Raw genomic sequence first — 70,577 nt, forward strand, 5'->3', positions numbered from 1 at the left:
GGTCCACAAACGTTAAACCAGCAGCAGTCAGAGTCCACAAATGTTAAACCAGCAGCGGTCAGAGTCCACAGACGTTAAACCAGCAGCGGTCAGGGTCCACAAATGTTAAACCAGCAGCGGTCAGAGTCCACAGACGTTAAACCAGCAGCGGTCAGGGTCCACAAACGTTAAACCAGCAGCGGTCAGAGTCCACAAACGTTAAACCAGCAGCGGTCAGAGTCCACAGACGTTAAACCAGCAGTGGTCAAAGTCCACAGACGTTAAACCAGCAGCGGTCAGAGTCCACAGACGTTAAACCAGCAGCGGTCAGGGTCCACAAACGTTAAACCAGCAGCGGTCAGAGTCCACAAATGTTAAACCAGCAGCGGTCAGAGTCCACAGACGTTAAACCAGCAGCGGTCAGGGTCCACAAATGTTAAACCAGCAGCGGTCAGAGTCCACAGACGTTAAACCAGCAGCGGTCAGGGTCCACAAACGTTAAACCAGCAGCGGTCAGAGTCCACAGACGTTAAACCAGCAGTGGTCAGAGTCCACAGACGTTAAACCAGCAGCGGTCAGGGTCCACAAATGTTAAACCAGCAGCGGTCAGAGTCCACAGACGTTAAACCAGCAGCGGTCAGGGTCCACAAACGTTAAACCAGCAGCGGTCAGAGTCCACAAACGTTAAACCAGCAGCGGTCAGAGTCCACAGACGTTAAACCAGCAGTGGTCAGAGTCCACAGACGTTAAACCAGCAGCGGTCAGAGTCCACAGACGTTAAACCAGCAGCGGTCAGAGTCCACAGACGTTAAACCAGCAGCGGTCAGAGTCCACAGACGTTAAACCAGCAGCGGTCAGGGTCCACAAATGTTAAACCAGCAGCGGTCAGAGTCCACAGACGTTAAACCAGCAGCGGTCAGGGTCCACAAACGTTAAACCAGCAGCGGTCAGAGTCCACAAACGTTAAACCAGCAGCGGTCAGAGTCCACAGACGTTAAACCAGCAGCGGTCAGAGTCCACAGACGTTAAACCAGCAGCGGTCAGGGTCCACAAATGTTAAACCAGCAGCGGTCAGAGTCCACAGACGTTAAACCAGCAGCGGTCAGGGTCCACAAACGTTAAACCAGCAGCGGTCAGAGTCCACAGACGTTAAACCAGCAGTGGTCAGAGTCCACAGACGTTAAACCAGCAGCGGTCAGAGTCCACAAACGTTAAACCAGCAGCGGTCAGAGTCCACAGACATTAAACCAGCAGCGGTCAGAGTCCACAGACGTTAAACCAGCAGCGGTCAGAGTCCACAAACGTTAAACCAGCAGCGGTCAGAGTCCACAGACGTTAAACCAGCAGCGGTCAGGGTCCACAAATGTTAAACCAGCAGCGGTCAGAGTCCGTAGACGTTAAACCAGCAGCGGTCAGAGTCCACAGACGTTAAACCAGCAGCGGTCAGGGTCCACAAATGTTAAACCAGCAGCGGTCAGAGTCCACAGACGTTAAACCAGCAGCGGTCAGGGTCCACAAACGTTAAACCAGCAGCGGTCAGAGTCCACAAACGTTAAACCAGCAGCGGTCAGAGTCCACAGACGTTAAACCAGCAGTGGTCAGAGTCCACAGACGTTAAACCAGCAGCGGTCAGAGTCCACAGACGTTAAACCAGCAGCGGTCAGGGTCCACAAACGTTAAACCAGCAGCGGTCAGAGTCCACAAATGTTAAACCAGCAGCGGTCAGAGTCCACAGACGTTAAACCAGCAGCGGTCAGGGTCCACAAATGTTAAACCAGCAGCGGTCAGAGTCCACAGACGTTAAACCAGCAGCGGTCAGGGTCCACAAACGTTAAACCAGCAGCGGTCAGAGTCCACAGACGTTAAACCAGCAGTGGTCAGAGTCCACAGACGTTAAACCAGCAGCGGTCAGGGTCCACAAATGTTAAACCAGCAGCGGTCAGAGTCCACAGACGTTAAACCAGCAGCGGTCAGGGTCCACAAACGTTAAACCAGCAGCGGTCAGAGTCCACAAACGTTAAACCAGCAGCGGTCAGAGTCCACAGACGTTAAACCAGCAGTGGTCAGAGTCCACAGACGTTAAACCAGCAGCGGTCAGAGTCCACAGACGTTAAACCAGCAGCGGTCAGGGTCCACAAACGTTAAACCAGCAGCGGTCAGAGTCCACAAATGTTAAACCAGCAGCGGTCAGAGTCCACAGACGTTAAACCAGCAGCGGTCAGGGTCCACAAATGTTAAACCAGCAGCGGTCAGAGTCCACAGACGTTAAACCAGCAGCGGTCAGGGTCCACAAACGTTAAACCAGCAGCGGTCAGAGTCCACAGACGTTAAACCAGCAGTGGTCAGAGTCCACAGACGTTAAACCAGCAGCGGTCAGAGTCCACAAACGTTAAACCAGCAGCGGTCAGAGTCCACAGACGTTAAACCAGCAGCGGTCAGAGTCCACAGACGTTAAACCAGCAGCGGTCAGAGTCCACAAACGTTAAACCAGCAGCGGTCAGAGTCCACAGACGTTAAACCAGCAGCGGTCAGAGTCCACAGACGTTAAACCAGCAGCGGTCAGAGTCCACAAATGTTAAACCAGCAGCGGTCAGAGTCCACAGACGTTAAACCAGCAGCGGTCAGGGTCCACAAACGTTAAACCAGCAGCGGTCAGAGTCCACAGACGTTAAACCAGCAGTGGTCAGAGTCCACAGACGTTAAACCAGCAGCGGTCAGAGTCCACAAACGTTAAACCAGCAGCGGTCAGAGTCCACAGACGTTAAACCAGCAGCGGTCAGAGTCCACAGACGTTAAACCAGCAGCGGTCAGAGTCCACAAACGTTAAACCAGCAGCGGTCAGAGTCCACAGACGTTAAACCAGCAGCGGTCAGAGTCCACAGACGTTAAACCAGCAGCGGTCAGAGTCCACAAATGTTAAACCAGCAGCGGTCAGAGTCCACAGACGTTAAACCAGCAGCGGTCAGGGTCCACAAATGTTAAACCAGCAGCGGTCAGAGTCCACAGACGTTAAACCAGCAGCGGTCAGGGTCCACAAACGTTAAACCAGCAGCGGTCAGGGTCCACAAACGTTAAACCAGCAGCGGTCAGAGTCCACAAACGTTAAACCAGCAGCGGTCAGAGTCCACAGACGTTAAACCAGCAGTGGTCAGAGTCCACAGACGTTAAACCAGCAGCGGTCAGAGTCCACAGACGTTAAACCAGCAGCGGTCAGAGTCCACATACGTTATCTTTTTTTTTTTTAACTTGTCCTGTCCAGCATCATAGCAGCAAAATGATAATCTGGTTGCTGTATCGTGCTGAACAAATTTGCTCTGCCAAGGGGAGGCCTATGGGTAAGGCTCCTCTTAAAAATGTGATTCATTTATTTATTTATTCACTTTGAATCACGGAATCTATGTAATCTTGCTGGACCTGACCGGAGGGGCCAGAAAAAGATGGAAAATAGCAAAAAGAGCAAATGGGAAAGAAGAAAGGAGACAAAAAGATCACAGACAGAAGGAAACGACCCTTCAATCCACCATCACCAGACAACAAACTGTTACACCTGTACATGAACACACCAGAACATTTCCTACAACTTTTACAAAAGCAAAAACACACACACAGAAAAAACTAGTCATTAAGAGTTTTTAAATAATAACCAAATCAAAAAGACATAACAGCGACCAGATACTAACTCACAGGAAAAATAAAAAAAAAATAATTATCACTTAGTATTAAAACCCACTGGACAACTCAGTGACTGTGTCAGCATGCAGAGCATGAGAAACAAGGAATGATCAGTGATGAAGAGTGATGAGTGAGATCATGCAAATGCGACCTCGCCTCCACGGAGACCAGAGGCAGACCAGGGCCAGAGGCCCGGGCCCTCAGCAGCAGACCCGGAGCACCAACCCAAGCCACCCCACCACGAAGACGACTCCAGCCCCACCCGAAGGGCGGCAGAGGAGAGCCCCAGCAAGAGCCCCCCACGGTCCCGGGGCACAGGTCCCAGTGGGCCAAGATCAGCAGCCACCGGCCCCACCAGGGACCGGCCACCCAGGGCAGCCCAAGTGAAGGGCCCAGGGCCCCAGGAGCCCAGAGGTGGCTGCCCCACCCCCCAAAGGCAGAGGGCCCGCAACATGCCTAGGAGGACCCGGCCCCCCCAGACAGCCACCCGGCGTAGGCCAGCACACACCCCGATGTTCCTGCCGCACACCCCGGGAACCAGGGTGCTATCGGCCCCCTCGCCCCACTCCCCACCTACTCCAATCTGCACCCCTTATAACCCCACACTCACACCCTCCCCCGCACCACACCCACAATCACTTACCACCACACAGTCATGCCACACACAACCCACCCACCATGCCCCGTGGGGGACACCCCAGGCGGACCAGAGGACAGCGAGCCCCAAGCATCCCCCCTTGACCAAACACCCACCGAGCCAGCAGCCCACCAGCGCAGCCACCCCGGGGCAACACCCCAACCACACACAGAAACACATGCACACACCTATTTCCTTGCACACTCCGGCTCATCCTAACTCATATATGCCCTCTCAGCCCCACCCACACAATATAAACACTCACACAGCATCCTACCCTCCCACTCTCACTCCCCAGACACACCCCCACTCATCCTAACACATGCATACACACGCACACAAACATACCCCCACATCCACACAAACATCATCCAAAGTACAGACACACACACACAACATACAAGCATCCCTGTCTCACACCCCAGCACCTCCCCCTATAATCCCCCGAATCCCACTCAGCCCTCCTTCAAACCCCTACACCCCCCCTGCCCCCGGGCCATACCCTGGGTTCCAGGGCGTCAACCAGACATTCCATAATGTGAGAGAGTGGCAGCATGTAGATGTTGAACAGCAGTGGCTTCAGGATGGAGCCTTGGGGGACTCCACAGGTTATTTAGGTTCACTCAGATTTATAGTTACCTAAAGACACAAAGTAGTTCCTGTCTTTTAAACAGGACACAAACCAGTTAATAGCAGAAGTCCGACCCAGTTTTCCAGCCGGTCTAGTGAGATGTTCTGGTGGACTGAGATCCAGCAGCACCAGGACTGAAACGTTCCTGCTATCTGTGCTCAGGCCGTGACGCTGGTCACACCCACTGTGTACTGCTCAGGGCAAAGCAGATAGAGGCGGTTTCAGCCAGGTGCAGTCAAGCAAAGTGAGCTCAGCTGTGTCAGCTCCAGGTACTTTACCACACATGGTGCGCTGAAGCGTCAGCGAGGCATCAGCCCACGTTGGGTTAGGACCACTGAGGGTAAAGACCTGCGAGTCTACCTGCGCGAGTCCACCGAGCAAGGGCACGAGCTTAAAACTCCTCACAACTATATTAACGCACAATGTGCTTCAAACCATCCCTGTCAGATATGGTACAGACCAAGACGTGTCACCCATAGACACCGCAATCCGCAAAACCTGTCCTTTCCAATGGCATGCACGTCAGTCACACCCTCTGTTACCTTCGGTCTCTGGAACTGTCAGTCTGCAGTGAACAAAACAGAATTTATCAGATCATTGATAAATCTCTCTGACATTCAGGTCCTAGCCCTGACTGAAACCTGGATCCGTCCAGAAAACACAGCTACACCAGCTGCCCTTTCTCTCAATGCAGAATTTACCCAAACACCTCGCTCAGCTGGATGAGGAGGTGGAACGGGCTTTCTTATTTCTAAAAAGTGGAACTTTACCTCTCCGTCCTATGGCTAACTGCTCATCACTTGAGTACCACGCAGTAAAGGTCTCTACACCCATCACTGCATACATTCTGGTCATTTACCGCCTCCGGGTGGCAGTATAGCTGAGTTTGTCTCTGAAATGGACATGATTCTCTCTGACATTCCTGATGATGGCACACCACTAATTGTCATGGGAGACATGAACATTCACATTAGCAAACCACAGCAACTGACTTTCTGGCTCTCATCTACTCTTTCAATCTCAAACTGGTTCAGACTCCTCCAACACACAAAGCTGGTAATACTCTTGATTTGGTGCTGACCAGAAACTGCTCCACAGCCGACCTGTCTGTCACCCCACTGCACCTCTCTGACCACTTCCTGGTTAAATTCTCTGTCTTCCGTCCTCATGTCAATCAAGCGGCTCCAAAAATGATGTCCTACCGCAGAAACTTAAGATCCCTCAGACCTACACAGCTGTCTGATGAGGTTTACTCTACCCTCCCTTCCCACTCAGACTTCTCCTTACTGTCTGTTAATGAGGCTACAGAAACACTCTGCTCCTCTCTCGCCTCCTCTCTGGACAAACTCTGTCCTCTGGTGTCAAAACCAGCCAGACAAAATCCTCCCAGTCCATGGCTTACAGAGGCTCTAAGGGATCACAGAGCCGGACTCAGGGCTGCAGAAAGAAAGTGGCACAAATCAAAAGAGCACACTGACTTGTCTGAGTAGCAGCAAAAACCTGAAACTTTCACATTCAGCCTAAAGGCGGCCAAGATAACCTTTTATCAGAACAGGATCCGCAATGCTCCCAACACACGACATGTTCATGGTGTTTAACTCTCTTCTATCTCCACCACCTGCTCAGCCTCCCACTGTGCTGACTGCAGAAATGTTTGCTTCCTACTTCACTGAAAAGGTCGCTACCATCAGTAACCAATTCACTGAGCCTGACCAACTCAGCCTTACCAAACCAGCTACTGGTGCCTCACTCTGCTCCTTCCACTCTCTAAATGAGGACCAAGTCTCTAAACTTCTAGTCAACTCAAAACCCACAACCTGTCCTCTTGATCCTGTTCCCTCTGACATCCTGCAGAGCATTTTACCTACAATCAAACCTGCAGTAACTCATATTATCACCTCCTCTCTTAAATCCGGTGTCTTTCCCTCTGCCTTCAAGCAAGCTCAGGTTCCCCGCTGCTGAAGAAACCCACACTCAACCCAGCCCAGGTTGGAAACTACCGGCCGGTCTCACTGCTTCCATTCATGTCTAAACTACTAGAGCATGCCGTCTTCAGTCAGGTCTCACAGTTCCTCCAAGACAACAACCTGTTTGATCCATATCAGTCTGGCTATAGGCAAGGCCGCTCTACTGAAACTGCTCTCCTGTCAGTTACTGATTCCCTACGGCTTGCCAGATCCGCTGGTCAGTCCTCAGTCCTTATACTGCTGGACCTGTCTGCTGCCTTTGACACGGTAAACCATCATATACTGTTCTCCAAACTCTTAGAGCTTGGCATCTCAGGATCTGTCCTCTCGTGGTTTACGTCCTACCTCACAGGAAGAGCCTTCAAAGTATCTTGGCGAGGGGGAGTGTCCAGATCACATGGGCTGACAACAGGGGTGCCTCAGGGCTCGGTGCTTGGCCCTCTTCTCTTTTCAGTATACACCTCCTCACTCGGTGCATCATTAGCTCTCATGGTTTCTCCTACCACTGCTATGCAGATGACACTCAGCTTTTCTTTTCTTTCCCACCTGACGACACAACGTCTCAATGTGAATATCAGCATGTTGGTGATATCTCCGCATGAATGAAGGATCGCCACCTTCAGCTAAATCTGTCCAAGACTGAGCTTATTGTCTTTCCAGCCAATCCTTCCTTACCGCCACAGATAAGCGTGCAGCTTGACTCAATCACACTAGTGCCTACGTCTTCTACCAGGAATCTTGGTGTCATGGTAGACAACCAGCTGACCTTTAAGGACCATGTTGCCTCGGTTTCCCGGTCTTGCCGATTTGCTCTACAACATCAGGAGGATCAGACCCTACCTGACCGAACACACGACCCAGCTCCTGGTCCAGGCTCTGGTCATTTCATGCATTGACTACTGCAACTCCTTACTGGCTGGCCTGCCTGCATGCTCAGTTAAACCTCTGCAGATGATCCAGAACGCAGCAGCACGTCTGGTCTTCAACCAGCCCAAAAGAGCTCATGTCACTCTGCTGCTAATTGCTCTTCACTGGCTTCCAGTTGCAGCGCATCAGATTCAGAGCTCTGCTTCTGGCTTACAAAACAATAACCCAAACGGCTCCCGTCTACCTTCACTCCTTAATCCAGAGCTACACTCCCTCTCCACAGTTACGCTCTGCCAGTGAAAGACGCCTAGTGCTCCCACCACAACGTGGCGCCACATCAGTAGCTAGACTCTTCTCCTCTGTTGTTCCCCGGTGGTGGAACGATCTACCAAACTCCGTCCGATCCGCAGAGTCCTTATCCACTTTTAAAAGCAAGCTAAAGACTCAGTTGTTTAAGGAGCATTTCCACACTTAGCTTAACTAAATGAGTTAGAAAGATTTGTCCAGCTCTTTGGCTCAACCAAGTACTGAAGAAGCTGCTGCACTTATGCCCAAGATGATATTATGTGATGAAATCGTGATCTTGTATTTAAATAAAATGACTTAAAAAAAAAAAAAATTATATGCACTGCCTCTCGCTCTACATGACAGCACCTGGTCCAACTGGACTCAAAAGTGGTCTGACTATCACTTAATTATGACGTCCTGCTTGTTTGAATTCATGCTTGTGTTGTTCTTGCTCTCAAATGTAAGTCGCTTTGGATAAAAGCGTCTGCTAAATGACTGTAGGATAGAATAGAATAGAATCTAAGGCCATGCATCCTGAAACATTCTTAAGAACCCGGTTGGCAGGGCGTCAAGACAGCAAGTGGAGGTTTTCAGATGGACAAGGATCTCATCCAGGTCTTTAGGACTGATATTTTACCTGAACTGTCCATTAGATCAGTAACAGATCAAATTCCCTTTTCCATTCAAGTTCTTAGAAACAATTCTTATTACCTTGGATGTATCTGGTGTCCAAAGAGGAGTATTAATGCTGTATAATTGTTATTTTATTCAAAATCACAATAATGTTATCAAGCAAGATAAACTGCTTAATTTTCCTGAGTTTAAACTGTTTAATACAAGACTTCAAGTCAGCCAAAAGATTAAATACTTTGGTGTTTTTTTAAAGATAATATGAGTGATGATGATGATGATGAATACAGACAATGTTGTAAATTATATGCACAAGCAAACACTGTTGCACGTAAATTTAGTCTTTGCTCTCCTCCAGTTAAAGAGTTCTTGTTTAAAGCGTGTTATGCGCCCCTCTGTGGTCGTCTTATATAAAATCTTCATGCAGAAGTTACAAGTTACAGTGAAATGAGAATAAAGCTCAGGATTCCCAGAGGAGGGATGCCAGCCAGACGTTTGTCACTGCAGGACTGAGCACACTTCAAGCACTGTTAAGAAAGCTGATGTTTAAGTTTATGCAACATCTGGATGTTTCCACAAAAAGCATCTCAGCTCCATCTGAGAGCTGCTCCCGTTTCTCCTCCAGACTCAGGATGTCTGTTTTCAGCTGATCCTGAGGATCTTTCTTTGATTTTACATGTATATTTTATTTCTCTCTGTTCTGTTTTATGTTTCTATGGACTTGAGTCTGTTTAATAATACATTTGATTTGATATAACATTGGTGTGAGTGTGGAACGGCAGAGATGGTTAAACATACTCTCACCAAGAGCAAGAAGTACACCTGCAGCAGGAGTAGCATCATGTTAAACTAGACAAAGGCCATCTGGCATGACGCCGAACGGTAGATGGCGGTAACAAAACCAGGTGCATCTGCTCTGCGAACCCGAGGAAGACCGTGGGCGGAACGGAAAAAACAAGCCAGTGTTTCTGTCCGGAGCGAAGATCCAGCGGAAGTTAGCAGGGAGCGTTAGCAGAGGGAGTTTGTTGTGTTTTGAGCTGAATATCTGAGTGTGTTTCAGCAACAATGTCTTCAGTTCAGCATCTGAGAGAGTTTATCAGGGAGCGACTAACTGCTGCTGCTGAAGAAATATTCACAGAGTTTGAAAAAACCATCGTCCAGTACGAAGAAGAGATCGATCGTCAGCGCAGACTGCTGGATGTCACCTGGAAACCTCACACACACCTGCACGCTGCACGTATGTAACACTACTAATACACTCAGACACATGAAAAAATGGCGTCTCCATTATTTTTAGGTTATTGTGCTGTTACATTACTGGTTGTTCATCATGTCAAATCCGAGACGTTTTAAACGAACCGTCTCTTCCACGTCTCGTGTCTCATCCATCATCACAGAGAACTACAGGTGTGGAAGAGATCTGGTTTTATCAACAGCTCAGGTCACCTCTAAAGTCTGGCAGGTCCGCCACGTGCCACCACAAGAACAGACAATCAATGGCTAATGAATATTTGGAGTAAATGACCTTCACAATCTCAGATGTCCAAGGGTCAGTAAATGCAGCATGTAATGTACTTCTATGTAGATCTGCATCATCTGCCGCGTTAGATCATCATCCAGCATCGTCTGACATCACTGACAGCAGTTTGAAAGAAAGGCCAACATGTCATTAAAATACACTGCTGTCGTTAAAATACACTGCTGTCATTAAAATACACTGCTGTCGTTAAAATACGCTGCTGTCGTTAAAATACACTGCTGTCGTTAAAATACACTGCTGTCGTTAAAATACACTGCTGTCGTTAAAATACACTGCTGTCATTAAAATACGCTGCTGTCGTTAAAATACACTGCTGTCATTAAAATACACTGCTGTCGTTAAAATACGCTGCTGTCATTAAAATACGCTGCTGTCGTTAAAATACACTGCTGTCATTAAAATACGCTGCTGTCATTAAAATACACTGCTGTCATTAAAATACACTGCTGTCATTAAAATACACTGCTGTCATTAAAATACACTGCTGTCATTAAAATACACTGCTGTCATTAAAATACACTGCTGTCGTTAAAATACGCTGCTGTCGTTAAAATACACTGCTGTCGTTAAAATACACTGCTGTCATTAAAATACGCTGCTGTCATTAAAATACGCTGCTGTCGTTAAAATACGCTGCTGTCATTAAAATACACTGCTGTCATTAAAATACGCTGCTGTCATTAAAATACGCTGCTGTCGTTAAAATACGCTGCTGTCATTAAAATACACTGCTGTCATTAAAATACGCTGCTGTCGTTAAAATACGCTGCTGTCATTAAAATACACTGCTGTCATTAAAATACACTGCTGTCGTTAAAATACACTGCTGTCGTTAAAATACACTGCTGTCGTTAAAATACACTGCTGTCGTTAAAATACACTGCTGTCGTTAAAATACACTGCTGTCGTTAAAATACACTGCTGTCGTTAAAATACACTGCTGTCGTTAAAATACACTGCTGTCGTTAAAATACACTGCTGTCATTAAAATACGCTGCTGTCGTTAAAATACGCTGCTGTCATTAAAATACACTGCTGTCATTAAAATACGCTGCTGTCGTTAAAATACACTGCTGTCATTAAAATACACTGCTGTCATTAAAATACACTGCTGTCGTTAAAATACACTGCTGTCATTAAAATACACTGCTGTCGTTAAAATACGCTGCTGTCATTAAAATACACTGCTGTCATTAAAATACACTGCTGTCATCAGCATGTTCCATCCTTCACCACCAGATGGATGGATGGATGGATGGATGGATAGAAAGAAAGATAGATAGATAGATAGATAGACAGACGATTGACTGACTGATCCATCCCCAATGGGGAATGAAGTTGTCATAGCAGTCCTGTATAGTACACAAAAAAACACAATAAGATGAAATATTGAAAGTAGAAAATAGAATTTTTACATTAGGAAGGTTTGAGATGATAATATAATGATAGTAAAAGTAACAGTGTAATAACAACAGTATGAGTATTCTAATAATAATAATAACATAATAACAATAGTAGTCATGATACTACTACTAATTATAATAATACTATATGTACACATAAATATTTCCTATATAGACATATATTTAACATGTTGCTAGCACATCCCAGACAGCATGAACCGCTAGTTCCCTCCTCCTCCGATACTCCATGAACACAAGGAGTACCACAGGGAGGAGGAGGAGGAGGAGATGGAAGGAGAGAGAGAGAGAAGAGGAGGAGGGAGGAGATGGAGGAGGCGATGGAAGCGATGGAAGCAGAGAGATAGGAGAGGAGGAGGGGGGAGGAGATGGAAGGAGAGAGAGAGGAGAGGAGGAGGAGGGAGGAGATGGAAGGAGAGAGAGAGGAGAGGAGGAGGAGATGGAAGGAGAGAGAGAAGAGAGGAGGAGGGAGGAGATGGAAGGAGAGAGAGAGGAGAGGAGGAGGAGGGAGGAGATGGAAGGAGAGAGAGAGGAGAGGAGGAGGAGATGGAAGGAGAGAGAGGAGAGGAGGGGGAGGAGGGAGGAGATGGAGGAGGAGATGGAAGGAGAGAGAGGAGAGGAGGGGGAGGAGGGAGGAGATGGAGGAGGCGATGGAAGGAGAGAGAGAGGAGAGGAGGAGGAGGGAGGAGATGGAAGGAGAGAGAGAGGAGAGGAGGAGGAGATGGAAGGAGAGAGAGAAGAGAGGAGGAGGGAGGAGATGGAAGGAGAGAGAGAGGAGAGGAGGAGGAGATGGAAGGAGAGAGAGAAGAGAGGAGGAGGGAGGAGATGGAAGGAGAGAGAGGAGAGGAGGAGGAGGAGGGAGGAGATGGAGGAGGCGATGGAAGGAGAGAGAGAGGAGGATAAATGATAAATGTTGTAGTAAGCCTGTAGTACTATGATAAATGTTGTAGTAACCCTGTAGTACTATGATAAATGTTGTAGTAACCCTGTAGTACTGTCATAAATGTTGTAGTAAGCCTGTAGTACTATGATAAATGTTGTAGTAACCCTGTAGGACTATGATAAATGTTGTAGTAACCCTGTAGTACTATGATACATGTTGTAGTAACCCTGTAGTACAGTGATAAATGCTGTAGTAACCCTGTAGTACTGTGATAAATGTTGTAGTAACCCTGTAGTACTATGATAAATGTTGTAGTAACCCTGTAGTACTATGATAAATGTTGTAGTAACCCTGTAGTACTATGATAAATGTTGTAGTAACCCTGTAGTACTATGATAAATGTTGTAGTAACCCTGTAGTACTATGATAAATGTTGTAGTAACCCTGTAGTACTATGATAAATGTTGTAGTAACCCTGTAGTACTATGATAAATGTTGTAGTAACCCTGTAGTACTATGATACATGTTGTAGTAACCCTGTAGTACAGTGATAAATGCTGTAGTAACCCTGTAGTACTGTGATAAATGTTGTAGTAACCCTGTAGTACTATGATAAATGTTGTAGTAACCCTGTAGTACTATGATAAATGTTGTAGTAACCCTGTAGTACTATGATAAATGTTGTAGTAACCCTGTAGTACTATGATAAATGTTGTAGTAACCCTGTAGTACTATGATAAATTTTGTAGTAACCCTGTAGTACTGTCATAAATGTTGTAGTAAGCCTGTAGTACTATGATAAATGTTGTAGTAACCCTGTAGTACTATGATAAATGTTGTAGTAACCCTGTAGTACTATGATACATGTTGTAGTAACCCTGTAGTGCTGTGATAAATGTTGTAGTAACCCTGTAGTACAGTGATAAATGCTGTAGTAACCCTGTAGTACTGTGATAAATGTTGTAGTAACCCTGTAGTACTATGATAAATGATGTAGTAACCCTGTAGTACTGTCATAAATGCTGTAGTAACCCTGTATTACTGTGATAAATCTTTTAGTAACCCTGTAGTACTATGATAAATGTTGTCGTAACCCTGTAGTACTGTGATAAATGTTGTAGTAACCCTGTATTACTGTGATAAATGTTGTAGTAACCCTGTCTTACTGTGATAAATGTTGTAGTAACCCTGTAGTACTGTGATAAATGCTGTAGTAACCCTGTAGTACTATGATAAATGATGTAGTAACCCTTTAGTACTATGATAAATGATGTAGTAACCCTGTAGTACTGTGATAAATGTTGTCGTAACCCTGTAGTACTGTGATAAATGTTGTAGTAACCCTGTAGTACTGTGATAAATGCTGTAGTAACCCTGTAGTACTATGATAAATGATGTAGTAACCCTGTAGTACTATGATAAATGCTGTAGTAACCCTGTAGTACTATGATAAATGCTGTAGTATCCCTGTAGTACTATGATAAATGTTGTCGTAACCCTGTAGTACTGTGATAAATGTTGTAGTAACCCCTTTATTACTGTGATAAATGTTGTAGTAACCCTGTAGTACTGTGATAAATGCTGTAGTAACCCTGTAGTACTATGATAAATGATGTAGTAACCCTGTAGTACTATGATAAATGATGTAGTAACCCTGTAGTACTGTGATAAATGTTGTCGTAACCCTGTAGTACTGTGATAAATGTTGTAGTAACCCTGTCTTACTGTGATAAATGTTGTAGTAACCCTGTAGTACTGTGATAAATGCTGTAGTAACCCTGTAGTACTATGATAAATGATGTAGTAACCCTGTAGTACTATGATAAATGCTGTAGTATCCCTGTAGTACTATGATAAATGATGTAGTAACCCTGTAGTACTGTCATAAATGCTGTAGTAACCCTGTATTACTGTGATAAATCTTTTAGTAACCCTGTAGTACTATGATAAATGATGTAGTAACCCTGTAGTACTATGATAAATGTTGTCGTAACCCTGTAGTACTGTCATAAATGTTGTAGTAACCCTGTAGTACTGTGATAAATGTTGTCGTAACCCTGTCTTACTGTGATAAATGTTGTAGTAACCCTGTCTTACTGTGATAAATGTTGTAGTAACCCTGTAGTACTGTGATAAATGCTGTAGTAACCCTGTAGTACTATGATAAATGATGTAGTAACCCTGTAGTACTATGATAAATGCTGTAGTAACCCTGTAGTACTATGATAAATGCTGTAGTATCCCTGTAGTACTATGATAAATGATGTAGTAACCCTGTAGTACTGTCATAAATGCTGTAGTAACCCTGTATTACTGTGATAAATCTTTTAGTAACCCTGTAGTACTATGATAAATGATGTAGTAACCCTGTAGTACTATGATAAATGTTGTCGTAACCCTGTAGTACTGTCATAAATGTTGTAGTAACCCTGTAGTACTGTGATAAATGTTGTAGTAACCCTGTAGTACTATGATAAATGATGTAGTAACCCTGTAGTACTATGATAAATGTTGTCGTAACCCTGAGTATCAGCTCATACCGGCTGGATAACGGCTGTATAGAAGTACAAGTGGCTGAAATCGAACCAGATGTATTTACCGACTCGGGTAAATCCAGAGTTTCCGCCTTGTCCCGCTCTGACCTGCAGACCTGCAGAATTCCAGAAATCCAGGCATCGTTCATCGTTCATCGTTCCTCGTTCAGTCCAGCTGGAAATGGATGACCTGCCAGGACCTACATGGCGGCTCTGTCGACCTACGGCGACCCGTGTCCAGCCGTAGAAGCGAAATGACCGCTGAAGTACACGTCTGTGAGATGAAGAAAGTCCTCTTTGGGGTTGAACGCGTATTTCAGGGTCTGACTCTGGACTGACGGTGTCCTTCACCATTATCATGTGTAGTTGTACTTTAGTTGTACTCTAGGCGTGATTCGGTTGTCTTATGTGATTTCATCACATTTTTATTTGAACCAGGAAGCTTCTTGCTGACCACCACATCGCGTTGCTAACCTCTTTTCTCTCTTCCCTCCAGACTTCCCACAGCAGCATGGCTATAAAGTGGAGGAGGTTCTTGTGGACCAGGAGCTCTTAAAACAGGAGAACTCCAGCTCGGATCTGGAGGAACCAGATCTTCCACAGATTAAAGAGGAACAGGAGGAACCCTGCAACAGTGAGGATGAGGAGCAGCTGGCTCTGAAGCAGGAGACGGACACTTTCATCATAACGCCCATTTATATCCAGAGTGATAACAGCGAATCAGAACCAGCCAGTGACCGGCTGGTCTCTCAGAACTCGTCTGAAGCCGAGAGCGGAGAGCAGGAAGGAAGCAGGCATGACGGGTCCAGATCGAGCAGAGAAGCCGATGTGGACCGGTCCCCCGTGTGGGACAGCCAGGGTCCTCCTGCGTCCTTCAGCTGCGATGTTTGTGGGAAAACCTTTAAGTTTAGGTCCCTGATGGAACGACATCAAATCATCCACACGGGCGAGAAGCCCTTTTCCTGCAAAATCTGTGGGAAAAATTTCACCCAGCGCAGCTCTTTAAACGTGCACGTGAGAATTCACACGGACGAGAAGCCGTATTCCTGCAAAATGTGCGGGAAAGGTTTCACACGGAAAAGCCATTTAAATTCCCACATCAGGACTCACTTGGGCCAGAAGTGGTACTGAAGCATGCTGGGAAGCAAATCCTGGAGGAGTTTTCTGACGTAACGACAGTGTGGCAGATCGCCGTCATCCCTCACGTCTCCACACGAGCTCGTACTAAATCCTGTGCTGAGCTCTGGATCCTGCAGAAAGCTTCTCCAGCACGAACACAAGCAAATACAATAATCCGCCTTCCTTCCACACTCGTCTGGATCTCTGGACCTGCAGTAAAGCCGAGACGTTCCTGCTTTCTCCTGTTTTATGTCACAGACTTTTTTCTTTAATATCAGACGTGTTTTTCCTTCATAAGTATGGAAAGCTGCCGTGTGTGTGAGCAGCTTCGTTCTAAATCTTTACTAAGACGTGTTAAAAGCAGGAAACCGAGTCTGGAAGCCGTCCGGGTTCTTGTGTTTCACTGATTTAAATACATGTGATTACTGTGGTGTGACTCAATAAATGCCTGAAGAAAACGAAATTTCCCATCTGTTAAAAACTTTTACTCCTCACTTTTATTCACCTCCGAGTCCAGACCTCCGAGTCCGTTTCAGGACGGTGGAGGCAACAAGAGGGGAGGAAAAACCTGGTACACCTCACAAAGAAGCCCACAATAACCCTGCTGTGTTCGTCAGTCGTGTGTAGAACTGCAACCTCCTCCTCCACCTCCTCCTCTGCCTCCACCTCTACCTCCTCGGACCTGATAATAGTAGCTATAGTTAATTTGTGTTTTATTCAGGCTGTTTTGGTTTAAAACGAATGAAGTAGTCGACAGATGTGCAGCAGCTGCTCCGACACTGACGCTGTGTTACTTAAACTTTCTTCTGCATAATAAATGAAACATCTTGCTTTGGTGGGAATGTTCTGCTGATTTCAGGTTCTGCATAAATCTTCGTTCCTCTCCAGGATTACACCTGACTTATTTAACATGTTGCAGTAATCTGGAAAATTCTGGAAGCACTATTTCAGTCACTTGGAGAGAAAGTAGTCATCTCCAGCAGTCATCTCTGTGTAGTAGGCAGGTTGTAGGTCTACACCAGGGATAACCGGTCCTGGTCCTGCAGGTTTTTAGATGTTCCCTGTTTGAACACACGAGGAGCAGAGTTAGACATCTCTGGTCTACGATAAAAGGATTGTCCTGTAAGATAATAAATATCATTCCTTTATTTATTCTTTCCTGACTTCCTGCAGGGTAGAATGTGGTTGCAGAGCTTTGTCTTCTATTTCCACAAAAAGTCCACAGACCTCATTCTCACAATCTCGCTCCTGATCTTGTTCTGACACGAGGGAGTAAGCATGATGAGGAAAAACTGGTCTGTGCTTAGACTGAACTACTGAAAATATTCTTCTCTCCTGGACCCGTCCTGAAAAGTCTCCAGCTGATCCTGAATCTGCAGCCGGGTTCTGGTGGATCCTATGTCTCCAGTTTTAGCCTAACTTCGTTGGCTCCCTGTGAAATCCCGGGAAGAATTTTAAATTCTCCTGTTTAAATATGCGGCAAAGATTCTGTTAGAAGCCGGAACAGAAAAGATGAGTCGGCGTTTCTGCCCGGACGCGTAGATCCGGAAGAAGTTAGCAGGAAGCGGCTGCAGGGAGAAGTTAGGTGTGTGAGCGGAGTGTGTGAGTGTGTTTCAGCAACAATGTCTTCAGTTCAGCATCTGAGAGAGTTTATCAGCGCGCGACTAACTGCTGCTGCTGAAGAAATATTCACAGAGTTTGAAAAAACCATCGTCCAGTACGAAGAAGAGATCGATCGTCAGCGCAGACTGCTGGATGTCACCTGGAAACCTCACATCCACCTAAACCCGATAGGTATGTTACACTGCGATGGTGTGATGGACCCAGATCTGGTTCTGGTGCCTCCTCCGTGCACCACACACCGAGGAGAAGTTGAACATGACACAGATCGGGTGATGAACCACCTCCATGTAGAAGATGTTGAGACAGCAGGTAAACCTGACAGAAAAAAGTGATGTCCTCACCTGGAAAACCCGGATTATATTTCATTCTAAAGTGTATTGTTGTGTGTAGAGTAAAAAACATTTCTCCTGTAACATAAAATTATTTCTTTACTGTCCACAAAACACACATGATGAAACTGAGACGTTTCACCATATGTAAAAAGTAGTTCCAGGGTGATGTTCGGCACAGTGTAAAAAGTAGTTCCATGGCGATGTTCGGCACGGTGTAAAAAGTAGTTCCAGGGTGATGTTCGGCACAGTGTAAAAAGTAGTTCCATGGCGATGTTCGGCACGGTGTAAAAAGTAGTTCCAGGGTGATGTTCGGCACGGTGTAAAAAGTAGTTCCAGGGTGATGTTCAGCATGGTGTAAAAAGTAGTTCCAGGGTGATGTTCGGCACGGTGTAAAAAGTAGTTCCAGGGTGATGTTCGGCACAGTGTAAAAAGTAGTTCCATGGCGATGTTCGGCACGGTGTAAAAAGTAGTTCCAGGGTGATGTTCGGCACGGTGTAAAAAGTAGTTCCAGGGTGATGTTCGGCATGGTGTAAAAAGTAGTTCCAGGGTGATGTTCGGCACGGTGTAAAAAGTAGTTCCAGGGTGATGTTCGGCACGGTGTAAAAAGTAGTTCCATGGCGATGTTCGGCACGGTGTAAAAAGTAGTTCCAGGGTGATGTTCGGCATGGTGTAAAAAGTAGTTCCAGGGTGATGTTCGGCACGGTGTAAAAAGTAGTTCCAGGGTGATGTTCGGCACGGTGTAAAAAGTAGTTCCAGGGTGATGTTCGGCATGGTGTAAAAAGTAGTTCCAGGGTGATGTTCGGCACGGTGTAAAAAGTAGTTCCAGGGTGATGTTCGGCACGGTGTAAAAAGTAGTTCCATGGCGATGTTCGGCACGGTGTAAAAAGTAGTTCCAGGGTGATGTTCGGCACGGTGTAAAAAGTAGTTCCAGGGTGATGTTCGGCACGGTGTAAAAAGTAGTTCCAGGTTGCCGTTCGGCACGGTGTAAAAAGTAGTTCCAGGTTGACGTTCGGCACGGTGTAAAAAGTAGTTCCATGGCGATGTTCGGCACGATGTAAAAAGTAGTTCCAGGTTGACGTTCAACACGGTGTAAAAAGTAGTTCCAGGGTGACGTTCGGCACGGTGTAAAAAGTAGTTCCAGGGTGATGTTCGGCACGGTGTAAAAAGTAGTTCCATGGCGATGTTCGGCACGGTGTAAAAAGTAGTTCCAGGTTGACGTTCAACACGGTGTAAAAAGTAGTTCCAGGGTGACGTTCGGCACGGTGTAAAAAGTAGTTCCAGGGTGACGTTCAGCACAGTGTAAAAAGTAGTTCCAGGGTGATGTTCGGCACGGTGTAATAGTTCCAGGGTGATGTTCGGCACGGTGTGAAAAGTAGTTCCAGGGCGATGTTCGGCATGGTGTAAAAAGTAGTTCCATGGCGATGTTCGGCACGGTGTAATAGTTCCAGGGTGATGTTCGGCACGGTGTAAAAAGTAGTTCCAGGGTGATGTTCGGCACGGTGTAATAGTTCCAGGGTGATGTTCGGCACGGTGTAAAAAGTAGTTCCAGGTCGATGTTCGGCACGGTGTAAAAAGTAGTTCCAGGGCGATGTTCGGCACGGTGAAAAAGTAGTTCCAGGGCGATGTTCGGCACGGTGTAAAAAGTAGTTCCAGGGCGATGTTCGGCACGGTGTAAAAAGTAGTTCCAGGGCGATGTTCGGCACGGTGTAAATAGTAGTTCCAGGGCGATGTTCGGCACGGTGTAAAAAGTAGTTCCAGGGCGATGTTCGGCACGGTGTAAAAAGTAGTTCCAGGGTGACGTTCGGCACGGTGTAAAAAGTAGTTCCAGGGTGATGTTCGGCACGGTGTAAAAAGTAGTTCCAGGGTGATGTTCGGCACGGTGTAAAAAGTAGTTCCAGGGTGACGTTCGGCACGGTGTAAAAAGTAGTTCCAGGGTGATGTTCGGCACGGTGTAAAAAGTAGTTCCAGGGTGGTGTTCAGCACGGTGTAAAAAGTAGTTCCAGGGTGGTGTTCAGCACGGTGTAAAAAGTAGTTCCAGGGTGGTGTTCAGCATGGTGTAGCATCTCTTCTTCTAACATGTCTGGAAACATCTGGGACATGAGGAGACCAGTTGCTGGAGTTTTAGGAGAGGAATGTTGTCCCATTCTGGTCTGATGCAGGATTCTAGCTGCTCTACAGTCCTGGACCTTGGTTGCTGGATTTCTGCTTCCATGATGCTCCAGATGTTGTGTACTGGTGAAAGGTCTGGACTGCAGGCAGGCCAGTTCAGCAGCCGGACTCTTCTCCTGTGAAGCCATGCTGCTGTGATGGATGCAGGATGTGGTTCAGCATCATCTTGCTGAAATCTGCAAGGTCTTCCCTGAAAGAGACGTTGTCTGGATGGGAGCAGATGTTGCTCTAAAACCTCCATGTACTTTTCAGCATTGATGGAGCTTCACAGATGTGGAAGCTGCCCACGCCATAGGCACTAATGCAGCCCCATCCCATCAGAGATGCAGCTTTTCACCTGTCCACTGATAACAAGCTGGATGCTCCCTCTCCTCTTTAGTCTGCAGGACACACCGTCCATGCTTTCCACAAACTAGTTCACATCTTCATCCAGGTTTCCACTTTGCCTCAGACCATTTTAAATAAGCTTTGGTCCAGAGAAGACGGAAGAAGCTGGTTCTGGATCCTGTTCACATCTGGCTTCTTCTCTGCATGATGGAGCATTTGTGGGTTTCAGGGTGAACTGTGTTCACAGTAGTATCACTACTAAAAATTTAATATTGAATTAGATATTAGTAAGCATGGGTATTGATACTTTAATGCCCTATAAGGCAAGGACCAGTCGCCTCTACCCATTTTCAACAGGCACTGCAACAGGCAGCCCCTCCCCCTACAACAGGTACCAGGTGGGCACAATTTTTTTAGGGATGCACAATAACTATCACCTGATAATTATCGGGTTGATAACAGGAAATTATTACGTCATTCCGATAAGTCCGATATTATAATGATTTACCTGATAACATATTTTTGTCAGCACCACAGGGCTCCCCTTATACTCTGAGACCTGATTGGTCTGCAGTGGATGCTGCGTTCATGTGACGTTGGCATAAAAAGAGAAAATCTTTCTGATGGGGAAAAATGTAGGAACAACCCTCATGTTGGAAGACAACTCGTTAAAACTCGGTTGTAGTTTTGGTAGTTTTTTTTTATTTGTTATCTAACCAGAAAACTTGAGTTACTGACTTGAACCGACATCCAGTGTATTTTTCAACATGTTACAATAGAAGCGTGAACTTGAAAAGGCTGGAAGCACGACTGGCAAACATGGGAATTTCCATCACCCCGTGAATGCAGCACAGCGTGCTTAAGATTGACAACAGAGAACATGGCGTTAGTGGTGTGGCAATCTTTCAGTTTGCTGGTTATTTGCAATAACTGTTCTAAACAAGTTCCACGAGGAGCTACCTGAAACATCATTTCGACCGAGTTTGGGAAGCGTTTGAGGACGCCCGGGCTGCTAAAGACTCAACTTAAAGCCAACTGCAAAGAAGCCACCGGGACTGACAGACATCCGTGAGGTGTTTGAGATATTCAAGAAGTTTGCCAGACATGACCCACGGAATAAGGATGATGGCGCTTGATGACCAGAACTTTACCCTCGCTGAGGACGGAGGCTTTTCTCGTCTGATTCATCACTTAGAGCCTCGGTTTACGATGCAGAGCTGCCGGTACGTTGCTGATGTGTGTTTTCCATCCAAGTATAAAGCCAAATGTATTCACACATTATATCAAATAGTTCTGTTTGATATCCTTAGAAAATGTTTGAGAGGCATGCTAAAAGTTTCTCACTGGAAAAATCGCCTCTTCATATAAACAGTAAAGTCTTAGGTTTAGTTAGTGTTGATGTCATGATCTTAATTGTGTTTATTGGTTATTAGTTATCGGTATCAATATGGTTATCATGCATCCCTAATTTTTTCAGTGTTACTTAACGAGTTTTTAAGCCGAGTTTTTAGACCCCTCTATCAGTCCCAGCATCAGTCCCAGCTCCCAGCATCAGTCCCAGCTCCCAGCATCAGTCCCAGCTCCCAGCATCTTGCTCTGAATCAGACCTGCTGTAAACAGCATCATGTCTCTGCACCAGGAGTCTTGTAATAATTTCTTTACATCAGTGTAACCTGCCAGGTATTCTTGGCAGCATTAGTTGCCGAACACTGATCTAGAGCAGGGGTTCCCAAACTATTTTCCTTGAGGACCCCCTTCATGCAAATACTAAAAAGCCATGGACCCCCTAAGCCTAACTCCGCCCTGAAACCATGCTGGTTTTATACTTTCAGAAGTGAGATGCTCACCATGAAAACTGTATTCTGGCTGAGTCCTGTCCTTCCATAAAGCTAGTTAAATTAACAACATATAGCCTTACTTTTTTTCTTAAAATAGGGACTGTGTGGACATTAATCACAATGGATTTGAATGGTCTAAGCCTCGGGGACCCTCTGTGCTTTTTGGGGGACCCCCTTGGGGGGTCCTGGACCCCAGGTTGGGAACCACTGATCTAGAAGACTTCACTTAAATGATGATAAAATCATGACAGAGCCTGCTGATGATGGCACTTTTCACTCGTTTATACTTAAAAATAAAAAAATGTATTGCATGTGTAACAGATGCACTTCCACAACCTAAAACATCTCTTTTCCTTTCTGTCGGGTCGTCTGATAAAAAAAGAAAAGAGAGATTTTATAACCAGAGTAGACGGAATGAACCAGATCGGATTATTTCCAAAACCTAATCCTGACAATATTTTCTTGTGTCCCTTATTCCTTCCAGACCTTCTAAATCAACAGGACAGTAGGGATTCCATGGTTCGTAGTGACCAGCAGCCCTGTAGCAAGGAGAGGAGCTCTAGTCTGGACGGCGAGAACCCAGAACCTCCAAAGATTAAAGAGGAACCGGAGGAAGTCTGCAGCGGTCGGGAAGGAGAGCAGCTGGTCCTGAAGCAGGAGACGGAAACCTTTACGGAATGTGAACCAGCCAGTGACCAGCTTCTCCCTCAGAGCTGTCGTCCAGCTGAGAGCCCAGAACGGGAGGGAAGCAACCACGAAGACCTGCCGTCATCCGGGGAGGAACAGGTGCATCGCACGGACGCTGCAGAGGACTCTCCCATGGCAGAGAGTCGGTGTAACTCGGAGCAAAAGTCTGTCTCATGTGATGTTTGTGGAAAATTCTTTAAGTTTAGTTCCAAACTGAAGACGCATTACAGAATCCACACAGGTGAGAAGCCGTTTTCCTGCAGCACCTGTGGGAGAAGATTCAGTCAGATCTCCTCCCTAAACGTTCATGTGAGGATCCACACAGGTGAGAACCTGTACTCTTGTGAATGTGGTCAGAGTTTCAGGTATAAGGTGGATTTGCTGGCACACATGAAAAGTCACAAAGACGAGAAGGCGTACTGTTGTAAAACCTGCGGGAAGGGTTTCAGGCGTAGCGACACTCTGCTGTGCCACATGAGAACGCACACGGGGGAGAAGTCCTACTTCTGTGACAGGTGTGGGAGAAGCTTCAGGCGTGGCGATACTTTACTGGACCACATACGAACCCACACAGGTGAGAAGCCATACCTTTGCAAAATGTGCAGTAAAAGTTTTCGGCATAGATCTACGTTGAAACTGCACATGAGGATTCACACGGGTGAGAAGCCGTACTTCTGTGAAACGTGTGGCAAGTCTTTCAGACATAGAGGAACTCTGAAAACTCATATTCACACGGGCGAGAAGCCGTCGTTGAGCGAGACGTAGCCGCGGATCCTGGGAGGAGCTTGTTGAAGCGTTTCATGCTGGTCAGTTGATTCACAGCGAACTGACCTGAACTCCGTCTCCATGAGGAATGATTTAGAGAAGGAGCGAATCTAATGCCACCCAGTAGATTACAACGATCAGTCATTCATTACTGATAAGGACCACTAGGCATTACATCATCTTTACATCAACATTAGTGATGAGAATATTCTGTATTACCATCAGTATCTCCGTAAAAATGACATTTTTGTCCTGCAGCTATATAGAAATAATAATCATACAACAATAACAGTAATGATAATATTTTTATTATCATTTATAAGAGTACAGTAATTAATTACTATGGTAGTAATAATAATGGCTATAGTACTCAGTCTATATAATACTATTTCATTCCATCCCAAGCAGCACATGATGCTATAATAAAGCTGTAAATTAGTAGAAGGAACATTAACAATTCTATCCATAACATCAAGATCCATAATAATATTCAGCATAAATATTAGTATGTGTTAGAAGCAATCATCACATTGTGGTGGCTGGTATTCCATTTCCTGTACCATATCTTTATATACTGATTTAAAGATGTGGCTTTGTGGGCATTGCCTGTGTTCTTCCCCCAGCCTGGTCCACAGGTCCACCCACAGACAGAAAAGTTTTTACTGGTGGTTCTCACCAGGTGCCCTTGTGTTTGGTGTTGCTTCCTAAATGATGGCCTCCATCTCTGCCTCAACCCGAGTAAGGTCGCACTCAGACTGAGCAGCAGTCGGACTAAGCCGTGGAAAATGGAGGTTTTACTCAGATTGTGAGGAACACTCATCCCAGTAGACCTCCAGTAGGGACAGTAGACCTCCAGTAGGGGCAGTAGTCCTCCAGTAGGGGCATTGGACCTCCAGTAGGGGCAGTAGGCCTCCATTAGGAACAGTAGACCTCCAGTAGGGACAGTGGACCTCCAATAGGGGCAGTAGACCTCCAGTATGGACAGTAGTCCTCCAATAGGGACAGTAGGCCTCCAGTAGGGACAGTGGATCTCCAGTAGGGCCAGTAGAACTCCAGTAGGGGCAGTGGACCTACAGTAGGGGCATTGGACCTACAGTAGAGGCAGTAGACCTCCAGTTGGGACAGTAGTCCTCCAGTAGGGACAGTAGACCTCCAGTAGGGACAGTGGACCTCCAGTAGGGACAGTGGACCTCCATTAGGGACAGTGGACCTCTAGTAGGGACAGTGGACCTCCAGTAGGGGCAGTAGTCCTCCAGTAGGGACAGTGGACCTCCAGTAGGGGCAGTAGGCCTCCATTAGGAACAGTAGACCTCCAGTAGGGACAGTGGACCTCCAATAGGGGCAGTAGACCTCCAGTATGGACAGTAGTCCTCCAATAGGGACAGTAGGCCTCCAGTAGGGACAGTGGATCTCCATTAGGGCCAGTAGAACTCCAGTAGGGGCAGTGGACCTCCAGTAGGGACAGTGGACCTCTAGTAGGGGCAGTTGACCTCCAGTAGGGGCAGTAGTCCTCCAATAGGGACAGTAGACCTCCAGTAGGGGCAGTAGACCTCTAGTAGGGGCATTGGACCTCCAGTAGGGGTAGTAGTCCTCCAATAGGGGCAGAAGACCTCCAGTAGGGGCAGTAGTCCTCCAATAGGGACAGTAGGCCTCCAGTAGGGACAGTGGACCTCCAGTAGGGGCAGTAGACCTCCAGTAGTCCTCCAGTAGGGACAGTAGACCTCCAGTAAGGACAGTGGACCTCCAGTAGGGGCAGTAGACCTCCATTAGGGACAGTAGACCTCCAGTAGGGACAGTGGACCTCCAATAGGGGCAGTAGACCTCCAGTAGGTGCAGTAGACCTCCAGTAGGGGCATTGGACCTCCAGTAGGGGCAGTGGACCTCCATTAGGGCCAGTAGACCTCTAGTAGGGGCATTGGACCTCCAGTATGGGCAGTAGTTCTCCAATAGGGACAGTAGGCCTCCAGTAGGGACAGTGGACCTCTAGTAGGGGCATTGGACCTCCAGTAGGGGCCGTAGTCCTCCAATAGGGACAGTAGACCTCCAGTAGGGACAGTAGACCTCTAGTAGGTGCATTGGACCTCCATTAGAGGCAGTAGGCCTGCAGTAGGGGCAGTAGACCTTCAGTAGGGACAGTGGACCTCCAGTAGGGGCAGTAGTCCTCCAATAGGAGCAGTAGACCTCCAGTAGGGACAGTAGTCCTCCAATAGGGACAGTAGGCCTCCTGTAGGGACAGTGGACCTCTAGTAGGGGCAGTAGACCTCCAGTATGGACAGTAGTCCTCCAATAGGGACAGTAGGCCTCCAGTAGGGACAGTGGATCTCCAGTAGGGGCAGTAGACCTCCATTAGGGACAGTAGACCTCCAGTAGGGACAGTGGACCTCCAGTAAGGACAGTGGACCTCCAGTAGGGGCAGTAGACCTCCAGTAGGCCTCCAGTAGGGACAGTAGACCGCCAGTAAGGACAGTTGACCTCCAGTAGGTCTGGTCTCCTCAATGAGATCCAGGTAGAAAGTATCCATGGTCCAGGTTCAGTGATGAGAGAGATGATTCGTGGAACTGGATCTGGTTCTTAGAAAATGTTCTGCAGAATAATCTGGAACATATATATAACCTAATATCATATCTGATAGTTAAATCATGTTCTCTGTCATTCGTGTGAATTACTGAGGAGAAATGAACAAAAACAGCAGATGCAGCATAATCTGGAAGACTGGAGCAAAGGAGTACGTCCTCTTTTGGATGGACCATGTTGCAGTAGTAAGGAGCCAGAGTAGGAACAGAAGTCTTGTACCTCGTATCTCTGGTTCGGGTAGAAATCTATGAGTCAGTTTTACCAAACATTTGTCACACATTTTACCAGAAGAACCAATCAGATTCCTCAAATCTGTAACCAGTCATGTTGCATAGTGGTGAGGCGGTTCAAGCCTCAGGGGAGGGGTTTGAACAGCCTCTCACCTGCGATGGACCGGACACCTGTCCAGGTGTACCTGTCTCTGACCTGCGATGGACCGGACACCTGTCCAGGTTTTCCTGTCTCTCACCTGCGATGGACCGGACACCTGTCCAGGTGTACCTGTCTCTCACCTGCGATGGACCGGACACCTGTCCAGGTGTACCTGTCTCTCACCTGCGATGGACCGGACACCTGTCCAGGTGTACCTGTCTCTCACCTGCGATGGACCGGACACCTGTCCAGGTGTACCTGTCTCTCACCTGCGATGGACCGGACACCTGTCCAGGTTTTCCTGTCTCTCACCTGCGATGGACTGGACACCTGTCCAGCTTCTCTGTGACCCTGAATGGGAAGAAGTGGTGTAAAGGGGGATTAAGATGAGTGTAACCAATCACTGTGCGAGGAGGCTGAGATTCTTCGTGTTTTTAACTACGACGTCTGGTCATGGCCTGGCGACCGTCACAACTTCCTGAAGCTGAGTCGGTTGGATAAATAAAACATTTAAGAACCTTAGATCAAAGCAGACGTCTTTTCCTTCTCCAGGAAGACACCTTGGAGTTCCCGTAAACCCACCTAATCTAAATCTGATTGGTTCTTGAGCAGGTCTGGATAGTGTGGACAAATGTTGTCCAGCTGACTTGTATTTTCTCGTTGAAGTTTTAAATCGTACCCACCTATCCTTTCTCCGACCTTCCTAGAGGGTTCTGTAATAAAAACGTGATTCATTAATCAGTGAACAGCGTGGCCAACGGAAGTCTAACAGAGCCTCACCATCGGGTCCAGAGATCAGTCTGAGCCGCCGTGGCAGGTTTACTGGGAAACTTTAGTCTCTTTAATTTAAATCTCATTATTTTGATGGGAATATCAAACACATATGGGCGGAGCTGTTAATCTGGTGGTCGGAGGGGATCTTCTCTCACATGTAAGAGGTTGGCGTTGAAGCAACGTGAGGGCAAATTCTGTTAGTTTGTCACCTGAGTTGGTTCAGGGATAGAGGTTCAGCAGGTTATGATGTAAAAAAATAAAGACTTACTGATAGAAAACGTCCACAACATCCCCCCGAATACCGTTAGAGTTTGGGTGTAAATGTAAACTTTCTCCAGATTTTCTTGTTCTTGTATTCTGTGTCATTTCATGTCTTTATGATTTCTGACTGAGTTTTAGTTTATTTAAAGAGCTCCTGGTATTTCCATTGGTTTTGTAATGACATCAGCTTGTTTCAGAGTCTAGAGGTGAAACTGACAACAATGGTGTGACATTGTAAAAGGTGCTGTATAAATGCGTTTGCTATGAAAAATGGTTTCAGTGCAGATCTTCCACAAATATTCAGAAACTGATGCATTAAATGATTTAACGTCATTGATGTTAGTAATCAATCATCTGTGCCTGTTCCTCTGATCTCATGTTTTATTCTATCAATAAACTGAGTTTCTACACATCGTAGTTTGGTTTTATATCGGTTTCATTTTAAATGTCTTTTGAAAACTTATCTCTTTACTTCGGCTTTTAACCCTAGAGAGCGGGATCATTAGGCTAGGTCTTTTAATTTAATTATATTTTTATCTGTCTGTTTTACTGTTTTAAACTGCTTGTTTTATTGTGATTTGATGTTTTATTTGTTGTCATTTTATCTGTACAGCACTTTGGGTACCCTGGGGTATGAGAAGGTGCTATAGAAATAAAGGTTGATTGATTGATTGATTTCAGGTTACGTAGCAGGAGGAGGAGGAAGGTTTATTCATATATCACTTTTCACAGATAAAAACCACAAAATTCTTTACAATAAAATTTGACTAAAACTGCATAAAAAGTGACAAACGGCAAAACAGACACACCGGAACTGAAATAAAATTATTTTAATAAGTTTTAACAAGTGCTTTTAATACAGTCGCCTCATCTATAACAGATAAAGAGATGATGGTTGACTTCTGGAGGAACAGGAGTAAACAACCCTGTTTACATCCTGGGAGAAGAGGTGGAGGAATACCAGCACCACGGAGTTCAGCTGGACAACAGACTGGACTGAAAATCCCTCAGAAGCTTCTAGAAGAAAGACCAGAACAGACTCCTGAGATCCTTCAGTCTCCGAACCAAGATGTGTCAGATCTTCTATCAGCCTGTGGTGGAGAGGTCTCTCGGCTCTGCAGCGTCCTCCTACAGAACCAAAGACTTCTGGTTCTATCGGGATCCAGAGGTTCTGGTTCTGTTCTGGGGCACGTCCTCTACACAACCCAGTGAGGAGGGTTCAGTCGGATACAGGAGGTCATACCTGCTACAAAGCCATTTCCTTCTGGCACTGATGGCATATTTTTCCTTTCATTTCATAATCCCTCACTACCAGGAAACACTCCTCTGTGTGGAAGCACCCACAGCAGCTAGAAGGAACCTGTGGACTTCCTCTAAAGTCTAACGACATCCAGCCCTGGCAGGAACCCTGAAAGGCTCTCCGGTAGGTTTAATGTTCACTTTCTGCCACTAGAGGGTGCTGTTTATTCAGGTCAGAATCAGCTGAGATCAGCTCTGAGGGTAAAATACAAGATTTCTCTTTTATAACAAAAATGAGGCAAACTTGAATCTTCTGGCTGGTAAAATATTCTCCCTGGTTTCCACAACGACCAAAATCTACACTGAAACACCTTCAGAGGAACAGAGTCAGAGATTTGGGAAAGTCCATCATGGGTCTCATTTGGACGGACGGATGGAGGACTGATGGATGGACGATGGATGGATGGATGTATGGATGATGGGTGGATGGATGATGGATAGATGGATGTTGGATGGATGGATGATGGATGGATGATGATGGGTGGATGGTGGATGGATGGATGGATGGATGTTGGATGGATGATGGATGGATGGATGGATGATGGATAGATGGATGTTGGATGGATGGATGGGTGGATGGATAGATGGATGATGGGTGGATGGGTGGATTGATGGATGGATGATGGGTGGATGGATGTATGGATGATGGGTGGATGGATGGATGGATAGATGGATGTTGGATGGATGGATGATGGATGGATGTTGGATGGATGGATGATGGGTGGATGGTGGATTGATGGATGGATGATGGGTGGATGGATGTATGGATGATGGGTGGATGGATGGATGGATGATGGATGGATGTTGGATGGATGGATGATGGGTGGATGGTGGATGGATGTATGGATGATGGGTGGATGGATGGATGATGGATAGATGTATGTTGGATGGATGGATGATGGATGGATAGGTGTGTATTACAGGCATCCACCTGACCATTTAAAGCCACCATGTGGGCGGGGCCAGGCGTTCCCTGGCGTGCGGCTGCTTTAGAGTTGAATCTGGGTTATAAATGAAACGGTCGTGGGACGTGCGTGTGCACGCTTTGATAAATCTGAAAGTAGAAGTGCAGCATTTCCTGTTTTCCCTGCAGACGCTGCCTGTAGTTTGATAAATGAGGCTCCAGGTGATGACACCTTTAAGTTCATTTGTGGGGCTGCACGGTGGTGTGGTGGTTAGCACCGCAGCCTCACAGCAAGAAGGACGCCGGTTCGACTCTCGGCTGGAGGGAGGTTCGCTTGAGGGTGGCCTTTCTGTGGTTCTCACCGTGTATGCGTGGGTTCTCTCCGGGTTCTCTGGCTTCCTCCCACCATCCAAAGACATGATGTTAGGTTAAGTGACGGCTCTAAATTCTCCCTAGGAGTGAGTGTGAATGGTTGTTTGTCCCCGATGTGTCGGCCCTGCGACGGACTGGTGACCTGTCCTGGTGACCTCTCACCTGTTAACGCTGGGATAGACTCCAGCTTACCCGCGACCCTTAATGGACTAAGCGGTCCGGAAAATGAATGAAAACCTTTAAGTTGGGTAATGTAATTGTAAATCTCGGAGGTTTTTCAGTGTTAAATCCAGTTCCACCGTTTCTCTCACATCTCTGTTTTTATGTCTGTCCTCCAGGTGGACATGTCCTCTATAGTCTGGTTCTCTGTGCACGGTGGGGTTCAACATGTAAATGTGTAAATCTTCTACCTACTTTGTTTTGCAAATAAATGTCACTTTTATGTCCAAGATGTTACAGACATTGAATTGAATAATGAAAATAATCTATTATAGTGTGTTAAGATAATATACATATTACTAATATAATAAAATAATCTGAATTATTACATGTTCATTTCTATGACGACTCGGGAGGGAAAAAGAGGGAAGAAGTGGAATATTTCAGGGTGTGAGACAGAGATCCTGATGGAGCACGTTGGAAAAGGTAAAATGTGTAACTGGTGGACACGGCGTGGACGTTACTGGTGTCAGAAAGACAGAATAGTGGCAGCAGGTGGAGACGCTGTCATCACAGAGTCAGAAGGAAGAAACGCCAGAGGCGTCGCGAATATAGAGGCCAGTATTTAGTAATCTTCTTTGGTTTGGGGAGGAGTGTTATCAGCCCTCGTGTCATCGTGGGTGGGAGGATGCCTTTACAATACGTTGATTATGAACCGGCGGTAGGAAGCGAGCCGAGTCTTTGGAGAATGTTTTGTAGAACTCTGACAGCAGACCATCAGTTCCAGGTGTTTGTTAGTTTTAAGCCTTCAGTTGAGTCTAGAACTTCTTTTAAAGAGATTGGTCTATCACAGAATTCAGGGCTAATTTGCTTAATATCTTTTATAGAGTCTAAAAAGGCAGCAGCTCTGTTTCCACAGTATTTAGAACTATAGTTTCTTAACCCCTTACGATGCAGACGTACCGGCCCCAGTACACGACTACTAATCAACAACATTGCAGCCATGTGTGCAAGCCCCTCCGTCACGAATGCCCACGATATACACATCAAATGAAAGCTCAGTCTCGTCTTTCCGATGCTATAAACCCTTTTGACACGCAGCAACCACAGCGCTAACACTAAAGCCTTTTTACAGAAAAGCAGAAAGTTTAAATGTTGACTTTTCTTACCTTTGAGGGCTCTCTGTAGGTCAAACATCAATATTCCCATCAAGGTTGGTCTCATTCTGTTCGTACAGGTTAGGCGAAGACAAAAAAAATATTTTTTCTGTGTGTTCTGAAGTGTATAACTTTTTATCAGTAATACTTACAGTGATTCTGGTTGCTGTGGGTGAAACTAGAGAGTGTTACCTTTACAAAGAGCCCAAGCCTGTACTTACAATCCAGAGGGTTCAGTAACAGCAGTAATTGTAATTTGGAGGTCATATCCTCCTGACTACCAGAAAAAAAAAAATTGTTTAATGAATATTTTTTTTAATTTCCCCGACTGTTTGAAGGGTAATGAGAAAACTCTGACACTCGTTCTTCCACATTGAAAAACACAGAACAAAATTCAGGAAATAGCTACAAATGTCCACTACAGAAGACAATTCTCAAACTTATGTTGTGGTAAAATGTTGTTATATTCATTTAGAAAATGGTTTAATGTGTTCTCAAGAGATATCATAAAGAAATATTACAATACTACTTCAGGACTACATTTGCACAAAAAGAAGTTATGCACTTACTTTTCCTCTTCTTATGAAATGTGATTGTGGTAATGACGCCATTTTCCTTGAAGAAAAACAGGATGTTCCCAAAGCCCCACCCCTATAAATGTGGTACCATTCAAAAGCCCTGGATGTCTTTTTAGAGAACAAAATGAGTGGGTTTAATAGCGTGCAGGGGGATGGAGATATTCAGCTTTACAAATGTCCTCCACAGAGGACAAATTTATACTACTGGTAGTCAGGAGGATATTACAGACGTTTTTACCAAATAACCCCGCTTGATAAGGGGTTATGGAAGTTAGAGCAAAAGTTAGCTATACAGGCTGCATCGCTGCTGACGCCATTATCTGTTTGGAGTCGGTGAATTGTGTTATTCTCAGATTGAGATTTTTCTAGCCTGAAGAAGTATGCAGAGTTTTGCTCGCCTTCCTCTAACCATTGCCTTCTGGATCTGATATAAGCCCCTTTAGCTTTTAATTGATGGAGTTTGTCTAACTTGGTCTGGAGCTCGAGCAGCTCTTCCTTCTCTCTTGGCGTCGGTGCGTTAGGAGGGATGGAGGACACAGCAGGAATCCTGGCTACCACATTTCCTTCCGCTGATCGATTTTGTTCAGCTACATCGCTGCAGTATTTCCTTAGAAATTTACTTATTTCAAATTTAAAAAGTTCCCATTTTCTGCCGTAATCTTCCTCAGGTTTAGCCCTGTTCCAGAAAGTTTGTCGTAGTTCTTTGGTTTTGAGTCTGACGATATCATGACGAGCTTTTAAGTTTCCCGTACGAAGTATGTAAACAGCTAGAGGACGGTATCACAAGATGTTCAGTTTAATTACTTAGGTGTGGGAATGATTCCAGTCATTTTAAATAGTTTGAAATGAGCCAGAAATCAGTTCTATAATTGTCTAGACTTTGCTTTGTTGCTCCAAGTGAAGCTTATTAAGAAGGTACTTTTCTCTCCAAATATGAATCAGGTCGAATGTTTGCATTAATAATTTTAATTGTGCAGTGGCATCAGTTTGCGTCGTTGCTGCCATCTATCGTGTTGTCTAGAGTAAAATCGCCTGGATAACCAGTAAGCTTGAGGGAATCTGGGCGGTTTTCTACCTCACTGAGTAAACTGTTGTTATCATGTGTCGTGTTGTAGCCGTAAACGTTAACAATTATGAAATTGATATTATGAACATCAAAACTTGAAAACTATAGTGACCGTTCCTGTGGCGTTCTGTATGAAGTACAGTAGCTGAAAGGTGTTTTGAAAGTGCAAACCCCAGCTGGACGCTGTGAAAAATACTCCTCACGTCCCCACTGAGACCTCAAGAAATGAACGTCATTGGTCATCGTGTGGGTTCCCTGAAAAAACACAGGTCAGTTTTGCATTGCTTGGTGAATAAAAACAAAGCCTTATGTTTTAAATGATCTGTTAAAGACCTGGCGTTGAGCGAGATAACAAAGACATAACAAAGAAAAATAGACTGAGTCAGCTGAACAGCTTCGACTATAAGAACTGCACAATGATATAAGAGCAGCAAAGAGATGAAAAGCAGTCGCAGGTGGCTCATATTAAACCAAGTTAACTCTTAACAAGTTGTATATTAATTCCTATAACAGTGGACATAATAGTGAGAAGCAAATAATATAATTTACCTCAGTCAAGAGGAATTTCCTTTTTTCAATGAAGGCGCGACCGCCCACTAAATAAGCTGCTTTACCAGCTTCATCCACCAGAGGCCAAAGCTTCATCCTGGTTCCTCTGTCAGCTTTGCAGAGACCCTGTGAAACGGACGCTGTTGTCTTCAGGTAGGAAGAGTTTTTGGCTGCGGCCCAGATTGCTGGTCTGCACACGCGGGAGGAAAACTGTATGATGATGCTTCTGGTGCCATTGGGTCTTTTCATGGTGTCAACAAGATCCGGGAGTTTTCCTTTATCCGAAGGTAACAGCGTTTGGCAGATTCGAATCACTTCCTTACGTATATCCTGCTCTTCTGCGCGCTCTGGTAAGCCGTGCAGCTTCAGGTTCATCGTCGGGACTATCTTTCCATGTCAGTGACGCGTGACTCTAACAAACTTATGTTTCTTTTCCACATCCAGAGTTCGAGCTGAGAGACTTTCCTTCACCTCACTCATGTGGTTGCAGAGAGTTTCCACACGTCCTTTCAGAGATGCGTCGTGTTATCTTCATCAGGGATTTTAGCTCGTCTGACTTCGGTTTCTGTGCTGGCTGCCTCATTTTTACCTTTCTTAGACGGGGTTTCTCTGGGCTTGCGGGCAGGGAGGGGAAATCTTGGTGTCTCCATGTGAGCAGTGTAGTCGTGGCAACTGTCAATGAGGGCGTTAACGTTGCTAGCACCGAGTCCCGCTTCAACCGACTTCCCAGCGATTTTCCTTTTTGAGCTTGAGCTGTACATATTCCTTTAAGGAACGTTCTTTGAGTTAGTTTAGACTGGGAGAAAGTGTAACCACACTTGGAAGAGTGTATTTAAAGGCGTTCACAAGTCAGCTGTGAATATAAGAGTTCAGTTTAAGAGCTGCTCTCAGAAACGTGACTGTTTACAGCGCCATGTTGGACCTTCGAAGATCCCGCATGCTGCTCGATACGCACTGATGACATAGCGAGGGCTCGGTTGGCCTATCACGGGACTCTCGGCACGCTGAATCAATGCTCAGAAACAATGCTCGCAACACTTCCGTGTCACATGCTCGAACCGTGAACATCCCTCCTCACGGCACAGCTGAGCGGCGGTGTTTGAGGTGTTCGCCTGTTCGCTTTCCAGGGCTGTGTGCATGGCAACAAAGCTGTATGTATTCATTTGTTTCACGCTCCACGGTTGGATATCTTTTCTAACTAATCTCTGCTGCCTCTGTTAGAGGCGCAGGTCTTGGGCTGTCGACGCCATCACTCCTTGGAGGATCGCTGCTGTTTTGGCTCGACGTTCTTTATGTTTCATCCGTTCTGCTGTGGTTTGGCTCCGTGGGCCTGACAAACTGCTACCTGGACCTCATCGACACGGCTTGACTGCTGGAGCATGGACTGACTGGCCAAGCAGGCTTGTGTTGTTTTAATTAAATTTCTTATTTGTATTAATTTGGTTGTTTTTTTCCATTGCATGATTATTTTGGCTTTTTATTTTTTGTGCATGTTCCTTAATTTTTTTGCTTATTTTGTTCCTGGATGTGTTGCACTGTGGCCGTTGTGATTTAAACCGTGTTCCCCTTCTTTTGTCAGGTGCTGTGGGCTCAGGCCGACCGTCCAATCCTTGGTGGTGGTCCGTGACTTCCCTTGTTTGCTGTGTACGTGAGTGTGAGTGATAACTCGGGGCCTGCCCCTGAAGGTGACTTCCCTTCCTTGTCGCATTGCTAACATTGGTTTGGATTTGTTTGTGCTTTATTTTTATTATTTTGTTATTTGGTTTGTTTAAATTAAATCATACATTTTTATATGATGACATGACTCTGGCCCGTGGGATCTTTAAGAACCTAACATTAGCTCCTCGATGGTGTAGCTGGTTGCCCTTACCGCTGTACGCTGTCTTCTTACACCAGGATTTTCTTTCCTTATTTGCAAGAATATTCTTATGTAAATCATAAATAATTTATGAGTGGAGCAGTGAGGGTTGACAGCTGCAGACGAGAAAACTTATCTCTCAGCCTTGAAGCAGCACAACAGGACAGACAGCAAACCCCCCCCCACACACACACACACACACAGATACAGACGCAGGGAATGACGTTTAACACAGATGGTTTGTTTAATATTTGAATAGAACAGCACACACACACATATACAGGCTCTAAGCCTGTTTTTCTAGGGCAGAGAGTGACATATAAAATAAGATGGCACAGTGTTCAGACTCTGCTTGGATCTCGTAGCGCTTGTTTCTGCTTCTAGTTAGTCTGCAGATAAATCTGCGGGGAATTGCTCATGTAACTTTTGCTTCTAAATTAAATGATTGAAAATGGAATTGATCTCAAGTGGTTTTTCTCCATTAACGGACCCGAGGGAATCAGGGGATTCCAACACAACAAGGGATCGAGTGTCGTCACGGTGTGTGTAAAAATGCTTCAATAATAAAGTTTAATCTCATTTATTCATCAGGTGTTTTCAGCCTCTGGCCACTGATGGTTCATGCACCCGGACCGTCTGCATCCTCAGCAGCTTGCTCAGTGTGGTTGAGACCGGGGATACCCAGAAAAGAAGCCAAACACAGTCACCAGCATGAAGTGCGGTGTGGATGTGATGGACCAGAGGGTGAGTGTACACTGTGCGCTCAGGAACACGGCGATGGCCAGTCGCTGTGTTTGACATCATGATTGACATGGCAGCACTGAATGTGCTTTATCAGGGTGCAGGAGAGACGGCTGGACTTCCTGGTGGAGTTTGCAAGTGAACTTGCTCAGTCGCATGTGGGAGCCAAGAAGGCAAATAAGGACAAACTTCTTCTGCAGCAACCTCCCACACCTGCAAGGGAAAAGGGTAACGTGTCAGGTGAGCTGTGGTTGCAGGAACAATCACGCTACATGTACACATGTAGAAGATGCAGAAAGGAGACGGCCTGGCAATGCTGTGTGTGTTCAGACAATGCTGTGTGTGTTCAGACAATGCTGTGTGTGTTCAGACAATGCTGTGTGTGTTCAGACAATGCTGTGTGTGTTCAGACAATGCTGTGTGTGTTCAGACAATGCTGTGTGTGTTCAGACAATGCAGACAAAGTGCTGAAACGCCGGTCAAACACACAAACAAGGACCTGCCACCATCCAAGCATCGGGTGTTTTTATCCACATGCTGCGCAGGTTTGTGTGTATGTGTATGTTCTTGTAGTCATTTCTAAGAAAATGAACATGTCTTTCTAATAAAACAGGCCAATAATTTCTCTTTCATTATGAGCTCAACTGTAGCCGGAAATTTGTGAGAACTATGTTTTGAAATCAGTACAAAAAAAAGAAGAAGCTTGCCATGTGAGAAGTGTGAGCATGGATAACATGGATGCACATTTCACCGGCTAGAAATCACTCTTGATGATCACAATACAGTTTCACACGGAGTGAGTATCTACAAATGTTATGATGCAGTAGTGCTGACAGTCCCTCAAGAAAACAACTAAATATGATGTACTAGTGAAGTAAACCTCTACCTCGCTCTCATTACTTTATACACACTGATTCATACAGGAAAAGGCGAAGCAACATTAGTTCCCTTTCAGGTTCCTGTGACTAATTGCCTCCTTTACAGAGGCTTCTCTAACGTGCATGCCCTTTGGGAATGGGCGTTAGAGAAGCCGAAGGGCCGGGCTGTAGGACGTTTAACCTGCTGCTCTCTGGCTGAAGCTACACTTTTTGCCCCTGCTGGGTCATCAGGCTGCTAAACAACTACAGCAATAAATAAACAATAAAGGGAATGATGGGTGGGAGAGAGGCTGTTTTTAGTGTTTTTGGCATGATGTAAATGTATTTATTTATTGATCAGCTGATTGCATTGTGGGGGAGGGGATTCTGAACCAACCTCATAACATTCTGTGCAATGACAGTAAAGTATATTCGTGTCTTTATTACTGTGCAGATGTGCAGATGTGCGTGTTTTCAGCCATCGGTTATCTTAAATAAAAAGTGATGTGGTGCATACGTTAGTTCATTAAACGTAAACATCTTGCATGTGTGCTGTTATTTTACTAACATGTTCCTGGTCCGGTCCACCTCAGATCAGATTCTGGTCTATGCAGACCCTGTACCAAAAGGACTTCTCTGCTCTCAGGTTTTCTGCTCAGTCTTTGAAAGATCTTTGTGGGTTGTCTGTAGACTGGGCCTGGTTTAGACTTGCAACCAGGTCCCAGTGGTTTTCTTTCTTAGATTAGTGGTTAATGGTGCTGCTTCCTGTCCTAGTTTGGTTTTTAGTGTAACCAGTCAGGTTGGGTTTCATCCGTCCATCCATCCGTCCGTCCATTTTCTATCTCTTATCCGGAGTCGGGTCGCGGGGGCAGCTGTCTAAGCAGGGAAACCCTGACTTCCCTCTCCCCGGCCACATTCACCAGCTCATCCGGAGGGATCCCGAGGCGTTCCCAGGCCAGCCAAGAGATGTAGTCCATCCAGCGTGTCCTGGGTCTTCCCCGGGGCCTCTTTCCGGTGGGATGTTCCCAGAACACCTCACCAGGGAGGCGTCCAGGAGGCATCCTAACCAGATGCCCCAGCCACCTCATCTGGCTCCTCTCGATGTGGAGGAGCAGCGACTCTACTCTGAGCCCCTCCCGGATCACCGAGCTTCTCAACCTATCTCTAAGGGAGAGCCCGGCCACCCTGCAGAGAAAACTCATTTCGGCCGCTTGTATTCGCGATCTTGTTCTTTCGGTCACTACCCACAGCTCGTGACCATAGGTGAGGGTAGGAACGTAGATCGACCGGTAAATCGAGAGCTTTGTCTTTTGGCTCAGCTCCTTCTTCACCACGACAGACCGATGCAGAGTCCGCATCACTGCAGACGCCACACCGATCCGCCTGTCGATCTCCCGCTCCATCCTTCCCTCACTCCTGAACAAGACCCTGAGATATGTAAACTCCTCCACTTGGGGCAGGACCTCATTGCCGACCCGGAGAGAGCACTCCACCCTTTTCCGGCTGAGGACCATGGTCTCGGACTTGGAGGTGCTGATTCTCATCCCAGCCGCTTCACAATCGGCTGCGACCCGCCTCGACTACTGACCTACATATGAATATACATGATATACAGCAGAGGAGCAGCATCAAAAACATGAAAGTGATGAGGAGCCTTCCAGGAGTAGAGTAGAGGCGCTGCTCCTCTACATCCAGAGGAGTCAGAGGAGATGGATCTGGTCAGGATGCCTCCTGGACGCCTCCTTGGGGAGGTGTTTCTAACACGTTTCACCAGGAGGTTCAGGAGAAGACCCAGGACAGACAGAGGCTGCTCAGGATGCTGCGGTCCGGTCCCGGGTGGATGGAATGGATGCTTAAATGTTTGGATTTTTCCTGCTCTTTACAAAACCTGGACAAACAGGGATAAAAACCCATGTTGGAGGTATTTTTATTGAATTTGGAGGTTTCTTTTAAAAGTGCAGGCAAATAAAACTTTGATCACTTCATGAGAACGTTGCCTTCCAGTTTGTTCGGCCGCTTGCTGGTGTTTGTTTATGGGAAACCTGCCTTGTCACCTCCACAGTGAGATCAGTCTGATACACAACAAGTGTCCCACATCGCTGCTGTTTTCTCGGTTAACCTAGTTGACTTAACGGATGCTTCCTCTGGAAGCACAGGGACGTAGGCATGAAGTAGGAGAAGCGTCTGTTAGGCAGAAGTCTTTCTGCTAGAAAGACCAGATCTACCACTCTCAACAATCTGACACTGAATGAGGAAGAAGATGAACTTATGAACCTGCCAGAGCGCACACACACACACACACACACACACCTACACACACACACACACACACAGACACACACACACACACAGACACACCCACACACACACACACAGACACACACACACACACAGACACACCCACACACACACACACACACACAGACACACACACACACACACACACACAGACACACACACCCACACACACACACACACACACAGACACACACACACACAGACACACACACACACACACACACACACACACACACACACACACACAGGGAAAGACACAATGGGGGAATTGAAAGAAGAAACCGAACTGACAACATCAACCTGACTACCAGGAATTACAGTTATAAAATCTGCTGGACTCCACCCTGACTTCATCTATTTAAAATAAACTTCCTCTTGTGTGACAGACATCTCTGCTCCATCCGACCACACGAAGACGCCGCTAACCGCCCAACATGGCATCAGGTGACATCTTTTATTCTATTTTACTGTTTTACTTCTGAGCTGGAAATCTGAAATGAATGAAGGCCGTGAGCTCGGAGATCTGCCGTTAGAAGAGACTCTAACACTGGCAAAGGACCAGACACTCACAACTTCCTGGATCCTGTCGGATCAGTCCGTGTTTTATTTCGCGCAGATGAAATGCAGCTGTTTAGGGGAAAATAGTCGTATCCATCAGCTTGGAGATGCAAATATAAACTATAATATAAATTTTCCTTTTAATGAAATTCCCCTTTTCTTATGAGCTGCTAACACACGAACTCATCAGTTTGTTTTATTTTTTTTTTTTTAATTTTACCAAGTTCCATTGGGATTACAAGTTCTCTTTTTCAAAGGAGCCCAAGACAGCACAGTCCACATTCAGCTATATTTCTAATTCAAATAATGATAATAATAATAATACGTTGGATTTAAACTGCCCTTCATATCACAAGATCTCAAAGGGCTACAGGTTTAAGAAAGAAAAAAAAGAAACGCTTTATTTAAAGTAAAAATATTTTAAAAATAACTAAAAAATAATAAAAAATAATTACACCAGAAGGAGCAATATCCTTCATTTCTACAGGGTGGGGAGCGCGTGCCCGTGGTGTGTTTAGCAAACTGTTACCTGGTGATCTGGTGGTGGCAAACCGCGGGTTAGATATTAGAGACAGAGCTGGACTGGTGTGTGCTGAAGTTAAAACACCTGCTTTCACTGGTGAACGTTGTCAACTTGGTGCTTTGGATGTGGGGGAAAGCGGGGGGTTGGGGTCCAGGGTGAGAGGGAGCTGCGTGCACTAAATACACAACTCTAAAAAGCACAGTTCCACCAAGGCGACGACCCCGTGTGCTGCACACTGACCAGTATGGTCCCAGTGTTGGCGTTGAATAGTTCACCGTGCCATTGAAGTCACATATGTGATGCTGATAAGTTCAATCCTAAAACTGACTGTTGGAAAAGTAAAGTTTGTCAATAAAATATGGAAATGCTTTAAATATGACAGGTGTTTTTTTTCCAACAAAAAAAATAATATTAATATTAGTGCTGTCAAAGGGTTAAAGCTTTACATCAACTCATTACAAATTATTGAACTCAATATTTACATGAATGCAGTCACATCACTGGTAGTGAGAAATGTCTGCTTCTGATGGCTGGAGTCTGATATAAAGCGGAATTTCTTTTTTTCTGAGGTAAAAAGATGTTATACTTATTTTGCTTAAAGCAGAAAAAAGTCACTGTAGAAACATTTTACATAACAAACTTTTTTTTGCACAAGGCTGGAAGGACGGTGGACACACGGTGAGAAGTGTGACCAGAGGCATTTAGAGTTCTGCTTTAGTTCTGCCTGCCGATGCAGCACAGAAGCGAGAATCGCTGGATGTAGGTCCTCAAGGGTGTCGAGGACCTTTGGGAACGGGGGCCCGGGGGACGAAGGCCCCCGAGAAATGGAACACCAAATGTGCCTGATTGCACACCTTTTCGGGGCCGTGTCTCGAGGAGGGAAGGGACTTTTGGGACGGGGCCAGTGGCTTTGGGACGGGCCGAGGGCCGGCCCTGAGAGGCGGGGGCCCTCGGGCCGGGATGCCAACCCCAAAAAATAGGCTCAAGTTCAGGACGGCGGACCGTTGGCAGCATCTCAGACAGTCAACGGCCTCTGTACGTTAGGGGTGGATTCAGAGGCCCTGCCGGGGCCCAGGGGAAAGGTGCCAGATCGCATACCTTTGCGAGACCATATTCGAGACATACATAAGACATCATTACTTTTTGGGGGCCAACTATTCAGGGGCAAGGTGGCTCAATGGGATAAATGACTACCTGTTGTTTTGGAGTTGTGTGTTCAAATCCCAGGCAGAGCACTTTTTTTTTCTTCCCCGCTCCTCTAAATTTCCTCTAAGAAGGAGAGAGCAGCAGGATGACACAGACGGCCAGAAAACCAGAGGACCACCACCCGATTGGTTTAGATTGAAATCTGGAACAATTACAGATTCTGATATAAGTGCGGCCATATAATAGATGAGAATGTGGAAGCAGTTCAGCCTCCGGGCCAGCAGGGGGCCGTGTTTTTAGCTGAAAATGTGGAATTGCTGGGTTTTTCAATGGGGACTTTATCTTGGCGCCCCCAGAGTCCTGGGACTCCGGGGGCCCGAGTTATGAACACAATGGGTATAGATTGAAATCTGGAACGAGTCCAGATTCTGATCTATCCGGAAGTCTGCCATCTGGTGGCCATTTTGATATTGGGCCTTGCACTTTTGTCGTCCGATTTGGACGGGAGTGGTGTGGAATTTGTAATTTATGGGGGGGGGCTGTTATCCAGAATTTGGAACCAAATTCCAAGTTCTGGAAAAGTACTTTCCCGGAGGCGAGAGTGGTTTTTGTTTTTGTCAGAGCGGTTCAGATGAGCCCAAGTTCCAGTTTTCGACATCACCCTAAAAGGGGTTAGACCAGACATTAACGGGTCGGGTTTGGTAATCCTCCTAACGTGTTCAGGCGGGTTGCGGTTGTTATAAATAGACCTGTGAAGGACTCTTCTTTTCTTTTAAATGTGGATAATTAAGTCTTGAAACTTTTAAATATATTTAAACTAAACCTCAAACTTGAACTCCTTCCATAGTTTCTATTATCTAAACTCCATCAGATTTCTACATCAGGTCCGCAGCAATTTTCAGCCAAAAACTTTTGTTTCTTCTACACAGCAGATAATATTTCTAAAAATTAAACAGTTTCAAACTACTTAAAACTGCCATTTGAAGTTGAAATTGTTCTACTATTGTCTTCAGCTGTACATTTCTAGGCTTGAGCAGCAGTTTAATATAGTTTTTACTAAAGCGTCAGCTTCTTCTGCACATTCCACTTCTTCTATATTCAGCATAAAGCGTTCACCGTGCCGTTCTGGAAGTTTTGTTTTGTTTCCGCCATCCGAGCTAGTGGAAGCTTGCAAATCCTAAATAAATAGGAGGCCAAAAATGGAGCCTTGGGGAACTACGCATGTCATCTTTGTTTAACGGCACAGTGAGACAAAAATACACAACATGAGAAATTCCTCCAAAACCTGTTTGTTCCATAACATGCATTTGCTGATACTAAGTTTTCCTGCACAGTAATAAGTATTATGTGGGAATTTTGTTTAGAAACCAGTGTCCTACTATAATGCTGCATGTTGAATATTTTCCTCCACAGAGACTTCGGACGTCTACGACACCCTGTGGACCAACAACCTGGACATCGCCCAGCAGACCCTGAAACTGCCGTTTCTGCAGCACCTAGGGCTGGGCGACCTGCAGGCGGACGACTACGTCACCTTCATGATCCAGGACATCAATTATCTGCAGAAGGTTACACACATGCTGAAGAAGATGTCGGACAAAGTGAAGAGCCCTGAGGACATCAGCGAGTTCATGAAAGATCGATATGAAAGCTACAAGAAGTTTGCTGAATACGTGCTGAAGGAGTTCAACCTGAATGTGAGAGACAGCTGCATGTGTTTTAATCAGCTGTTTATCATCAACATTTCATTTACTCTTAGAAACTGACGAGGAAAATAATATTTTAATCTTAAAAATTGGATGTAATTTGCATCAGTAAAATGTGACGTGTCCACCTGTTACCTCCGCAGGGTGTCTCAAACATCAAACCGATCCCTGCCATGCAGAAGTACCTCTCCGATTACAAAGACATCATGGAGAAGGAAGAGCCATCTTCTTCGCCGTGAGTCTGCTTCCCTGTACGAGGCTGTGGCTGTGGCTCGCCAATGAGTTCAACATAGGCTACGGTAACGCCTACTTCGTCTGGAAGAAGAACAACATGCACGGGAACCCTGAAGACCACTACAAGAAGCTGCTTGATAATAATCTGAAGACCCCTAAGCAGATTGAACGGGCCAACCAAATCTTCCGCCAGCAAATGCAGAACGAGCAAAATTTCTTCGCAGCTTCGCTTAATGAATAGAAATAAAACAAGAGTTTATGTAAACTTGTTAGATGCACTCAGGTTCTGTCATCTGCTTCACTCATTCATAGCAACGCAGGTCAGTCTGGTTGCACCACAGCAATGAATTAAAATGAATTTTTTTTTGTCACCCAGCAAAACATCTGTCCGCACCGATCCGGTCCAGTTGTGACCGATCCGGTCCGGCTTTGACCGATCCGGTCCGGCTTTGACCGATCCGGTCCGGCTGTGACCGATCCGGTCCGGCTTTGACCGATCCGGTCCAGCTGTGACCGATCTGGTCCAGCTGTGACCGATCTGGTCCGGCTTTGACACTGACATGAGCCGGTGTTTCTGAATCAGCTTGCTTTGGTTTCTTTAACATGTTCAGAAATAAAATGAACGTCTGGGTTTTATTGGTGTTCTGTTACATCTGTAGGTCATCATGTGATGAAGTTCAAACGTGACGTTCAGGTAGTCATGATGTGGTGGTTCAGGTAAGAACAGAGAACTATGTGATTCAGGAATGAAATCTAATCATTTCATCATAGAAACAAGTCTTCAATAACAAGCTTAGAACTTATTTTTTAGACAAGTGGAAAATATGAGGATTGTAATGGTAGAAAATTCCAGTTTATAGATTCTCTATAGTCACTATAAAATAAACAATGCTGGTAAATAAGTAAAGAATTAAAGAAGTAAGAGACGGTGGGAGGCAGGATGGCAGAGCACTGTTCAGAGCTCCTTAAAAACTGTCCCAAATATTCAGGCTGGAATGGCTCATTCAAATATTATTAAACAAGCGAAACTGGTTTTTGACTCTAAAGATGAAAAATCACCAGCTGGAGTTGAAAGAAGAGGGAGCGACCTAGTTGCAGAACATGATTACGCTATGCAGCTGTGCCCACTAAAAGAGATAGTGGGGATCCCTCAAGCCTGTCAGCTCCAGTGAAAACCCCTCTGGAGAAGAAATCTAAATCGACAGAAAACCAGGAGAAGGGTGAATTATTTCTAAAGGATGTCATGGAAGCAATTGCAAAACTTGGAGGAAAGTGAACTGTCATCAGAATAAGACTGATGAAAAGTTAGAGATGGTGGATGCTAAGCTAGCTGAGCTAAAACAACAAGCTAATCAAAGTAGCCCTATGCTTACTAGCTTGGGTAAGGCAGGAATTTACGAAGCAATGGAGAAACCAAACTAACGAATAAAGAGAACATTGAGCTCAAGATGAGGCTTCGTGCACAGGAGAGATACAGAATGAGGTGGAGCCTCCGCATTAAAGGCGTAGAAGAAAGAAAGGATGAAGACAGAGTTATCCAGATCTTGGGGCAGATGGTGCCTGATATGAGCAGAAAATTGGAAGCTGTCGATGATGTTGTGCACAGGTTGGGAAGAAAGATGGACAAAGATAGACACGGTGTGGTTCTGTTTTCTCACAGACTAGTCAAAGAAGAGATTTGGAAAAAGAGTAAAAATTCCTGCTTTTGCAAGGAGAGGGCATAAGATTTGCAGAGAAGTTACCAAGAGAAGACGGGAGGAAAGGCAGCAACTGTGGCCCCAAACAGAGCAAGCAGGGAGAGCTGGAAAGATGGCGTACGTCCACGGACCCTCTGGACACATCGAGGGTCGCAGGGTTGGATCTGATGGTTGAAGCTACTCTGATCAGGTGAAAATGTGAGAAGGGACTAAAGTGCATTAATCTACCTCAAGGGTCTAAAAAAATAAAAAAAATAAAACAACTACTACTGAGTACTACTACTGGTGTTCTAGTGTTTAATTTAATCTTTTTTCTTTGGTTTTTTTCTTTTTTTAAAGGATAATTGTTATGTGAAAAAGTTGTTTTTGGTTCTTTAAATGCAGCTTGAGAGACATTACCAAAAGAAAAGCAGTTGTCTTATTCTGCAAAGGACAAAAGTCTCATTGTTTATTCTTTGAAGAGACTCATTCTTCAGATGCAGATGCAGCTTTTTGGATCAACCAGTGGGGCGATAACAGGTATGTGGTGATATGCTTTAACAAGTTTCCTGGAGAGCCTGTGACTCGCCGCACTCACACAGATGGACATAATGGCTAATGTGTGTAGTTTCAATGACGACAGGCTTAACAAAACTCTTCTTGAAGATTTGACCAAAGTTATTTCTACATTCTGATTGGTGGTGACTGGAACATGACACCAAATGACGGATGGATAGATGCCCCCAAGATCTGGTAAACAACAGTATAATGACTTTGTTGATACTTTTATGTGTGATAACAATTTAACAGATATAAACACTAAACCCAGGTCTTATATATTATTCATGGATAAAACCTAATGGAGAATGAAATTCAAGGTTGGATTATTGGTAGGTGAGGGATGGCGTCTCACAATGTACCTCACGCCTGATTTCCAAAGCACTTTTATCTGATCATTGTAGATTTAACTTTAGGAGCGAGGTTAGCGAAACGCAGACATAAAGGTTGCTGGAAGTTTGATGCATCTTTATTAGAAAAGGAAGAATAGTGCAATATTGTCAGAAAAATCATTAAGGATGTTGAAAATGATCATTCAATTTAAGTTAAGATTATTATAGCCACTACAGGCTTTTGTAAAATAAAATAAAATAAATAAACTCAATAGAGATAGAAAAGAAGAAGAAAAATCTATTTCAAGATATAAGTCAATATTGCTATTCCTCCGGTACAAATACTCAGGTGCTCATGGTTTTACAGTCTAAATGGATGAGATGTATCTTCATGGAGCAACAGGAGTCTTTGTTAGATCCAGAGCCAAGTGGATCGAAGGCGAAAAGAACTCATATTTCAGCAATCTGGAATAAAGTCGACAACAAAAAACTCTCTAAATGGTTTAATAATGAAAGATGTGGAATGTCGAGACAATAAGGTCATAGAAAAAGAGTTGTTTCCTTCTCTGATCTTTATTCCACAGCTTATTCAGAAACAGACAGACAGGCAGGTGATGCTGTAGGTGACGTAGTTTCGGTGAGACAGCAGATTCAAACCAAGCAGCTCAAACATTTCATTTCATTGTGTTTCTACCAATCTAATCAAAATATTTTGAAAGTAGGAAATAGTGTCTCTTTAGGTCCAGTCTGGAGCACAGCGGGGAGGATGTGGATTTTATAGACTGATGCTACGACAGAATCGGCACGGGGAAGTTAAATCAAACATCTACCTCCTCCACCTCATCCAAGGCCAAGAGACAGCGAAACGAGGATTCACCTGGAGCTATTTCACCACCAGGGAACGACTCAGCAGATGTTTTTATCGCCATAAATAAGAAACTCAGTAGTTTGGATGCTCGTTTGAGCCTGGTAGAAATTCTCCACAAGGAGTTCCAGGCGCTACGTGAATCACTAGAATTCAGCCAGAAGCAGGTGGAAACTCTGGCTGTAGAAAATGCTGGTCTCAGAGAGTCGGTAAAATCCCTCACCGAGGGCTTGACCCGTCTCTCGGAGGAAAATAAGAAGATGAAGGAAACGGTGATCGATCTGCAGGATCGAACATGAGAGAGAACCTGGTATTTGCAGGGATTCCAGAGCAGACGGAGGAGGACCCCGAGACCACGGTGAAAAACTTCATCAAAACCCACCTGAAGCTCCCGGAGGAAACGGTGAAAAACATCTCCTTTCACAGAGTCCATCGGCTCGGCGGGAGGAAACCCGGGTCCAGCAGACCAAGACCTATTGTAGTGAAGTTCGTCAGCTTCAAACAGAAGGAGCAGGTGAAGAACCAGGGCCGCGAACTGAAGGGAACCAACTTTGGAGTAAACGACCAATATCCCAGAGAGATTCTGGACCGACAGAGAGTCCTGTTTCCCATCAGGAGGAAATCCATCACGCAAGGTGCTCGCGCTGTCATCGCGGTGGATAAATTATTTATTAATGGACAGCTGTACCGCGACCCGGACATCACTCCGTGGCTCTACTGACTTGGTATGTGCTTTAATTTTCCTGTTTTCTCACTAGATCATGTTATATCCATAAAACTGCCATAAAGGATAATTTAGTTAACAGTAAATCCACTGCCCGTCTCCACTACACTGCTCTCAGCACAGATGCGTTCTTTAAATTACTTTTTTCTTTGGCACTGTCGCTCTTTTCACTCTTTACACTTCTTCTCTCCGACCCTTTAACGGTTAACGGTAACACTTGTCATTATATTATATACACATCAGCACTTTTCATGATTCACAGGAACACACACACAGAACAGCACAAGCGCACACACATCCCTGTCACAACCAGCTGGCAGATACACATGCACACGGAGAAACAGTGGGATGCACGCACACACGCTTCAGTAATATGCATATAGCCTCATTTCTGTGGTTGGTTCATGAACGAACTCACATTTGTCACTTGGAATGTGCGTGGAGCTGGCACAAGGGAAAAGAGGTTAAACATTTTTAATCGTTTGTAAGAAATGAAAGCAGATATAATATTACTCCAAGAGACTCATTTATCAAACTCAACAATAGATCTTCTCTCAACAACCCAGTTTCCACACGTGTATTCAGCTTGTTATAATTCTAGGCAGAGAGGAGTAGCAACTCTTATTAATAGAAGGTTAAATTTTGATATAGATAATACAATCATAGATCCAGAAGGCAGATTTATAATAGTTACATTATCTATTAAAAATGTTAAGTTATGTATTGTAAATATATCTGGTCCAAATGTAGATGATCCTCCTTCTTTCACTCCCTCTTCGCCTCTATGGTCACTCAGATAACACACTAATTATAGGAGGTGATTTTAACATTATACTGGACAAACAAAGTACCACAGGAGCTCATCCAGTCTGGAAATCCTCAGAAACTGTAAAACATGAAGGATTTTGGTCTCTGTGATGCTTGGCGCTCTCACCATCCCACACTAAGAGAATACACCTTCTTCTCTTCAGTTCACCATTCCTATTCTAGATTAGATTATTTCTTAACTAGCAGCTCGCTGATGAATGACATGTCAGAAATCAGAATCCATCCTATTAGCATTAGTGATCACGCACCAGTATCATTCACTCTGAGAAGTAAGAGCAATAAACCAGCAACTAGAAACTGGAGATTTAATACGTCGTTACTTAAAGATCCTGAGTTTATCAGCTACTTCAAAAGAGAATGGTCCTTATATCTAGAAAATAACGACTTGCCAGAAACTTCAGCGTGTGTTCTTTGGGAAGCAGGAAAAGCAGTAATGAGAGGGAAAATAATTTCCTTTTCTTCTCATAAGAAAAAGAAGGAAACTTTGAGAATTTCAGAGTTAAAACTCAGAATTAAATCCTTAGAGGAGCTTACCATGTCTCCCCAGAAGAACACATACTAAATGCTATAAGGAAAGCTAAACTAGAACTTAATGAAATAATAGATAAAAAGACGCAGTTCTTGGTGCAAAGACTTCGCTTGGAGAACTTTGAGCAGGGCAACAAATCTGGAAGGTTCCTGGCTAATCAGTTAAAAACAAACAAGGAGGGGGGGCGCTGCTGAGCTGCCAATGGAGTAGGACGTGAGTTTCGGTGCTCCTGCCAACTTCGATGAAAAAATTGTAATTCACTTGCGCTCTCGTTCACCAGTCAAGTTTACATCGCCTTGTTCAATTGTTTATCGTGAGGAGTAACTCAGACAAGCCATAATGTCTGGAAAGAGCGCAAAAGGCCGTACTGTTGTACAGACTCAACTGAGGCCTAGTCTCCGGGCCGCGACCACGCCTTCAGGTGAATCATCAGCCTCGGCTGAACCCACCCTAACACCGGCTGACTCCGACTTTGCCGCCCTCAGGCTTGAGTTGCTAGCAACCCTAAGGAAGGACATTGCTGATATTTTTAAAAAGGAACTCCAAGAGACTCTTGGAGATGCTTTATCATCTATAAAGCTCGACCTGCAAGCCGTGAAAGCACAGTTGGCGAAAGATAAAGCCGTTACTGACGCTAATGTGGCTACACTGAAAAGCACCGTGGGTGAGATGGAGCATGCACTCTCTAGTTGTGCTGATGACGTTGCTCAGATGAAAACTACCATTGAGTCCCTTACCGCTAACCTAACCAAGCTCGAAAATAAATGTGAAGACTTGGAGTCCAGATCTAGGCGTAGTAATATCAGGATTGTGGGAGTTCCAGAAGGTCCTGAAACAAGCTCCACCGCGGCTATCGCCGCCCTGCTAAAAGACGCCTTTGGATTAAAAAAGGAGCCGCTTTTGGACCGCTGTCATCGGACCCTTCAGCCCATGCCAAGGCCAGGTGAAGGACCACGAGCCATTGTGTGCAAGTTTCACTATTATAGTGATTGTGCTGACATATTACGCCGTGCGAGGGAGCTCCGTCAGATTAAAATCAGGGACATCACTCTCTCAGTATTTCCGGACTTCACTGCCAAGGTAGCCCGGGCTCGAGCTGCATTCAACGAGGTCAGGCGACAACTCCGCGGCATTGATGGCGCTAGGTATGGACTGATCCACCCTGCGCGCCTCCGCATTACATACAAAGGCGTTGAAAAGGATTTCGTGTCAGCGGAGGAAGCGACCAAATACGTCCAAAACATGATTCCGGGGTGAACCACGCAAGTATCTACAAGCCGACTTATAAGTGTGCGTATGCACATATAAATAAGTATATATGTCAGCTCAAACGGACACAGTGTCTTTGTAATTTTCTCAGTTGTGGTGTGCTTGGAGCCTGTGGTCTCATTGGACCTATATTGTTCCTAACAAGTAGATTGATGCACTAACTGTCTCAATGTTACCTTAGTTTAATGTAGTAGGCCTTCTTTCTGGCATTTGTTTTAATTGAACAGTTAAATCGTGACTAATTTTTCTGAAAAAATTGGTTTGTGGATGTAGATTAATATTTTATAAAATTACAATAATAATTGCGCATATTATTGTTAACTTTTTACTTGGCAGGAGTCTTCTGTTTTCTCTTTTTTGTTCTGCCTTGCCTCTGAGTTGTCTTCACGTTAGTGTGGACAGCCTTTTTTCCAATACGGATAACACTGCTGTCTCCCTTGTTCTTTTGTTTTGTGGAGACCCTGGGTGCTCTTATGTTTTGTTCTGGGGAATGTTGGGTGAAGGGTGTCCCATCTCAGCTCTCAACGGTTATGTATATTCATGTACATGTGTGTTTATGTATATTTTAAATGGTTAACACCATAATTAATCCCAGCTTCGCTGGGCCAGGCACGTCTCACAGATTTATTAGTTGGAATGTTAGAGGCATGGGCAATCCCATCAAGAGATCTAAGGTCTTTACTCATTTGAAACGTCTAAACCCGGCTATAGTGTTTCTACAGGAGACTCATCTCCGGATTAAGGATCATCATAGGTTACACAGTCCTTGGGTAAGTCAACTCTTTCACTCAGACTTTAATTCAAAGTCTAGGGGGGTCGCCATTTTAATCAGCAATAAAGTACAGTTCTCTTCCACTAATGTTATTGCTGACAAGAATGGCAGATACTTGATAGTCGCTGGTACTCTAATGCAAAAAAAGGTCCTATTGGTAAATGTATATGCCCCAAACTTTGATGATGCTGCTTTTGCGAATAGGTTAATAAGCAATTTGCCCTTCCTAAATACACATTTGCTGATTCTGGGTGGGGATCTGAACTGTGTTATTGATCCAACCATGGATCGTTCTAATCCTCGCAACCTAAATCACTCGGCTATGTCTCATGCATTTGCTGATTTTATTAACCAAAATGGTCTGGTTGATCCGTGGAGATTTCGTAACCCTTCTATTAAAAAATTATCTTTTTTCTCCCAGGTACATCATTCCTACTCTAGGATTGATTATTTTTTTATTGATCGGGCTCTCAATTCCTGTGTAACTTCCTCAGACTATTTGAGCATCGCTATATCTGATCATGCACCTGTAATATTAGATATTCAGTTTTCATCTTTTAGGCGTAGTCCACCACCCTGGAGGTTTAATTCTCTTTTTTTGGCAGATGAGGAGTTTTGCGACTTCATTTCTAATTCGATTGATGAGTTTCTGTTGTTTAATCAAAATGATTCCACTTCGTATTCATTGTTATGGGAGACTCTAAAAGCTTATCTTAGGGGACAGATTATTTCTTATGCTGCACTTTCTAGTAGAAAGCTTAATTCTAGGCTTAATGATCTTAGTACTGCGATTAGCAATCTTGATCAAGAATGCGCTCTTAATCCTACTCCAGAACTCCTTAAACAACGTGTGAATTTACAGGCAGAATTTGATTTGATTTCGACTAAAGAAGCAGAACGCTTACTACTTTGTAGTCGCAGTTCATACCACGAACATGGTGAAAAGGCCGGTCGTTTATTAGCACATCAGCTACGCCATCAGGCTACTTCCCGGTTGATACCTACAATTAAAAACACCTGGGATGTAATAACCACTGACCAGACTGAAATTAACTCAATTTTTAAAACATTTTACTCTTTACTATACAAATCTGAGTATCCTACGGACAACACTAAAATGAATGAATTTTTACAAAACCTTTCGAATCCTGTTATAGATTCTGATACTGCGCTACACCTGGATTCCCCACTCTCTCTTAAAGAAGTGCTAAAATCAATCAAATCTATGCAATCTAATAAAGCCCCCGGCCCAGACGGCTTTCCAATTGAATTTTTTAAAAAATTTAGTGAAAAATTGGCGCCACTACTTTTAGGTATGTTTAATGAATCCCTGGAGTGTGGTACTCTACCACCTACTCTCACGCAAGCCTCTATAGCTCTCCTTCTTAAAAAGGACAAAGATCCAAATTCGTGTAGTTCTTATCGACCATTATCGTTGCTGAATGTGGATGTGAAAGTGTTGGCAAAGATAATCGCATCTCGCTTAGAGAACGTGCTTCCATCTATTATATCTGAAGAGCAGAATGGTTTTATAAAAGGTCGTCAACTGTTTTTTAACACCCGTACACTTTTTAACATTATTTACTCTAAACATTCGGCTGAGGCCCCTGAGATTGTAATTTCCTTAGATGCTGAAAAGGCATTTGACAGGGTGGAGTGGAAGTACTTATTTGCAGTTTTGGAAAAATTTGGATTTGGTGATCAGTTTATTTCTTGGATTTGTCTTCTTTATGCTTCCCCAAAAGCCAGTGTTCATACTAATGATACTCATTCGGATTATTTTGCTCTTGAACGGGGAACTCGGCAAGGCTGTCCCCTATCACCGTTGTTATTTGCCATTGCGATTGAGCCTCTGTCTATTGCATTGAGAGCTTCCCCTCTATTCAGAGGAATCACTCGGAATGGGATTGAATTCAAGTTATCGTTATATGCAGACGATTTAGTATTGTATGTGTCTGATCCTACAGCTTCTATCCCTGGAATATTGAGTATTTTGGAAAATTTCAGTTTCTTTTCAGGCTACAAGTTAAGCCTGGAGAAAAGTGAGTGTTTTCCTGTTGACACGGCTGCTTCCAGTCTCCAACAATCAGACCTACCCTTTAAATTCACTCAGTCGGAATTTAAATATCTGGGTATCACTGTAACGCGTTCTGTATCCAAACTGGCACCTGCTAATTTCACTCCTCTTATCTCTAAGATTAATTCTGATATTCAAAGATGGCGTAATCTCCCTCTGTCATTAGTCGGTAAGATCAATGCTGTCAAAATGAATATATTACCAAGATTTCTCTTCTTATTCCAGTCGATTCCTCTTTTTCTGCCAAAGATTTTTTTTGATTCATTAGATAAAATCGTTTGTGCTTTTATTTGGGGCGGGAGGCCACCAAGAATTCGTAAAACCTTACTCCAAAGGTGCAGACTTAGTGGTGGACTTGCGTTGCCCAATTTTCAGTCATACTATTGGGCTGCTCACATCCATAAACTGTGCTATTGGTTAAAATCTCCTAATTCACCCTGGTGTAAATTGGAGCTCTCCTCTTGCACAGGATCTTCTATACCTGCTTTAATTTATTCTTCTTTACCAGCAAAACCTTCTCTTTACACGGATAATAAAGTAGTTCTTAATACCCTCAGGATCTGGTTTCAGTTCAGACAGCGCTTTAAATTTGTAGCTGCTTCTTCCTTGGGTCCGTTAAGCAATAACCACCTGTTTCTTCCATCTCTCATCGATCTTTCGTTTTCAGTGTGGGAGGATAAAGGTATTAAGCAATTAAAGGATCTATATGTAAATGGTGTCTTTGATAGTTTTACCAACTTGTCTTCTAATCACAACCTTCCCACCAGCCAGTTGTTTCGCTATTTTCAGGTTCGTAATTTTGTTTCCAAGCTTTTCACTAGCTTTCCTTTTCAACCACAAGACCAGGTCTGGGAAAGCTTGCTCTCTCATAGCCCTCATCAGAGAGGCCTGATCTCCAAAATATATGATTTTATTCTGTCTTTAGGCTGTCAGTCAAGTAACAAAATTAAAAACACATGGGAAGAAGAATTAGGGATACATTTTACTGATGATCTCTGGAAAAATGCTATAGATCGGATACGATCCACTACCTCCTGTGCTCGTCTTGGATTGATCCAATTTAAAGTGCTACACAGGGTTCATTTTTCAAAATCCAGGCTTTCGGCAATTTATCCTGAAGTGGAGGACAAATGTGACAAGTGTCAGGGCTCATCATGTCATCTCAGTCATATGTTTTTTCTGTGCCCTGATCTGAAGAAATTCTGGACCAGTTACTTCTCTATCTTGTCAGCTGTAGTTGGTGTAGATCTTCATCCCTGCCCGCTTATCGCTATATTTGGGATCCCTGACTCCTCAATTCCTTTATCCATTACACAAAAAGATATTATAGCCTTCACATCCTTAATAGCAAGACGTTCTCTATTGCTGCACTGGAAGTCTGCCAAATATCCTTCGATTTCCCAGTGGTTAAGAGATATGATGTTCTTTCTGAAACTTGAGAAGATCAAGTATACATTGAGAGGTTGTTCAAACAAGTTTTTCTACAAATGGAAATCTTTTATTGATTACTTTTCCAATTTGGAGCTACTACCTGATTGACTCGGTGCCTGTTATGTTATCCACTATGTTTACTTAATGTACATTTATTTTTTGTTTTTTATAGTCATGCTGAGCTGAGGTGGGGTGGGGTTGGGAGGGGTTCACTCTGTTCATTACATGTTTTGTCTTTTCCCTTAAATTTTGATTGTAATTTTTCAATTTACAGTTTATATGTGCCTTGGTGTGTTCACCTAGGTTTGTAGGGGTACATTTATATAAGAAAATTTGACTGTATTTTTCAGTGATATTCAACTATTTCTGCCAATAAAAATATTTTGGAAAAAAAAAAAAAACAAACAAGGAGAAAACAACCATCTCCTCTATCAGAGGATTATAATGACTTCAGGCCAAAAAGAAAACACCAAAGGACATTCCCAGAAAACATGAAGATATGTACAACATTATTGCCACATTTCCAACATTTATTACCTTGCAGTAGACCCATTTTAAACATTTTTGATGGTGTATAATAATACACGTGTACAATCTTGTAATGAATAAATCTACTTCTGGCATCTCTTGTAGCCCAGCCTATGTTTGAAATTATATCACTCCATACATCTTCACTAATCACTATATTCAGGTCCCTCTGCCATATTAATCTCAGACTATTACAAAGCCCTTCTTGTTGTCCTAAAAGTTTTTTATAAATTACTGATGCAGAATGTAAATTACTAGGCGAGTTTAACCAGTCCTTGATAATATTTTCTTTCTGCACCAGTTTTAGACCAAGAGCAGAGTTCACACTACTCCTAAGTTGTAAGTACTTCCAAAAATCCCCTTTATCTGTCATAGTGAAAGCTTCTTTTAAAAGACTAAATGGCAAAAATACATCATCCTTGTATAAATTCTCTATTTTTTGTACCCCTTTCTCAAGCCATTTACGCCACAAGAAGCGAGATTTTCCCACACGAAAATCAGGAGGTCATTCGTGCCAGCAGCCATCACCCTCTGGAACAAAGCAATATCTTCTAATTAATCATTTTTTTTGTTTATTATGAAAAAAAACTACTGCAAAATTTAAATATCCCCCTGAGATAAATAAAATATATTTAATTTAAATTTTAAAATAGAGCAAAGATATTTGTTCTATCCAGTTTGTCTAAAACTAAAGAAATGTCTCTTTAAATCTTAAATGAATTAATTAAACATTTTACGTTTGCCAACGTGCTCCATCAGGATCTCTGTCTTAATCCCTGAAAAATTCCTTTTCTTCCCTCTTTTTCCCTCCCGATCCATCATGGAAATGATGTGATGAATATGTATTACAGGCGTCCACCTGAACATTTAAAGCCACCATGTGGGCGGGGCAAGGTGTCCCTCACCTGCTCCGCTTTAGAGTTGGTTCTGGTTTATAAACAGGCGGGGGCATGCTTTGATAAATCTGAAATTTGAAATGCGCTGCATTTCCTTTTTTCCCTGCAGACGCCACCTGTAGTTTGTTATGCACAGTTTGATAAATGAGGGTCCAGAGCATCAGGTATGGACACCTGGCTGTACCTCTTCTGGAGTTCTGACAGGTGACTAACTTCCCTCCAAGTTGCCTTTATTTTGGCTTCCAGCCCCCTTTTCCATGGTGCCTCCTTCTTGCCCTTCATATTGATATTGTGTTGGCCACGCATCTCTACTATATATATATATATATATATATGTAAATTTTAAAAAAAGATTTTGTCCCCTCGCCCTCCGTGGGCGGTCTCTCATCCATCCAAGCTCGAGTCCTCTACCAGAGGACTGGGAGCTTGAGGGTTCTGCAGTATCTTGGCTGTTCCTAGGACTGCACTCTTCTGGACCAAGATGTCTGAGGTCTGTCCTGGGATCTGCTGTAGCCACTCTTCCAGTTTGGGGGTTACTGCCCCGAGTGCTCTGATGACCACGGGCACCACTGTTGCCTTCACGTTCCAGGCCTTCTCAAGTTCTTCTTTCAGGCCTTGGTATTTCTCCAGTTTCTCATGTTCCTTTTTCCTGATGTTACAATCGCTTGGTATTGCGATGTCAACCACAACGGCTTTCCTCTGCTGTTTGTCCATCACCACAATGTCCGGCTGGTTTGCCATTACCATTTTGTCGGTCTGGATTTGGAAGTCCCACAGGATCTTAGCTCGGTTATTCTCTACCACCTTCGGAGGTGTTTCCCACCTTGACCTCGGGGCTTCCAGTCTGTACTCCGCACAGATGTTCCTGTACACTAAACCAGCCACTTGGTTATGACGCTCCTTGTAAGCTTTCCCTGCCAGCATCTTACACCCTGCAGTTATGTGCTGGATTGTCTCAGGGGCCTCTTTGCACAGTCTACACCTGGGGTCTTGTCTTGTATGGTAGATCTGGGCCTCTATTGCTCTGGTGCTCAGGGCCTGCTCCTGTGCAGCTATGATCAGTGCCTCTGTGCTGTCTTTCAGTCCAGCCCTTTCTAGCCATTGGTAGGATTTCTCCATATCAGCCACTTCAGTTATCTGATGGTACATCCCATGGAGGGGCTTTTCCTCCCATGATGGTTCCTCCATCACCACATGATCTGTTTTCCACTGCCTGAGACATTCACTGAGCACCTCATCTGTTGAGGCCATCTTCCTGGAAAGTGGTTCTGACACTCACTAGTCCTCTGCCTCCTTCCTTGTGCTTAGTGTACAGTCTCAGGGTGCTGGATTTGGGGTGGAACCCTCCATGATATATCATATCCATGATAGATAGATAGATAGATAGATAGATAGATAGATAGATAGATAGATAGATAGATAGATAGATAGATAGATAGATAGATAGATAGACATTGTTGGTGTAATTACCTCTGCAGCCTGAAGGTGTCGCTGCAGATCTTTCCACTGCGTGAGTTTCTACACAAATCCTTTTACCAGCACAGATGTGATGTTTTCTGGCGGTGACAGACCAACACCTCCCTTTCAGGCATGCCTGTAGCAGCAGAGGAAGAGGAGGGTTAGCCCACCGAAAGGAATGCAGTCTGCAGGCCGACACACGTCCTCCTGCAGGCATGTCAGCAGATAACAAACCTCCATCTGAAGCTCTGACAGAGCTACAGGTCTGCTGAGAAGACATGAGAGGGTATCGAGGCATCAAGTATACTTTGTTCCTCTTCTGCTACTTCTTCTGGGTGAGTCTCAGTCTTTGAAATGTGGAACTTTTTACTTTCTTCAACTTGTTTGCTTCATAAACTTGATGCACTGCAGCTTCATCGTTTCACAGAAGGAAGGTCAGCAAACATTTAAAATACGACTGTTTTACACAAAGTTTCCTTGTTCTGAGAGAGAACAGACAGAATTTACAGGAATGTTGTCTTTATATATATTTATATATATATATATATATATATATATATATATATATATATATATAGATAGATAGATAGATAGATAGATAGATAGATGTATATGTACAAAGTGTATCTTTGTACATATACATCTATCTATCTATATATATATATATATATATATATATATGAAAAACAATTCCAGCAGAAGAGGGATTCTTTCCTGGGAACAACAGACATCAAATGTGAAAATCGTTCAGATGGATCAAACCACAAACATTTTAATACCAAAAATCAGAAAACAGCAGCTGTCTAATGAAACAAAGGCGTAGCTGATACCTGGTTAACAGGTATTCCCTCCGGCTCTACAGGTCGTGAGCGCCGTCCTGATCGCGGTGGGGATCTATGCCAAGATCGCCAAAGAGAAAGGTTGGTCAACAGATTCACTTAGATTTTTTCTCTTAATCATTTTGTTCTCATTTGTTGCTTTTTAAGGTCTTATTTTCTATTAAGAAGTTCATGGTTTCAGCTGCTGCCCTCTCCATTGGTTACCATGGTTACAGGTGACATTATTGAACTCAGGCTGTTTGTGATCAAATCAGCCTGGATGGATGGATGGATGGATGGGTGGGTGGAAGGGTGGATGGGTGGTTGGATGGATGGATGGGTGGATGGATGGATGGGTGGTTGGATGGATGGATGGGTGGATGGATGGATGGGTGGTTGGATGGATGGATGGATGGATGGATGGGTGGTTGGGTGGGTGGATGGGTGGTTGGATGGATGGATGGGTGGTTGGATGGATGGATGGATGGATGGATGGATGGATGGATGGATGGATGGATGGATGGGTGGTTGGATGGATGGATGGATGGATGGATGGATGGATGGATGGATGGATGGTTGGATGGGTGGATGGGTGGTTGGATGGGTGAATGGATGGATGGGTGGTTGGATGGATGGATGGATGGATGGATGGATGGATGGATGGATGGGTGGATGGGTGGTTGGATGGGTGGATGGATGGATGGATGGATGGATGGATGGATGAAGTGAGTCTCCAGACCGAGATGAAAGTGTGTGTGTGTGTGTGTGTGCGTGTGTGTGTGTGTGTGTGTGTGGAAATAAAAACAAAACTTTTTGTTTGTCTGTCTTCGTGAGGACCACTGTCAGGAAGTTTGTGGAAAACATTTTGAACACGTGCCTCGCGGTGGGTTCAGACCTGCTTTTAATGTGTGACGTTGGTATCAGGTTCAGGTTTAGGTCCAGGTCTCATAGAGCCAGAGTAAATGTGTGTGTGTGTGTGTGTGTGTGTGTGTGTGTGTGTGTGTAGATGTGGTGGACACGCTGACGGTCGATCCAGCTCTGCTTCTCATCATCGTGGGCTCGGTGATGTTCCTCATCACATTCCTGGGATGTTTCGGAGCGCTGAGGAACATCATCTGCCTGCTGAAGACGGTACAACTTCACGGCTCATTTTAACGAATGTTTACCGTGTTCTCCTCGGGATGTCGGGTTGTTACTCTTTCTGTTTGCTCCTGTAGTTTCTGGCAATCCTGGCAACCATCTTCCTCCTCCAGGTGGCAGCTGGAGTGGTGGGACACCTCTTCACGGACGTGGTAACAACACGCTGCGTTAACAGAACTTTATCTCACTGAGTCATGAACAGGAAGAAAACATGTGCTGCTGTTCAGGTGATGGAGAGAACGGAGAAGCTGATGATGAAGGCCATCATCCGCTACAGGGAGGACCAGGACCTGGAGAACGCCATCGACTTCATCCAGAAGAAGGTGAAGGAGACTGTTCTGACATCCTGAGTGGGCCAGAAAAGTTCCTGGATAACTGTTTTTGTTGTGTGTGCAGTTCCAGTGCTGCGGCGTTGACGGCTACAAGGACTGGTCCCAGAACGCCTACTTCCAGTGTTCGGAGTCCAACCCCAGTCTGGAGGCCTGCGGCGTTCCATTCTCCTGCTGCATCCTCCTGCAGAACCAGGTCAGAAGTTTAGGACTCGTATTTGGCTGTAAATACTCGGACAGCATCTGTTCATTAGAGCAGAGCGAAAGAACGAAGGCAGAAGAACAATGAAGAGAGAGAATAACAGAAAACAGAAAAACTTTTAAAAATCATTAAAAACTGTTTCTATTGGTATCTAATCACTTTATTAAAATTACTGTCATATTTTAATTCTCTGAATGAAGCATTTCTGTCTACTCACCGTGGGTCCACATACATGCAGCTGCCACCATTTTTACTACGGTGTCTCTGAACGGACAAACAACTGTGTGTGAAGCTTTAAAACTGCAGTTTTGTTTGACAGGAGCTAGCGCTCTGTTTGGGACAACGCTTCAAAAACACCATAGAAAAAGACAGAACACATGTACACAATCTCCACAAGTAGTGCACCTAAGGCTTCATTCGCTGTGCTTGGTGTTTGAAGTTGTGTCTATACCCGTCTTTACCACTAGATGTCAGTAATTCTACACACTAGACCTTTAAAGGAGGAAATCATGTTGACTTTCTGTATGTTGGTTTTGTCTAACCAGAGGTGCTTCGTCTTCACAGACTGCACTTTGTAGAGGAAACCTTTATAAAATTCTTATTTTCAATGATCTGGTAAAAGGCAACAGAAGAAAAATGACAATGAAAAAGAAAAAAATCATAGACACTCATACACATCAAAGAATACATTATCCTACTAATTAATAACACAATGTAAAATGAGACATTAACTCTAGATCTCTGGTACCCCTGAGGGCTAACAGTTATATCATCAGAGTCTCAGGAGCGGTGGTGTGTAGCTCTGTGGGGTAAATGTGATGGATAGCTACCCTTTAGATGATCTACGGAAGTTTTCCAGCATTTCTATCCCGTCCAGGAGGTTTACAATCCAGCCACTAAATGTAGTTTTATTCAGAGACTCTATCTGGTAAATCCACAATGATCCATGATAACAGCATTATTTATCACATTTCATCATAAAAACATCACCATCACTACTATGTTGTAAGAGACCTCTATTTAGACCTGGACATGATGATGAAGCCACTTCCTGTCAGACTTTCCACCAATCAGAGAGCTTAGATTGACGGTAACGTCCAATCAGGAGCAGCCAAAGATCAACCAGTGAGCAGAAAGTGGGTCCACACCATTTACCGCCCGGGTGACCCAGTGGTGAGCCAGGTGGGCGGAGTTTTCACTCGATTCATACCAGGTGATCAGGTAGCAGAGTTCTGTTCCAGTCCACCTACCTGACCCTGTATGTTTAGAGACCTCTAACGGACACCACTGCACTTTGCAGACTACACCCTGAAAGAAATGTGGACACAATTATGGCTTTATTAACTTTTTACCATCTTTATGATGAATTTCTCCCTGGAAGATCCATGCCTCTCCTGTTTTGGTGAGGCCTCTTTCCACCGCTCGTCATCTCTCCAGGTCATCGCCCCGGCTGTGAGTTTCTTTTTGTTTGTTTTTTTTGCCTCGGCAAAATGTTGAGAAAAACAAGCATTTTTAGTTTGAGTGGGATTTTTTTGTTGTTGTTGTTGAGTGCTGTCTGTTCACACTCCTGAACAGCAGGTGGCAATATTGTCATTTAATGCTAATTGCCACCCACCATTTGACAGCACAGAATAAGACACACACGTTTATCTACATTTGTTAATCGAGCATGGCAACACACAAGTATGACCCCAACTACATTAAATATGGATTTTCTTACACCGAGGACAACGGAAAACAAAAGCCTCTGTGTGTTCTGTGTGGCGAAGTGTTGGCGCATGAAAGTATGAAACTGTCAAAACTGAAACAGCATTTGGAAACAAAACACTCCTCTATCAGAGACAGACCCGCAGTGTTCCTTTAAAGGCGATTCCAAGATCTGAATCACCAAGGCGTCTGACTTCTTCATGCACAAAGCAAGAACAAGAACTCTGTGCATCGTACCAGGTGACACACCGTGCTGCAAAGCTTAAGCCCCACACACCCGCAGACGACCTCACCTTACCTGCAGTCATGGTTAGATCAGTCCGCTAAACAAACTATACCTCCATCAAATGACATAAGTCAGCGAATTGAACATGTTGGATGACATCAAACAACAGACCACAGCTCACGTTAAGACTAATGATTACTTTGCATTGCAAACAGATGAATCTTCAGACAGAAACATTTAGGTGAGGTTTGTGGGGCGGGGCCTCACAGGTCGTAGAGCTCCCTGCTGCTGCGTCTGCAGAGGACATTTTCAGCTCTGTGGACTTATATTTGAGTTCTGTGATCCTAAGCTGGGACGTGTGTGGGTATCACAACGGATGGCGCTGCCTCGACGACAGGGAAGACCTCCTGGGTTGTGAGGAAAATACTAAAATACAAAAACTCTGAATGCAACTTGGAACCATTGTTTTCTGCCTCGGCAGGCCCTGGCATTTAAGTAAACCATCCAAGTGATAAACTACATTAAACAGAGTGCAAAAAACACCTGATTTTTCCAAAAGCTGTGCCAGGATCTTGCTAGTGAGTATGTACAGGTTTTATATGCAGAGGTTCGCTGACTTTCGAGGGGAAAGGTGCTGTCCCACCTTTTTAAAGTAGGAGCTGAAATCGCAGCTTTTCTTACCCAGACCCGTTCTCCTCTTGCAGATCTGTTATGGCTGGCGCACGTTGCCTTGCTGAAGTGTTTGAATAATTAAACATGTTAAACGTGTCTATGCAGGAAAAAGGCCACAATATTTTTTAACAATATGACAAATAGATGCTTTTATGAAGAAGATATCTTCTAAAAACTGAGTGGACATGTTCCCCAATGCCGTCATGAAGAACAGCACCTGGACATGGCAGGAAGAAATGGAATGAAGAAAACGATCCCCACACGCATGAATAAACTTGGGCAGCTTATAATTACTTTTCTGTGAAACAGAGGGATGATGCCGCCACCTTATCGTGGTGGAGGAGTTTGCGCATCCTGATGATCCTAGCGGCTATGTTGTCGAGGGCTTTATGTCCCTGGTAGTGTCTAGAGGAGGGACCAGATAAAGTGTGACTCAACAGACCTCTATGATAATTAAAAACGATGGATCCAGGTCTCCCTTGCCTGGATGTGGGTCACCGGGGCCCCCATCTGGAGCTGGGCCTGGAAGTGGGGCACAAAGGCAAGCTCTTGGTGGCTGGGCCTTTGCCCATGGGGCCCGGTCGGGCTCAGCCAGAAAGGGTGACATGGGCCTCCCCTCCCATGGGTTCACCACCTGCAGGAGGGGCCATAGGGGTCGGGTGCAGTGTGAGCTGGGTGGCTGCTGGAGGCGGGGACCCTGGCGGTCTGATCCTCAGCTGCAGAAGCTAGCTCTAGGGACGTGGAATGTCACCTCTCTGGCGGGGAAGGAGCCTGAGCTGGTGCGCGAGGTTGAACGGTTCCGGCTAGATATAGTTGGGCTCACCTCGACACATGGTTTGGGCTCTGAAACCACTGTCCTTGAGAGGGGCTGGACCTTCTTCCATTCTGGAGTTGCTCCCGGTGAGAGGCACCAAGCAGGTGTGGGCATGCTCATTGCCCCCTGACTTGGCGCCTGTAAGTCAGGGTTTATCCCGGTGGACGAAAGGGTAGCCTCTCTCCGCCTTCAGGTGGGGGGGACGGTTCAGTTGCAGTTCAGAGTACCCACCCTTCTTGGAGTCCTTGGAGGGGGTGTTGGAGAGCACTCCTTTCAGGGACTTCCTCGTTCTGCTGGGGGACTTCAATGCTCACATGGGCAATGACAGCGAGACCTGGAGGGGCGTGATTGGGAGGAACGGCCCCCCTGATCTGAACCGAGTTGTGTTTTGTTGTTGGACTTCTGTGTTCATCATGGACTGCCCATAACGAACACCTTGTTCAGGCATAAGAGTGCCCACATGTGCACTTGGCACCAGGACACTCTAGGCCACAGTTGATGATCGACTTTGTAGTCGTGTCATCGGATTTGCGGCTGCATGTCCTGGACACTCGGGTGAAGAGAGGGGTGGAGCTGTCAACTGATCACCACCTGGTGGTGAGTTGGCTCAGATGATGGAGGAGGATGCCGTTCAGGCCTGGTACACCCTAGCGTGTTGTGATGGTCTGCTGGGAACGTGTGGTGGAGTCAGATGTCAGAAAGAGTTTCCACTCCCATCTCCGGCAGAGCTTCAACCATGTCCCGGGGGACATTGAGTCCGAGTGGGCTGTGTTCCGTGCCTCTATTGTTGAGGCAGCCAGCCACAGCTGTGGCCGTAAGGTCGTCGGTGCCTGTCGTAGCGGTAACCCCGGAACTCGTTGGTGGACACCGGCAGTAAGGGATGCCATCAAGCTGAAGAAGGAGTCCTATCGGGCCTTTTTGGCCTGTGGGACTCCAGAGGCAGCTGATGGGGACCCGCGGGCTAAAAGAAACATGGGGATGGGAGACATTTTGGTATTTATAGTGGTATTTATAACCATGAGAGTAGAGGAGATCCAACTATGCTCAAATCTAAGGCCAGACTGCAAAGGGTTAAGGACACTCTGAGTTTCCAGATGATCTATAAGTAGTTTGTTGATCAGTTTGTCTCATTCTCCTATGGCCTTCTGGAACAAAAAGGACCTTTTCCTCCAGGTCTACTGTGAATCCAGGTGTTTGTTTCTCTCTGCAGACGGTGCTCAACACCATGTGTGGTTACGGGATGCAGCCGCTAGAAAAAAAATCAGCTGGTAAGACCATCTTCACCATCGGCTGCCTGGAGAAGATCATCTGGTGGGCCAAAAACAACCTGCTGCTGGTGGCCGGTCTGACTGGTGGCCTGCTCCTGCTGGAGGTAACACAGCTCCAGGTTCTGGTTCTCCAGACCTCTGAGGCCAGCTCCACCTGTTGGTGACAGATTGTGACGTTTTTTGGCAGGTGTGCATGATGTCCCTGGCTGCTGCTCAGATCATCTGGATAAAGAAAGTTCAACAGAAAGAGAGAAAAGCAGCAGCTGGAAGTAAATCAGGGAGGAAGGAGAGCATCTGGTATCCGGCCTTTGCAGACTTTGATGAGGAGTAAACTAGAAGCTGAACACTGGCATGGACACTGAGACACTGTGAACTTGAAGCTGCTGGAGGAGGTGAAGCTTCTACGTTGTGTGAAAGAATGTCTAAAGTTTATTGATGTTTCTAGAACGATGGATGGAAACTCAATTCTATCAGATAACAGAAGAAAGAAAACAAAGTTCTGGTTTCTCTCTCGCTCGGTCTCAGTATGTTGATCTGAAAGTTTATAAAAAACCAGCATAGCTCATCATACTCATCATCATCATGTTCTTCGTCTTCTGCAGAAGAGTCCACTGGATCAACAGACCTGGACAAGGTTTCCTGATACTGCAACACAAAAATGTTGTTTTTATTGTTTGTTTACACAAACTAAAGTTGAATAAATTAATGAACGAATTCTTTATTTTAATCATTAAAATAATAATAATAATAATAATTTTATTTAACAGCAAATTAATTTAACAAAGATTAAAAAACAAGCAGAAAGAAGCAGAACGTCTGTAATTAACAACCATCAGATTCCTGTTATTATTAAAAATTAGTATCCATCCACCGTCCTCTTCATCGGGACCGCCTTCTAGTACCGGGTCGTCCTCTCCATCAGGACCGGGTCGTCCTCTCCATCAGGACCGGATCGTCCTCTTCATCAGGACCGCCTTCTAGTACCGGGTCGTCCTCTCCATCAGGACCGGATCGTCCTCTTCATCAGGACCGCCTTCTAGTACCGGGTCACCCTCTTCATCGGGTCCACCTTCTAGTACCGGGTCGTCCTCTCCATCGGGACCGCCTTCTAGTACCGGGTCGTCCTCTCCATCCGGACCGCCTTCTAGTACCGGGTCGTCCTCTCCATCCGGACCGCCTTCTAGTACCGGGTCGTCCTCTCTATCGGGACCGCCTTCTAGTACCGGGTCGTCCTCTCCATCCGGACCGCCTTCTAGTACCGGGTCGTCCTCTCCATCGGGACCGCCTTCTAGTACTGGCTCGTCCTCTTCATCATGACCACCTTCTAGTACCGGGTCGTCCTCTCCATCGGGACCGCCTTCTAGTACCGGGTCGTCCTCTTCATCGGGACCGCCTTCTAGTACCGGGTCGTCCTCTTCATCGGGTCCGCCTTCTAGTACCGGGTCGTCCTCTTCATCGGGTCCGCCTTCTAGTACCGGGTCGTCCTCTCCATCGGGACCGCCTTCTAGTACCGGGTCGTCCTCTTCATCGGGTCCGCCTTCTAGTACCGGGTCGTCCTCTCCATCCGGACCGCCTTCTAGTACCGGGTCTTCCTCTCCATCGGGACCGCCTTCTAGTACCGGGTCGTCCTCTCCATCCGGACCGCCTTCTAGTACCGGGTCGTCCTCTCCATCCGGACCGCCTTCTAGTACCGGGTCGTCCTCTCCATCGGGACCGCCTTCTAGTACCGGGTCGTCCTCTCCATCCGGACCGCCTTCTAGTACCGGGTCGTCCTCTCCATCAGGACCGCCTTCTAGTACCGGGTCGTCCTCTTCATCGGGACCGCCTTCTAGTACTGGCTCGTCCTCTTCATCATGACCACCTTCTAGTACCGGGTCGTGGCGGGCTGAGATGGACATCACACTCACAGGATTACAGCTTCAATTAGCACAAAACAGCCTCAGAATTCCAGTTAATCCAAGTCAAACAAAGAGACTGTCCACTCAGAGGTTTCTGTTTCTGTGGAATCCCCCCCCCCCCAACACACACCCACGCATGCACACACACACACACACAGAGACATACCACCATTAACCCATTTAATCCCTGTTGTTCCTTGTTCACTCATTAAATCATCATTGTGACTTTAAGCTGAGGTGGATTAGCAGGTGAGGCACCTGCAGCTGCGTGTTGCCATGGGGATTTCGTCCCGTGCCCCCTCACGTTCGCTTTATTGGATTAAAGACTGGAGGGAGGGGTGAACAGTATTATATCTGCAGCAGTAACGATGTCCTTTTACCTCCAACCTTAAACTTCTCACCTGTTTTCTTCACAAAGGTTATCATTATTATTATTGAGGGATTTTGGGGCATTTTCATCATTTTGTTAAGTTTAGAAATTGATCCTAACTGTTAATACTTAAAAATTATAGTAAATATCATCTTTGTACGATGCCAAGGGCGGAGCCACAGGGATCTCTGACCACTTCAAGTCCTTCTTAGGTTACTTGTATTTAGAACCAGATTTGTATGTACAAACGTCCATTTTATCAGTCAGATGTTATTTGTTTGACATTAATAAAAAATCAATTTAATGCTATTTCGACACAACACGTGCACATATTTATACACTATACTGCCAACAGCTCACCTGCCTTGACTCTTGTATTAAGTTAAGAGACATCCATTCTTAATTAAACGAGTTCAGCATGACGGTGGCCCTTCCTCTGCAGCTATAACAGCTTCAGCTCTTCTAGGAAGACGTTCCACAGGTTTAGGAGTGTTTATAGGAATTTCTGACCGTTCCTCCAGAAGCACATGTGTGAGGTCAGACCCTGATGCTGGGCCAGAAGGCCGGGCTCTCAGCCTCTGCTCTAATTCATCCCAAAGGTCTTCTATCGGGTTGAGGTCAGGACTCTGTGCAGGCCAATCAGGTTTATCCACACCACACTCCTCATCCAGGTCTTTCTGGACCTGCTTTGTGAACTGAACAGGAAAGGACCATTCCCAAACTGTTCCCACAAAGCTGGGAGTCTGGAATTGTTGTTGAGTTCCTTTCACTGGAACTAAGGGGCCAAGTCCACCTCCTGGAAACAATCCCAAACCACAATCCCCCTCCACCAAACTTCACATTTGGCACAATGCAGTCAGACCAGAACGGTTGTCCTGGCAACCACCAGACCCAGGCTCTTCCATCAGATCACCAGATGGTGACTCCAGAGAACGGGTCTCCACTGATCCAGAGTCCAGTGGTGGCGTTCTCTCCACCGCTGCATCTCACGCTCTGCATTGCTTCTGGTGATGATGGCCTGGATGCAGCTGCTGCCATGGAAACCCGATCCATGAAGCTCTCTTCTGTTCTAGAGCTGATCTGAAGGCCACATGAAGTCTGGAGGTCTGGAGTGGTCCTCTCAGCAGAAAACTGCTGACCTTTGTGCCCTATGATCCTCAACATCCGTAGTCAGTTTGTAGAAACAGTCTGCAAGCCTCGCTGCTGGATTTTATACACCTGTGGACATGGGAGTGGAAGTTTACTTCTAATGGACAACATGAACAAAAGATACATTTCTCAGGTCTCGACTGTAAGAAATACCAAAGTGGGCCTGGATGGCCAACCAAAACAAACCATTAAACATTAGCTTAGCTTTAGCAGACATTGCAACTCCAAAGCTTGTGTTGTGTTCCAGTGGAGTGTTTATAAACTTGTTTTATTACCATCTACTCGTATATGTGATGCTTCCCTCCTAAACTGGTTTCATGGATCAGTTTATCTTGGTCTGAACATTAAAGATAAAAAAGACTAATTGTATTTTAGCTATTTAGCAACCAGCCATGTTCTCCACAACATCTTTCACAGGTAGAGTCACCATTGCCATGCTAGTTATGGCTCAGTGCAGCAACTTGCCAGTCACTTGTGGGTTAGTAAAGGTTTTTGCCCAACAAACTAGCTTAGCATACTAGCCATCGTCGGAGACCCTTAATTCCTGCATGAACCGGGGGTTTAACTGGATGTGTTCCAGCTTGAGACAATTCAAGCAGACCTGGTTTGGATCCTTACTGGAGATTTTGTTTCCACAGATGCAGATAGGAGCCCAGAATGCTCTGGTGTGAGGGAGGTAGCATCCATTTAAAAAACTGGAATGCTAGGTAAAAAAGGCTGGGTATTAGCAAGCGTGATAAACCTCAGGAAAATAACCTTGCAGTCAAGCAGTTGTGGATGGCAAAGGCTGAGAGCCGGATTAGCTAGGATCAAGCAACAGAAAGTCAATTTAAGGGATCCAGTTTATGCACTATTAAGCTAGCTAGCCTGTGTTAAGAACTAAGGGAGGATGTATGAATGATGCTGCATTGTAATGCAGGTGACTTGAAGGTAAAGTGAAGGAGGCATTATGATCAGTAGCCAATCAGGAATGGTGTAATGATAAATGCTTCAGAGGAATATGCAGGGGAGAAATATTCCATCAAGTATTTTGTATTTTTTATTCTTATCTGTACACAGTTTTTTATGCAGAGCACCCAAATAAAAGCCGATAAAAGCTGTTCTGATTCTGGTAACTAGACATCTAAGACCTGCTACTAATGAGATCCAGTTTTATGCCGACTTGTTTTGTTAACTTTTTTTCTCGTACTTGCAGCCCACTGCCTGTATGGGTGCTGTAGCCCCCTCAGCCCCCCCCCCGGCTAACACGCTACTGCACTGAAGAACAAACAAACTGCATCAACACATTTTTATTTTCAAATACAAACATATGACACAAATAAATGATTGAACATATAAAAATGTGTGTACATGGTTCTGATTGGTGGAAACTAACAGGTTGTTGGGGTGATGGTGTTTGTTGGCAGATGAACACTGAGGTTAAAACAACAGAGTCCGTGGACACATTAAGGCAGGTCTACGTTTTTATGTTTAACTCTACTGAGAGACGACAGATGAATTTGGGGGGCACTTCACCAAAATCCCAGATATTTGCTTCAGATTGAAGCCGTCAGGAAATATCTTCCTGCTTTTGTCTCACGTGATCAGAAACTCTAAATGAGAACAAGAGAAATTAAAGTACCTCCAATAGCCAGTTTTTATAATTGTCAGTGATGTTCACCGGCATTTTAAAAGGTGAAACATGATCATTTTTAACAGCTGCAGTGATGAATTATTTTACATAAACAAACTGTAAACAAACATAAAAAGAGTCGCAGAGAAAAATAAAAAGGAACAAACTTTGGGTTCAAATCCCGGGGAGGAGTCACGGTGAAAAAGAACTGCTTCGTGGGATTTAACGAGTCACATGTTCTCAGTTGTAAATGAGTTCATTTAATATTATTAAACAGCTGCTTTGTCCAAACATACAGAATCTCATTTCAGTCAAGATAAAATAAAAAAAAATATTTCATTTAAAAATCCTGTAAAATGATTAGATTTGAAATAAATAAGCAGACTGATCCCTGCTCGGAGCAGCAGAACCACCGATGGGATCTGCATGAAATATTAACCTCATTTGTTCCCTTGAAAATACATTTTTGGTGTCATGTACCTTTACTTAAACCTTTGTACTTGAGCTGAATCCAACATAATTTTCGATTTCTTT

The 70,577-nt window shown here is 45.0% G+C and overlaps 5 protein-coding genes, 1 long non-coding RNA gene and 1 pseudogene across 8 annotated transcripts in view; 5 read left to right on the top strand and 2 right to left on the bottom strand.

The window, feature by feature from the left end:
* The first annotated feature begins 9,632 nt into the window (after positions 1–9,632).
* Positions 9,633–16,627, top strand: LOC121652941 (zinc finger protein 829-like). 3 transcript variants are annotated; one of them, XM_042006096.1, is made up of 3 exons: positions 9,633–9,908; positions 10,069–10,220; positions 15,546–16,627. In XM_042006096.1, the coding sequence occupies exons 2-3, from the start codon at positions 10,211–10,213 to the stop codon at positions 16,178–16,180; spliced, it is 645 nt and encodes a 214-aa protein (XP_041862030.1). In that variant the 5' UTR covers positions 9,633–9,908; positions 10,069–10,210; the 3' UTR covers positions 16,181–16,627. The 3 variants fall into 3 exon arrangements, with proteins under 3 accessions (XP_041862030.1, XP_041862028.1, XP_041862029.1); XM_042006094.1 differs by lacking the exon at positions 10,069–10,220 and having other exon boundaries at positions 9,634–9,908; XM_042006095.1 differs by lacking the exons at positions 9,633–9,908; positions 10,069–10,220 and adding an exon at positions 14,867–15,370.
* A 1,001-nt stretch (positions 16,628–17,628) lies between these two features.
* On the top strand, positions 17,629–28,300 carry LOC121652999 (zinc finger protein 32-like). The gene is made up of 3 exons (XM_042006179.1): positions 17,629–17,962; positions 22,942–25,739; positions 25,929–28,300. Exons 1-2 carry the CDS (start codon positions 17,791–17,793, stop codon positions 23,907–23,909), a joined length of 1,140 nt encoding a protein of 379 aa, XP_041862113.1. The 5' UTR covers positions 17,629–17,790; the 3' UTR covers positions 23,910–25,739; positions 25,929–28,300.
* Positions 24,047–26,430, bottom strand: LOC121653000. Its single transcript, XM_042006180.1, has 10 exons — positions 26,382–26,430; positions 26,211–26,310; positions 26,089–26,170; positions 25,631–25,739; positions 25,360–25,439; positions 25,140–25,199; positions 25,020–25,059; positions 24,840–24,899; positions 24,660–24,779; positions 24,047–24,060 (listed from the first exon to the last, which is right to left on the bottom strand). Exons 1-10 carry the CDS (start codon positions 26,428–26,430, stop codon positions 24,047–24,049), a joined length of 714 nt encoding a protein of 237 aa, XP_041862114.1.
* A 485-nt stretch (positions 28,301–28,785) lies between the features above and the next one.
* Positions 28,786–37,389, top strand: LOC121652951. The gene is made up of 5 exons (XR_006012712.1): positions 28,786–29,313; positions 35,554–35,659; positions 36,424–36,576; positions 36,671–36,813; positions 37,024–37,389. It is a non-coding gene; the product is annotated as an uncharacterized LOC121652951 (long non-coding RNA).
* A 2,590-nt stretch (positions 37,390–39,979) lies between these two features.
* LOC121652946 lies at positions 39,980–44,529 on the top strand (annotated as a pseudogene).
* Positions 44,530–57,988: 13,459 nt separating this feature from the next.
* Positions 57,989–65,949, top strand: zgc:113223 (uncharacterized protein LOC541424 homolog). The gene is made up of 8 exons (XM_042006093.1): positions 57,989–58,173; positions 58,701–58,758; positions 59,663–59,787; positions 59,874–59,948; positions 60,024–60,119; positions 60,193–60,321; positions 64,957–65,118; positions 65,202–65,949. Exons 1-8 carry the CDS (start codon positions 58,117–58,119, stop codon positions 65,343–65,345), a joined length of 846 nt encoding a protein of 281 aa, XP_041862027.1. The 5' UTR covers positions 57,989–58,116; the 3' UTR covers positions 65,346–65,949.
* A 3,781-nt stretch (positions 65,950–69,730) lies between these two features.
* slc1a8a (solute carrier family 1 member 8a) overlaps positions 69,731–70,577 on the bottom strand; it is a 38,510-nt gene continuing 37,663 nt past the window's right edge. Inside the window, exon 11 of the mRNA XM_042006181.1 lies at positions 69,731–70,577. This exon is cut by the window's right edge and continues 1,661 nt beyond it. The gene's annotated coding sequence lies outside the window, so the exon portion shown is untranslated.

The sequence above is a fragment of the Melanotaenia boesemani genome, chromosome 14 (genome assembly GCF_017639745.1).
Source record: "Melanotaenia boesemani isolate fMelBoe1 chromosome 14, fMelBoe1.pri, whole genome shotgun sequence".
Taxonomy (NCBI): Eukaryota; Metazoa; Chordata; class Actinopteri; order Atheriniformes; family Melanotaeniidae; genus Melanotaenia; species Melanotaenia boesemani.

Coding starts and splice junctions, on each gene's coding strand:
- LOC121652941 (XM_042006094.1), top strand. CDS start 9,737: ATGTCTTCAGTTCAGCATCTGAGAGAGTTTATCAGGGAGCGACTAACT. Junction 9,909..15,545: donor CACACACCTGCACGCTGCAC/GTATGTAACACT, acceptor TCTTCCCTCCAG/ACTTCCCACAGCAGCATGGC.
- LOC121652999 (XM_042006179.1), top strand. CDS start 17,791: ATGTCTTCAGTTCAGCATCTGAGAGAGTTTATCAGCGCGCGACTAACT. Junction 17,963..22,941: donor CATCCACCTAAACCCGATAG/GTATGTTACACT, acceptor TATTCCTTCCAG/ACCTTCTAAATCAACAGGAC.
- LOC121653000 (XM_042006180.1), bottom strand. CDS start 26,430: ATGGATACTTTCTACCTGGATCTCATTGAGGAGACCAGACCTACTGGA. Junction 25,060..25,139: donor GACTACTGCCCCTACTGGAG/GTCCACTGTCCC, acceptor TCCCTACTGGAG/GTCTACTGTCCCTACTGGAG. Junction 24,900..25,019: donor GACTACTGTCCCAACTGGAG/GTCTACTGCCTC, acceptor TCCCTATTGGAG/GACTACTGTCCATACTGGAG.
- zgc:113223 (XM_042006093.1), top strand. CDS start 58,117: ATGAGAGGGTATCGAGGCATCAAGTATACTTTGTTCCTCTTCTGCTAC. Junction 59,949..60,023: donor GACACCTCTTCACGGACGTG/GTAACAACACGC, acceptor GCTGCTGTTCAG/GTGATGGAGAGAACGGAGAA. Junction 65,119..65,201: donor GTGGCCTGCTCCTGCTGGAG/GTAACACAGCTC, acceptor GTTTTTTGGCAG/GTGTGCATGATGTCCCTGGC.